The 59,488-nt window shown below is 31.7% G+C and overlaps 3 protein-coding genes across 3 annotated transcripts; 1 reads left to right on the top strand and 2 right to left on the bottom strand.

The window, feature by feature from the left end:
• The first annotated feature begins 22,930 nt into the window (after positions 1–22,930).
• LOC109788836 (molybdate transporter 1) lies at positions 22,931–24,641 on the top strand. The gene has a single exon (XM_020347672.2). The coding sequence runs from the start codon at positions 22,992–22,994 to the stop codon at positions 24,432–24,434; it is 1,443 nt and encodes a 480-aa protein (XP_020203261.2). The 5' UTR covers positions 22,931–22,991; the 3' UTR covers positions 24,435–24,641.
• Positions 24,642–29,093: 4,452 nt separating this feature from the next.
• Positions 29,094–44,855, bottom strand: LOC109788832 (uncharacterized). The gene is made up of 14 exons (XM_020347662.3): positions 44,670–44,855; positions 43,724–43,839; positions 35,928–35,989; positions 35,396–35,483; positions 35,249–35,310; positions 34,772–34,868; positions 34,314–34,679; positions 32,743–33,654; positions 32,334–32,477; positions 31,873–31,971; positions 31,695–31,778; positions 30,722–30,848; positions 30,594–30,636; positions 29,094–29,795 (listed from the first exon to the last, which is right to left on the bottom strand). The coding sequence occupies exons 2-14, from the start codon at positions 43,820–43,822 to the stop codon at positions 29,660–29,662; spliced, it is 2,319 nt and encodes a 772-aa protein (XP_020203251.2). The 5' UTR covers positions 43,823–43,839; positions 44,670–44,855; the 3' UTR covers positions 29,094–29,659.
• A 7,672-nt stretch (positions 44,856–52,527) lies between these two features.
• On the bottom strand, positions 52,528–59,086 carry LOC109788833 (uncharacterized). The gene is made up of 5 exons (XM_020347663.3): positions 58,855–59,086; positions 56,257–58,679; positions 54,372–56,057; positions 53,435–53,684; positions 52,528–53,343 (listed from the first exon to the last, which is right to left on the bottom strand). Exons 2-5 carry the CDS (start codon positions 58,594–58,596, stop codon positions 52,865–52,867), a joined length of 4,755 nt encoding a protein of 1,584 aa, XP_020203252.2. The 5' UTR covers positions 58,597–58,679; positions 58,855–59,086; the 3' UTR covers positions 52,528–52,864.
• Positions 59,087–59,488: the final 402 nt, after the last annotated feature.

The raw sequence follows: 59,488 nt of genomic DNA, 5'->3' as shown, positions 1-59,488 counted from the left end.
ATAAAAGTAAATATTATAAGATTAGAATAATGTATATAAGTTGGAGATTACAAGTTAGTCTTGATTGTATAAAGTAAAATTAGGTTTTTAACTCACTTTCATAAGAAATATAATTTATTTTTTTTAAAAAAATTATTTTTAAAATCAGTGACTTAGATTTGGTATCATCTCATTGAATATAATTGAAGTTACATCTATAATTAAAGTAATAATTATCATTAGAATAATTATAAATTGATCTAAATAAAATATACTTAAAAATAGTTATTATATTCTCATTATATATATATATATATATATGGGGAATGTTAATATACTCTCACCTATTTTTTAGTCGGACACCAAAATTTTAGGACAAAAAAATCATTCATTTATTTTTATTTAGTTAATTTATAGAAAGGATATTATAGTAATTTAATTTAATTTTAAATAAAAATAAAATATTTTCTCTTCTTATTAATTTCATTTTTCAATTTATTTATTTTTTCTATTAATCAATTTTTATTTGTTCAGAGAGAGAGGGAAGAGACATCACGAGATATGAGAGAGAAATGAGTTAAAAAAAAATTTAATAGGAAAGAGATAAATAAGTTAGAAAAAGAATTTAATAGAAAAAATAAATGAGTTGGAAAAAGAATTTAATAGGAAAAAGACCGTTAAAATAAATACCATTAAAAAAAATTAGAGAGACTGTTATTTCCCCGGCCTCAAAGTTGTTGTAAAATTAAATTTATCATTTATTACCATCATTATTTATCCCACAATTTGATACAGAACATCGACATATAACAATGTTATACTCATTTTAAAAGCTTGATTGATGTTCTTTACTTCTTTTTTTTTTTTTTTTTTCTTTTGGACACCTATATTATTTTCTTCTTAAGATTGAATATTTGGTGCTTGAATGAATCTTGTTGAACAAGGGCTTGCCGGCCTCTAACACATCTAATAATGTGCCTTTATGTCCAACATTAAATAGTGGCCTGACTCTATTCCAACTTTGTAAGAGATAGAATATAATTGCCTTAATGCCTTTATCAAACATGTCCTTAATTATTTGGAAATAATTGTTGGTATATCTAAGAATCATACCACACTCCTATGATATTTCTTTTATTATTGATTTGAAATTTATTAATTAGAAATCATAAATTTAGAACTTAATATATAATTGATATTTGTGATTTTTAATATGTTTAATTGATAATATAGAAAATATTATAATAAAAAAAAGTGGTGATAGCAATTCTTTTAAAACCAATTAAGGGCAATTAGTCTCAAGAGTTATGAGATTCTTATGCTATAAGAACTTTAGTTGTTGCTGGCCTTTGCTCCTTGTACTTGGTGTACATCGTCATATATATTTAGAACATGATTAAATACAAATTAAGAAAAATTTCAAAAATGTTTCTAAACTTATCCAAATAAATTCTTAATGTTTGCTATCAATGAAGTTGCTTCGGTTTATAGAAACATAACTACTCAAGGATTTTTATTTTTATTTTTTGTTATATTGGACTTCTATATATGTGTGTCTATTCAATTATGTTAATGATGCCTGAGGGAAGATTCTTGAACTCATGGAAGCAAAGAACAACAAAAATAATGGTCTAAAAGCATATCCTTTCATTCGGAGCTAATTTGATAACCTTTAGACCAAAAATGAAAGTTTTGGTGATGGTTTGAATCTAATTTGATAAGTGCCTTTATCCAACAATAAGTGGTGGCATGACTTTGTCCCAATAACTTTTGGAATTCGCCCCAAGACCAAAAGATAATTGCCATTAGTAACAGTGTTTAATTAATTTGTTTGTCCTATTCCATTTTTTCTTTCAAACTTTAACACTTACTATTCTCAAAGATAATGAAAATAGTTTTGTTTTAAAACTTTTATTGATTGGATGATAATGGCCGGGAATAAACATTTTGGCTTTCATCAAACTTCTCACGAGAATCATCAATTAATGCAGCAAGGTGAATTATGGTGAGTAATAAGATGTAGGATTGAAACTTTTGAGCATTAGCTTCGTCATTTTTCCTCCATTATGCAGGTCGTGATACGAATTTCTATATTTTTTATTTATTTATATAATTAGAATAGAGATCCAAATATGTATCGACGGATTTATTTCACTCAATAATTTATAGTCTATATTGAATTTTAACAATTTAATTATTAAATTAAAAAATTTATAATGAATAAATTAAGACTATACAGTTTTGCAGAATTTGAAAATCATATGGACAAATTAATGTATTATATGATTTTATGAATATAGTTAATTTGAATTAAAATAATGAAGTATGAGATAATTTTTAAATTTTGTAAAATTTTGTAAACTTGATGTATTCATAACAATTTTTAATATAACAGTTGAATCATTGAAATTTAATATAATGACATTAGTAATTGTTATTATTAAAAAAATTAAATAAAATTTAAATAGTATTTTTCAGTAGATAAGTTTTAAAAGTGTGTCTTAGCTTGAATCCATACTAGCTTATAAAGCCAATATATATTTTTCTTATTTTTTTAGCCTATATTAAGTAAAATAAATAAATAAATAAATAAACACCATAATATCATTTAATTTGTTATCTAATGTTTACTAAATATTAAATAAATTAAATTTTATGTAGTTTTTATTTTATGAATATGTTACTTTACTCAATTAAAATTCAACAAACTAAGTTGGATTTGTACATTTTTTTAAAATTAATCGAACTCAACCCATCCAATCATGAATGAATTAAATTGGGTTGGATTAATCGAGTCAACATAATTAAATTTATTTATTTATTATAAAAATTTAAATATTTCATAATAGATTAAATCATTTGATATTTTGTTGCAAATGCAATGCTAATAACTGATAATATAAATAATGATACAAACTAAATTCTATAATAAAATTGTTGATTTGTTATATTATTATCAACTTAAATAACCAATATGCAAAATAAAATTTAAAATGAATATGTTGTATTTTTACAATGTTATCGATCCAAAAACACATTCTTGTTACTAAGCAACATTATTATTATTATTATTATTATTATTATTATTATTATTATTATTATTATTATTATCGGGTCGGGTTGCATCACAGGTTAAAAAACATAAAACATGTTATCCAATCCATACAATATCGAGTTTTGATCAAATTGAACTGAGCCTGATCTAAACACTAAAAAAATTTGATCAAAACCCATTAGGTCGATTTGAATCCATTTGGACTCATATAGATTATTTATACTCGCTTAAACTCCTATCTTTCAGTGAGATAATTTTGTTCGATTTGAATAAAATTATTATGAATAATAATGTTCTCTTTAACTACTTAATGCAATTGTATATTCAAAATTCAAATTAAAGACTACTGAGTAAACTAAAATAACTTCTTTATTTGATGTTTTGTATAGTATATAACCTTTTAGACTTCATTTGAAAGAGCTTATAAATAGTTTATTTATACTTAAATCATATTATAAATAAAGTTATAAAAATCGAATCGATCATTAAATTGGTGTAAGTAATAATTTAGTAGTTAAGTTGGAGAATTACTACTAAATTGATTAAATGTGTCTATATTAAAAGATTAAATTATAATAATATAATGAGCATAACTTAAGATATTACATACATTAAAAATAAATTTATTGGCATACTACTTAAAAGACAAACATCACATGTCAAAAAATCAAATTTTTAATCACAAATCATAATAACACAATTTCATTATAAAGAACTCAATATTCAAAATAACTATTAAATTAAATTTCATAGTATTAAAATTCATAATAATAAATTTCATAAACAATTAAATTAAAGTCAAAGTCAAATGTCTATAAATAAATATAAAATTTTAAAAAGTAAAATAGTATTGACATCCAAAATTTATGTCCATATGTTACCGATTTATCGGTTCATCAAATTTTTTACAAAAATTGGCCAATTTAATTTGGTTCAAAAACTGTTTGGATGAGCATATCATTCTAATTTGAACATCAACTCCTGGTCAAACCCGATTTTTATGACACTAATTATAATAGCTTCTGAAATTATAAGAAGATATAAAAATATCCGATGTTCTTTTAGTTTATTTTCATAAATTCTGGGAGATAATTTGTAAGAATAACTAATGCGGAGATTATAAACGACCCACATTCGAATCTTGGCAGGGACAAATATATGGAATGCGCTTCTTTTTTCTATTAAATATTCTTTTTTCACCCAAATTAATATAAATATTAACTTTTGCGCAAAATAAATTATAATTATTTGTTATCAGTAATTTTTATTTTTATTTTTCTTAATGTTTTCCTGTTTTATACAAAAATATAACTTAAATAAAGCATTTTATACTTTTATGTGTTGCTAGTAATTTCTTTTATATATTTCTAATATCTTTTTATATATACTTTTCCTTCTGCAATAGTGGTTAGTAGTTGAATTTTTTTAATGAGTTTCTAATTTTATATACACGTATTTATTTATACATATGAATTGTGATTTTTGTAAGCTTATATCACGATTTTAGGATATGTATATTTTGATTCTAACACCTTGATTACATTTTCATAATTAAATATATATATTTTAAATTTTGAGATTTTTCACAGGTGCATGGTGATTTTTCTTTTGTATTTGTGTATTAACAAACATATATATATATATATATATATATATATATAAATGGAAAGGGATCAATTTACTCTTAGAGTAAGTCTTGATAAACTTATTTCACTCAATAATTCATGTTCTTTATTACGTTTTATTGATTCAACTATTAAAATATAAGCTCTTAATGTATAGGTAAAGTTTGCAAAATTTTGTAAAGTTTAAAAATCATATAATATTTTATTATATAGATTCAAATTAATGTTAAAAATTCTTTTATGAATATCTATCAATTTGAATTAAAGTAATGAAGTACCAAATAGTTTTCAAATTTTTAAAAAATTTGTACACTTGATATATATATATATATAGAAGGAATCAAATTACTCCAAGAATAACTTTTAGTTAAGTTACTTCACTCAATAACTCATAGTGTATATTCAATTTCAACGATCCAACTATTAAATTAAACATTTTTAATGTATAAATCAAGTTTACAAATTTTTAAAATTTTTGGGAACGAAATTTCTTCTAACCATTTTTTCCTTTATGTATAAAATTTTGGAGACAAAATTTCTTAAGGGAGGAGAATTATAACACCCTAAGTTTTCTAAAATTATTAAAAAGAATGTTTTTTAATTAACTAAATAAGTTTTAGAAAATATGTTAGAGGCTTCAAATAATTATGAGTATTTTTTTAATGTTTGCAAAATCGTTATATATAATATTTATTGGAGAAATATGTGTTTTTATGATATTTTGTTATAATAAGTATTTAGAGAAAAATATGTGTTTTTATTATAATTATTTTATATATTTTATTTTATTTGTAATTAATTGGGTTAGAAGAAATATGCTTATTGGTATATTATTTATTTATAAATTTTAATATTTTGAGGAAAGGGAAGTGTGATTGTAATTAAAGTATTTTACTAAAAGGGTTAAAGGCCCGTTAAGGAGTTAAGAGGGGTTACGTCAATTTTATTCTTATGCTTATCACATTTTTCTTTCATTCACTCTATGCTCTGAAAAACTGAGAGAAACAAATATAACAGAGATCATCCTAAAGATTCGCGCCCTATACATTGGGGGTGAGTAGTCTTGTTCTAAGCGTGAGATAATTGTTAGGTAGTGAGATTGACTCTCAATCTCTTTACTGTTATATGCATTGTATGAAGGGGAAATTCAAATGTGTGACTTATGTTATAATTTTGTCTTCCATATGATTCTTTAACATTTTGAATAATGTATTGAACTTATAAGCATGGTTAATTTAGTATATTGAATTAATCTCATGAATCTTGGATTGCCTATAGATTCCTGTGGGAACCTTAAGAAAATGCATTTGGTGATTCTATGTGGAGATATTATGAGTATATAATTATGTGTAATTCGTGCTTTTAGAAGTGTAACTTAACCTTTAGAGTGTTCTTTCTAATTAAATTTGGATTGATGGTGTTAAGGAATCATGCACTACAAAAAAAAGTCATTTTAGCCACCGAAATTAGCGACCGAATTATTTTCGTCGCTAATAGCGACTTAATTAGTGACCGAATTTGACTCGGTAGCAAATTTTATTTATTTAGCGACCGAAATTTGTAGTGCTAACAATCGGTCGCTAAATCGGTCGCTAACATAACAAATGTTTGTTACATTAGCGACGAAACGGTTTCAGTCGCTAACAAAATTAAAATAATATTATTCATGATGATTTTAGCGACCAAATAGAAAATCGGTTGCTAAAAAAATAAAATAATATTATTTTATAACAATTTTAGCGACCAACTAAAATCGGTGGCTAAAAAATAAAAAAAAATTATTATTTATAATAATTTTAGCGACTGAAATATAATCGGTCGCTACATAAATAAAAATAAATATTATTTATAATAATTTTAGCGACCACAATAAATTCGGTCGCTAAAAAAAGAAAAAAAATATTATTTAAAATAGAGTTAGCGACCAACTCAGAATCGGTCGCTAAAAAAAATATATTGATTATTTATAGTAACGTTAGCGACCGAATTGTAATCAGTGGCTAAAAAATATTAATATCTTTGAAATAATTTTAGCGACCGAAATATAATCGGTCGCAAAATATATAAAAAATAAATATTTATTATAATAATTTTAGCGACCACAATAAATTCGGTCGCTAAAAAAATAAAAAAAAATATTATTTAAAATAGATTTAGCGACCAACTCTGAATCGGTCGCTAAAAAAAATATATTGATTATTTATAGTAACGTTAGCGACCGAATTGTAATCAGTGGCTAAAAAATGTTAATATTTTTGAAATAATTTTAGCGACCGAAATATAATCGGTCGCAAAATATATAAAAAATAATATTAATTATAATAATTTTAGCGACCACAATAAATTCGGTCGCTAAAAAAATAATAAAAAAATATTATTTAAAATAGAGTTAGCGACTAACTCAAAATCCGTCGCTAAAAAAAATATATTGATTATTTATAGTAACGTTAGCGACCGAATTGTAATCAGTGGCTAAAGAAAATTAATATGTTTGAATTAGCGACCGAATTTATATCGGTCGCAAATAAAATAAAAAATTATTATTTATAATTCCGACGAAAGTTGGATCGGTCGCTAAAAGAAAAAAATATTATTATTTTACAATAATTTTAGCGATCACAGGTAAATCAGTCGCTAAGTGAATAAAAAAATATATAATATATATAGTAATTTTAGCGACCGAATTAGAATCGGTCGCTAAAAAGAATAAAAATATTATTATTTATAATAATTTATAAAAAAATGTTTTCATTTTAATTTCTTGTAAAATAATTAAATATTTAATTTTTCATCATTAAAAAATTACCATTATAAGATTTAATTTTTTTAATTTAATTAGTTATTATAATACTCTTAGCCACTACATTGACACTACAACAAAATTTAGTATTACTGACAATTATTTAATTTTTTGATTTAATACTGGATTTCTTTTTATTATAATATTTTAATATATTTTATTTGAAATTTCAGTTAAAATATTTTATTATCTTTTTATTTTAATTTATTGTAAAATAATTAGAATATTTAATTTAGTATCAGTAAAAAAATAACTATTATAAGATTTAATTTATTTAATTTTATTATTTATTATAATATTTTTAGTCACTGTATTGATAAAAAAATATTTGTAATTAAAATATATTTTAAAATTTTAATTAATTCATTATCATTCACTCACTTTATTAAAAATTGATAAAATATAATTAATTTTCAATTAATTTAATATAATAAAAAATTTAAAATACATATCTAAAATTTGCAACAATTTCTTAAATACAAATATTTAATTAATTTTAATATATACTAAATTTAATATTAGAAAATTTATTATGATTTTAGTTATCATTTTTATTATCTTGTAATCAAATATTGGATTTCTTTTGACTATAAAACATAGTAAATAAAATCTAAAATCTGTATTAGTTTCTTTGATACTAAATTATTAAATCAAAAAATTAAATAATTGTCAGTAATACTAAATTTTGTTGTAGTGTCAATATAGTGGCTAAGAGTATTATAATAAATAATTAAATTAAAAAAATTAAATCTTATAATGGTAATTTTTTAATGATGAAAAATTAAATATTTAATTATTTTACAAGAAATTAAAATGAAAAGTGTGACACCCTCTACCCCATTATTAATATACAACAAATGTAACAATAAAATATTTCTTTTTTTCTTTTTGGGTAAATAAAATCTTTCATAGTTGACAAATATTTCAAATATAACAAGGTAGAAGATTCACATTCGTAACTCATAAATCATAACTCCAGTGTAAAAATTATAAAAGAAAAGAAGTTAAGATTTTCAATACAATTTAGTGTAAAACAAGAAATCATATATAAACAAATAATAATAAAGGAAATATAAATTAACTCCAGTAAAGGTGGCAGTGCCTCCTGGTTAAGAATTAATTTATACTCCCAAATCATATAATAAAAAAAAATATAACAAAAATGTACATCTTGGTCTTTTATCAAGAACGTTCAAATTACAATTCTTAACATATATTTTCCTTGAATTATACATGTTATCTACGTTATCTCTTCGTTAGAAATTACAAAAGAAGAGAAACTAAAGTTATTAAAACAATAACATATTAAACTAAAATAACTATGCCCCAATGTCACATCCTATCAGAGCATGTCCAATTGAAGCCTTTAAGCCTCATCACCAACATCCTCATGATGCTGATCACCTGCAACATAATTTAAACACATACAAAAGCAACAAGGGAGTGAGAAACATCTCACTCAGTTTCAGGTGCAGAAATAAAGGTTAGATAGCACCCACACACACACAACAAATATAAGTCACTTATAAACAATACACATACATCATCAATATCACATATATATTCATTTATCATGCAATGATGTCATGATCTTGACTTATAAATGCATGCATGTGGCGCCATCACTACTACAAGATGCATATTCTACATCGGTCCTCTAAAGGCATCTACATCTGTTCTAAAACCGATGTAGAATAGAGCGACGTAGAAAATGTATACATTTTTACACCGGTTTTGAAAAACCGATGTAGATTTATGCTTAAATTTACATCGGTTCTCTTGAGAACCGATGTAGATTGCATTTTTTTTAAAAAAAATCATGCTTATTTTTGGACTTACTTCAATGAATCTGACATGTGAAATAAATTTATACGTTTAAAAAAAATCATGCTAATTTTTTCACCAGGCGTGGCCCAGCATCAAGTCCTCTAGCCTCTTACAAGTGAAATGAATTTATACGTTTAGAAGATCTCACATGATTCAAAGTTTATGTATCTCTGTAGCATGTGGTTAATGAGCGGAAGCATTTCCAGGCATTTTCTAAAAAACTTGTTCCCCTTTTGCAAGAGGCAATAGCTAGTGAAAAATATACGTCAATGGGCAAGTATATTGATGTAAAACGTGGTTCTGGACTGATGCCAACCATTATAACTTTAACAAAGAAGTTAATGAATGAATAAGGTGCTAAGATGGTGGAGAAAATATAATTGTCTAGTACTCTAGTTCAAAGGCTATCCCTGAATCAATAAGGTGCTAAAGGCACACCTCGCTTGAACCAGGAAGGTGCACCCAAGGTGCCAAAGGAGTGCACCTAACTAAAGGGAAGTGTCTCAACCAACAATAAGCACAGTACCCTTCTAGCACCTCATCAGCTTAAACATTAATATATCAATAAAAAAATATAAGTAATACATGTTTTATCTAGATTTAAAAAAACTACAAAAAAATTCATATTTGCAAGGAAAATGAAATGAAACTGCAAACAAGATCAACCATTCCACTAAGTTTCGTAATCATAACACCAAAGTTCCTTAACAAGCTACAACAAATTCACTTATATAGTTTTTTGGCATAATAGTTTATCTATTATTCCAATTTCATCAGATGTCCATGAAGCAAAGCAATACTAAAATATTAATTTGATTGGCAGGGATATACTTAAGCAGTTCGCCTTTAATAAAGAAAACCCCATCTTTGGACTTTTCACCTGTCATCCGCGAATGAATAAAAAAGGCCCATACTTTTATTAACATTATTATACAAAATAATAGCAAAAAACTATGTATATCTAGAACATGAAAAACAAATTTCAATATGATAATAACTAGAAAGCCTTTTCCAAATTCAAACAATAACTAACTAACTAACTTGGGTATATATCAACCCTACCTTCTTCTTTGCCTCTTCCACTTCTCTATGCTTCTGGAACGACGTCTTCTTCCGCGTGATGGAAAACGAGCTCATCCTTGCATAGGCAAATGAAGACTACCAAAAGAAAATTTTAAAAACAAAAAACATCATATCCTCAAGTCAGAAATTCCCTAAAAAATTACAACTTTCGTAACGTCCCTAAATTCTTCACATAAGAATGACGATCACTATGTATATATGTTCTTTCTTAGGTGCGGAACTGACACAAATTGGATTTGGATGAGTTTGCAAGTGGAAAAAGCATGGAAGATAAAGAGAGTGGTAATTGTGACGTGTTGTGTGTGCATAAGAGTGGAAAATTTTTGGAATTAAATTTTCAAACAAATCCTAAATCTGATATACTTTTACCTCTGGCAAACAAATGCAAAAATGGTTTGAGTAAACAGCAAGTTACCTCTATTTTAGAACCAATCAGTTGAATAAGACGATCAAATATGCTTGTCTTTTTTGCTTCAAAAGATTTCCAATGTAGCAGACAATTGTAAAGGGTAAATGCTGCCACAAGTTTTCCTTCACAAAACCCAAGATCTTTTGTCATACATTTGAAAAGAGCCTCAATACTCTCCTACGCACAGGGAAAGAAAACAAAAGAATAATATGACTAAGTGTATCAACAGCCTCACTTAATAAGCAATGTTTTTGTATTTACCACAGTTGTAGGCAAAAACTTCCCTGACATTTTCTTGGATGATGAACTCAACAAGGTTTGCTTCCGCAAAACTTGATTCTCAGTTTCCATATCTGATAGTTTTTCTTCCAGCCTAAGCACATAACAAAGCAACAAATCAAACCCAGGAAAACATCAAATATTCCTTCTAATGCAAATATGCAGAAACATAGCACAACATAAGAACCTCTGCATATTTGTCTTTATCTCAATCATCTTTGATTCAGTCTCTATAATTTGATTCATGCGCTCCTCACTAAGCCTGCTACATTCATCATATTTCCTCTCTATTTCATCAATTCTTTTCTCCAATGAATTAACCTGCTCCTACAAAGCTTCAGAAGTTATTTTTGGACTTATGACAACCTAAAACATAAATTTCGAACACTTATTCTGTAACTTATACCTTAAGTTGTTCATTTTCTACAGTAAGTTTATTGATGAGCTCATTCTCAATAAAATTAGCTGGGATCTCCAGTGCAGTTTTCTTTTCCAATGAACTAATTCGTTCCTGTCAAAGCATAAAAAAATAACAATAACAATAAGTCAATAACAATAATAATAAAACAATAACATAAATTTCAAATAATTATATAATTGATACCTTGAGATGTTCATTTTCTGAAGTAAGTTTATTGATCAACTCATTGTCAGTAACATTAACAGGGAATTCCTGTGCAGTTTTCTTTTCCAATGAATTAATAAGTTTCTCTTAAAGCATAAAAAATAACAATAACAATAATGTAAACTTCAAATACTTGTGTTGTGTGTAATTTATACCTTAAGATGTTCATTTTCTGAAGAAAGTTTATTGATCAACTCATTGTCAGTGTCATTAGCAGGAAACTCCTGTACAGTTTTCTTCTCCAATGAACTAACCATTTCCTGCAAGTAAAGCATAAAAAATACCAGTAACTTTTGAATACTGACACACCCAGAAGCATAAATTTATCAACAATAATACAACAGGGCAGACACTTTTTCATATAGAAATTACCGTTCAGAGGGATTCCGAGAACCCCGAAAAAGACCAAGGAGCCAACTTTGACGGCGTTAGAGGGGTGTCCGACGGCGGCGGGGTTCAACCGCCGCTGGTGCTCCGCCACTTTGGTGATAACCAACGTCATTGCGAACCCAATCGCGAGTATAAAGTTTACAATCCCCCAGAGCGTCTTCACTCCCCCCACCATGCGGCCCAAAGGCTCCACCGCCAGCGACATGAACCCCAAAACGACGACGTTTATCATGAGCCCCAGCGACCCCGCTCTCACGCCGCAGCGTAGGCATCCTCCCCTGCCTTCCCACCGTAGACCTCATGACCCATCCAATCGGTGTCGAATAGAAAAGATGAGAAGGCGAAGGCCTTGGCGGCAACGAAGAAGTTGCGTCGGTGCGAAGGAGAAGCCCATGGAAAGGAGAAACCCTAATTGTGAGATGAAAGGGTATGCGCGGGGCACATATTAGAGTCTTAATTTCTACATCGATCAATAATAAAACCGATGTAGAATTGCTCATATTTACATCGTTTCTCTTACCAACCGATGTAAATATGTTTACGTTTTCTATTTATTTACAAGTTTGCCACCGCGTTTATAATCTACATCGGTTCTAATATAACCGATGTAAATATAGCGATGTTAAATAGTATTTTTCTAGTAGTGCATAAGGAAGTTTCACATATCATCACTGGTGACCCTAAGGCACACCTGGTTACATCACTGGTGACCCTAAGGTACACCTGATTACATCACTGGTGACCCGAAGGTACACCTGGTTAGCAAGTTACATCGCTGGTGACCCTAAGGTACACCTGATTACATCACTGGTGACCCGAAGTTACATCCTCATTTGTTATAGTCTCATAATCATATTTGTCTCAATAGTTCGTTCTTAGGTCTCATGTCATTTGTCCATATTTCACATGGTCATGTCATCAATACTCCTCATAAGGTCCGCATAGGTATTCACAGAGAGCATTCTTTTTCATATTAAAACTCATTTATTATTAACATTAATTCCATATTCATTTATTACTTCAACAAAGAACAAAGTAGAATAAATAGAAAATCGGACAGAACAACGGCACCTTCAACAAAAACAAAGTAGAGTAAATAGAAAATCAAACAGAACAACGATACTTTCAACAAAGAACAAAGTAAAGTAAATAGAAAATCAAACAGAACAACGGCAAGGGATTGGGATTACATAATTATTTATTATTTCCAACAAGGAATAAAGTAGAGCAAATAGAAAATAAGACAGCACAACGGCAAGGGATTGGGAGCCAATCCGACAAACAAACTATCCAACAATTATCCCCACACCCCCGAGCGAGGTTTCTCACTCCCCCCTTACCTGGATAAGCAGAAGTTGAAACTTGGGCAAAGGCTCCTCCTCTGGATTCCCTCCTCCTTTCTCTCTCTCTTTCTTTCTCTCTCTCTCTCTCTCTCTCTTTTCCTCTTTCTCTCTCTAAGATTTCACTTCTCACTCAGTATAAAATTTTCACCCCCCCTTGGCCCTATTTATAGGCAATCTGACGCACCCGGAACGGCCCGTACTGATTTCGGAACAGCCCGTTCCGGATCCTTCAAACATGGGCAAATTTTTCAACTGGAACGGCCCGTTCCAAAATCGGAACGCCTGTTCCCAAAAAGCAGAACGGCCCGTTCTGAAACCAGAACGGCCCGTTCTCAATCTCAGCAGAACGTCCCGTACTGCTTCTAGAACGGCCCGTTCTCCATACCAGAACGGCCCGTTCCAGTCCCGTTCTGGGTCTTTAAAAACAAGCATATTCTTTCTTTTGGAACGGCCCGTTCCGACACCCAGAAATACCCTTGTTCCTTTATTAAAATTACGAAAATGCCATCAATAATTACGAAAATGCCATCTTTTTAAAAAAACTGGGTGTTACAATTCTCCCCTCCTTTTAGAAATTTCGTCCCCGAAATTTTTGTAATGGAAGACTCTTCGCTTCTTAACTTCTAATTCTTATGCAACTTCACTATCTTATCGATATACAACTCTATCAATTTCATCCAAGGATTTCTAAGGATAAGACAAGCAAATATGGTAAGCCTATCCACTAAAACACAATTATAATCAATCTCTTAAACGTCTCAGACAAACCTACAATTAAAGTCTATCCATTCACCATCTCACTTCCAAAATGAGAAGTCTAAATGCTACAAAATTTCTAAAGACTTCTTGCATACTAAACACGAGTATATGATTTCTTTTCTCTTCACCTTAGGTCACTACACTTCCGCTGCGCTACTCTGATACGTCTTAGTAGCTCCTAAATAAAAGAGTATTCTTATGTCCTTTCTCTAAAACCATCTTTCTTAATTCAAGATTACTAAGCATCCAAATTTATTCTCAAAACAACATCAATTTCTATTTAGAAAATATTACTCATACTCCTACTAATCTTTTCCACTTGGTTTACTAGGAAAGGCTCTAACCCCTGAGCTTCTAATCTCATTATTAATCCTTTCAACATATTCAATTCAATGTTCCTAAGGGTGAGCTCACACATCACGCTTAAGTTTCTAATCTCCTTAATCAAACTCAACCCTTACATCATCAAAATGATAGATAAATGCTCATCCTACTCAGGACATTTGTCACCATATTAGTTTAACTTTTGTGAGCCTTTCCACAACCTTTCCAAAGATCAACCACTTAAGCATAAGTTCACTAGGTACACATACCAGATCTCTAATTTCACCATTCCATCTACCTCGAAGTCAAACTCTTATCCATCACCTTATCCTGTAGTCTCATATCTTATCACCAAAAATGAATCAACTAATTGTGCTTTTCCAATTTCTTTCAAGGATCCAATTGTTACTCAAGTCATACCTAGTTTCACACTACTAGGAGTATTCTCATAAGTCAAACTTAAATTCATAATTTGAGTCCAAAGATCCATTTCTCTAATCATAAAGGAAGATAAATATAAAGGTTTCATATTCAAAACATCGGTTACCATAATGGCTTTGGCCAAATAACCAATAAGATCAAAATCTTATTTCTTAAGGAATTCCAACTATCTCTTTTGGTCAATAGATATTTAAAGCTCTTATGATCACTAAATACCTTAAGCTTAGAATCATATAGGTAATGTCTCCAAATCTTAGTATAAATATTAAAACCGCTAACTCAAGGTCATGGGTAAGGTAATTCCTCTCATAAATTTTTAATTGCCTAGAATCATAAGCCACTACCATTCCTCTTACATCTACAATGCATCCAAATTCATCTTATAAGTATTACTATATACACAAAAGGTTTACTAAAATCCAATAATATTAACACTATTCATTCTTGCCTTTAAGAGTTGAAACTACTCTCATACTTACTATTACACATAAAGGCAATACTCCTCCTAATAAATGTAGTTAAGGGCAATGCTATCTTAAAAATTCCTTCAATAAATCACCAATAATAATAAGATAACCTCCTAAAACCTTTATCCTCGCTAACTTGCTTAAATATCTCTCCACTTAAACACAACTTCTACTTAAGACAGATTCATGTTTACCTTAACTGAAATTTATAGGGACTAGAAAACTTATTTCATATAATAATAAAATAAAATAGTAATACTTAGATAACTTAACATACAACCGTCTTGGATATATCTTCACCTTCAACTACAATATGATCATATCACACCCTAAGATCAATCTCACTAACCATACAACATTCACCATTTGATTCCTAAGGTCATCTATCCACATATCAACGTACATGCATATTAAATCATATTAGAATACCTACTTTAAACCTTTATATATACCATCCATAAGCATGTACATGAACAATCTTTACCACATAGCATCATATAACCTTAAACAACCACTCAATTTACACGAAAACACCTCAAAACATTTTAACAGAGTCAATTCTTATCCTTGCATTGCCTACTAACTCGAAAACATTATTATACAGCCTAACTTCTCTTTTCAACAACTATCAAAGAAAACAACACATAGAGAGTTCTACTCATCCACGTGATCTCAACCTATCACTAAGTGAATAAGCTACAACTCTTAGTGAGACATGAGATTTTAAAAAGATCATCTTCTTAGCTAAAAATTCAAAAATCACCACAGATATATTCAATGCTTACAACTAGACCTTTGATCACCAAAGCAGCTATACTGGAGTTCTATTAGAAAGATAACATCCAAGGCTACCACTTTCCTGAAGACTAACAAAAATTCTAATTTTGTCAGTATAGCACTTGTACTGTCACAACAAAACATCTCCTACACCAGACAACAATAGTGTATCAACATCTAAAACCACAAAAATACCTCAATCCTTCCAAACTTACTTCTTTCCACCTGAAATTCATATCAAAGTTTCCCACTACAAATCTAAACCAGATAAGGGGATAATTGTTGGATAGTTTATTTGTCGGATTGGCCCCCAATCCCTTGCCGTTGTGCTGTCTTATTTTCTATTTGCTCTACTTTATTTCTCGTTGGAAATAACAAATAATTATGTAATCCCAATCCCTTGCCGTTGTTCTGTTTGATTTTCTATTTACTTTACTTTGTTCTTTGTTGAAGGTGTCGTTGTTCTGTTTGATTTTCTATTTACTCTACTTTGTTTTTGTTGAAGGTGTCGTTGTTCTGTCCGATTTTCTATTTATTCTACTTTGTTCTTTGTTGAAGTAATAAATGAATATGGAATTAATGTTAATAATAAATGAGTTTTAATATGAAAAAGAATGCTCTCTGTGAATACCTATCCGAACCTTATGAGGAGTATTGATGACATGACCATGTGAAATATGGACAAATGACATGAGACCTAAGAATGAACTATTGAGACAAATATGATTATGAGACTATAACAAATGAGGACATTATGTACTAAATGAAATTATGTAACAAGTTAAATGTTGAGTTAATGAAATAATGAATGTATGACATGCATCATATGCATATATTATTCTAGGTGTGCCGCTGAGGCCGCACACCAGTGATGTAACTTGCTAACGAGGTGGGTCACCAGTGATGTAACTTGCTAACAAGGTGTACCTTAGAGTCACCAGTGATGTAACTTGCTAACGAGGTGTACCTTGGGGTCACCAGTGATGTAACTTGCTAACGAGGTATACCTTTGGGTCACCAGCGATGTAACTTGCTAACCAGGTGTACCTTTGGGTCACCAGTGATGTAACCAGGTGTACCTTAGGGTCACCAGTGATGTAACCAGGTGTGCCTTAGGGTCACCAGTGATGATATGTGAAACTTCCTTATGGCGCCACATGCATGCATTTATAAGTCAAGATCATGACATCATTGCATGATAAATGAATATATATGTGATATTGATGATGTATGTGTATTGTTTATAAGTGACTTATATTTGTTGTGTGTGTGTGTGGGTGCTATCTAACCTTTATTTCTGCACCTGAAACTGAGTGAGATGTTTCTCACTCCCTTGTTGCTTTTGTATGAGTTTAAATTATGTTGCAGGTGATCAGCATCATGAGGATGTTGGTGATGAGGCTTAAAGGCTACAATTGGGCATGCTCTGATAGGATGTGACATCGGGGCATAGTTATTTTAGTTTAATATGTTATTGTTTTAATAACTTTAGTTTCTCTTCTTTTGTAATTTCTAACGAAGAGATAACGTAGATTTTATCAACAACGTTCAAATTACAATTCTTAACATATATTTTCCTTGAATTATACATGTTATCTACGTTATCTCTTCGTTAGAAATTACAAAAGAAGAGAAACTAAAGTTATTAAAACAATAACATATTAAACTAAAATAACTATGCCCCAATGTCACATCCTATCAGAGTATGCCCAATTGAAGCCTTTAAGCCTCATCACCAACATCCTCATGATGCTGATCACCTGCAACATAATTTAAACACATACAAAAGCAACAAGGGAGTGAGAAACATCTCACTCAGTTTCAGGTGCAGAAATAAAGGTTAGATAGCACCCACACACACACAACAAATATAAGTCACTTATAAACAATACACATACATCATCAATATCACATATATATTCATTTATCATGCAATGATGTCATGATCTTGACTTATAAATGCATGCATGTGGCGCCATAAGGAAGTTTCACATATCATCACTGGTGACCCTAAGGCACACCTGGTTACATCACTGGTGACCCTAAGGTACACCTGGTTACATCACTGGTGACCCGAAGGTACACCTGGTTAGCAAGTTACATCGCTGGTGACCCAAAGGTACACCTCGTTAGCAAGTTACATCACTGGTGACCCCAAGGTACACCTCGTTAGCAAGTTACATTACTGGTGTGCGGCCTCAGCGGCACACCTGGAATAATATATGCATATGATGCATGTCATACATTCATTATTTCATTAACTCAACATTTAACTTGTTACATAATTTCATTTAGTACATCATGTCCTCATTTGTTATAGTCTCATAATCATATTTGTCTCAATAGTTCATTCTTAGGTCTCATGTCATTTGTCCATATTTCACATGGTCATGTCATCAATACTCCTCATAAGGTCCGCATAGGTATTCACAGAGAGCATTCTTTTTCATATTAAAACTCATTTATTATTAACATTAATTCCATATTCATTTATTACTTCAACAAAGAACAAAGTAGAATAAATAGAAAATCGGACAGAACAACGGCACTTCAACAAAAACAAAGTAGAGTAAATAGAAAATCAAACAAAACAACGATACTTTCAACAAAGAACAAAGTAAAGTAAATAGAAAATCAAACAGAACAACGGCAAGGGATTGGGATTACATAATTATTTATTATTTCCAACAAGGAATAAAGTAGAGCAAATAGAAAATAAGACAGCACAACGGCAAGGGATTGAGAGCCAATCCGACAAACAAACTATCCAACAATTATCCCCACACCCCCGAGCGAGGTTTCTCACTCCCCCCCTTACCTGGATAAGCAGAAGTTGAAACTTGGGCAAAGGCTCCTCCTCTGGATTCCCTCCTCCTTTCTCTCTCACTTTCTTTCTCTCTCTCTCTCTCTCTCTCTCTCTCTCTCTCTCTCTCTCTCTCTCTTTCTTCCTCTTTCTCTCTCTAAGATTTCACTTCTCACTCAGTATAAAATTTTCACCCCCCCCTTGGCCCTATTTATAGAAAATCTAACGCACCCGGAACGGCCCGTACTGATTTCGGAACGGCCCATTCCGGATCCTTCAAACATGGGCAAATTTTTCAACTGGAACGGCCCGTTCCAAAATCGGAACGCCCGTTCCCAAAAAGCAGAACAGCCCGTTCTGAAACCAGAATGGCCTGTTCTTAATCTCAGCAGAACGTCCCGTACTGCTTCCAGAACGGCCCGTTCTCCATACCAGAACGGCCCGTTCCAGGCCCGTTCTGGGTCTTTAAAAACAAACATATTCTTTCTTTTGGAACTGCCCGTTCTGCATTTGGAACGGCCCGTTCCGACACCCAGAAATACCCTTGTTCCTTTATTAAAATTACGAAAATGCCATCAATAATTACGAAAATGCCATCTTTTTAAAAAAACTGGGTGTTACAAAAACATTTTTTTATAAATTATTATAAATAATAATATTTTTTATTCTTTTTAGCGACCGATTCTAATTCGGTCGCTAAAATTACTATATATATTATATTTTTTTATTCACTTAGCGACCGATTTACCTGTGGTCGCTAAAATTATTGTAAAATAATAATATTTTTTTCTTTTAGCGACCGATCCAACTTTCGTCGCTAACAGAATTATAAATAATAATTTTTTATTTTATTTGCGACCGATATAAATTCGATCGCTAAAATTATTTCAAAAATATTAATATTTTTTAGTCACTGATTACAATTCGGTCGCTAACGTTACTATAAATAATCAATATATTTTTTTTAGCGACCGATTTTGAGTTGGTCGCTAACTCTATTTTAAATATTATTTTTTTTATTTTTTTAGCGACCGAATTTATTGTGGTCGCTAAAATTATTATAATTAATATTATTTTTTATATATTTTGCGACCGATTATATTTCGGTCGCTAAAATTATTTCAAAAATATTAATATTTTTTAGCCACTGATTACAATTCGGTCGCTAACGTTACTATAAATAATCAATATATTTTTTTTAGCGACTGATTCTGAGTTGGTCGCTAACTCTATTTTAAATAATATTTTTTTTCTTTTTTTAGCGACCGAATTTATTGTGGTCGCTAAAATTATTATAAATAATATTTATTTTTATTTATGTAGCGACCGATTATATTTCAGTCGCTAAACTTATTATAAATAATAATTTTTATTTTATTTTTTAGCCACTAATTTTAGTTGGTCGCTAAAATTGTTATAAAATAATATTATTTTATTTTTTTAGCGACCGATTTTCTATTTGGTCGCTAAAATCATCATGAATAATATTATTTTAATTTTGTTAGCAACTGAAACCATTCCGTCGCTAATTTAACAAACATTTGTTATGTTAGCGACCGATTTAGCGACCGATTGTTAGCCACTACAAATTTCGGTCGCTAAATAAAATTTGCTACCGAGTCAAATTCGGTCACTAATTAAGTCACTATTAGCGACGAAAATAATTCGATCGCTAATTTCGGTGGCTAAAATGACTTTTTTTTGTAGTGTCACTTTGTTTCACAAACAGGTGCACCTTGTTGTGTTAGTCTATGTTGATGACTTAATTATTGGAGGTAATGGTTCTACCGCAATTCAGTGATTTAAATCTTAATCTAAGTCAATGCTTCCATATGAAAGATTTGAGTAAGTTAAAATACTTTCTAAGTGTTGAAGTCGCACGATCACAATGTGGGCTATTTCTTTGTCAGAGGAAATATTCATTAGATATCATCACTGAGGCAAAACTCCTTGGCACAAGACCTATGACTACTCTGATGGAACAAAATCATCATCTCAGTCTTGCCAAGGGACCATGTCTTACTTCCCTAGATAAGTATAGACAATTAGTTGGTCGTCTCATATATTTGTGTTTTACAAGGTTGGAACTATCATATTGTGTACACATTCTTTCTCAATTCATGCAACAACCTCGTGTGGAGAATTGGGAGGCTACCTTACGTGTGGTTTGCTACCTCACAAGCACCCTAGGGCAAGGAATTTTGTTAGATAGTACTTGTGATTTGCGACTGACCAAGTGGTGTGATGCTGATTGGGCTACTTGCCCTCTAACTAGATGGTCCCTTACTAGATGGATTGTTCTCTTAGGTCATTTCCCTATCTCTTGGAAAACTAAAAAGCAATATATTGTATCTCATTCTTCTATTGAAGTTGAGTATTGCTCCATGGCTACCACCACTTGTGAACTAAAGTGGGTCAAAAGTATACTATTGAGTCTTGGCATATATCATTTCGTGCCTATGCTTCTAAAATGTGATAGCCAAGCTGCTCTTCACATTGCCAATAATCTCGTATTTCATGAACGCGTAAAGTATATTGAAGTTGATTGTCATTTTGTATATATGTGATGAGATTATCAAAGGGACCTTGCTGCCTTCTTATGTTTCCATGCGCTCTCAACTCGCAGATATATTCACCAAGGCATTAAGGTGTGCACTGTTTCTCTTCTTTCCTTACCAAGTTGGGAACTCGGAATCTTCATGCACCAACTTGAGGGGGGGTAATATAATATCTTTGTAAATATATTAAATATATCGTTTCCTTTTCGATAGAAATCTATTTGCACCACCTAAAATAGTGGGATTGTAATCAAATCTCGTGGTGATCTATACTTTATCATGACTATAGGAGAAACTATAGGAATTCGTAGGAATCTGTTTAGCCTAATTATAAGGACCATGAGATGTATATATATGTAATCATATTGGTTGAATAAATGATCAGATTACCATCACAATTTCTTTAAAATATTTAAGATATTATTTAAATTTTAAAAGATATTGATTATTTTAGGATATCATTTATAATTGAAATATATTGTATTTATTTTAGATATTTGTTTTCTTTTTTAAGATTATAATGTAAGGTCAATAAATAGAGACTCTTGGGATGAAAAGAATTACCTAACCTATAAAGGGGTCACCGCCTTAAATGAGAGAAGATATCATATAAAAAAGGGTTTCCAAGTTTCACCAAAAAATTTATGAACAAGGGTTTTTAAGTTTTCCCAGAAAACTTGTGAACGAGGGATTTTCAAGTTTCACCCATAAAACTTATGAAGAAGAAATTTTCAAGTTTCACCCACAAAACTTGAAAAGAGAATTTTCATATATGTAATACATTTTGAGATAGATAATGAACATCCTTATAAACCTAAACATAAGAGACTGAATTACGTTAAATAAATTTCTGTAATTTTTCTATTTTTTATAGTATTATTTTAATTATGTTTCTCATCATTATTACATGTAATTTTCAACACTTGTACAGTGTCATGGTGGATGGAAAAAGAGTCTTCTAAAACAGATTTGGGCTGGACTTGTAAGGCATTGCTTGGTTAATTGCCTTGTGAGTCACTTCCATAACAGACCATGTTTCATGTAGGAAAATAACTCTGTTAACCTCTTTGCCACCTCATGGTTGTAATGTGACAGATTAAGTAATAAGTGTATTTTATTAATTTACTAAAAACATATTTTGGTAGAAAAATTAAAATAAGTTATGTTCAATTTTTAATTTGTGAGATCAAAATTTAATTTATCACATATTCAACGGACTTAATAAATAAATAAATAAATATATATATATATATAATTTTTCTAATAAATTTTTTTAGCAATGATACAATTTTTCAATATTAAAATGTATTGAAAAGAGTGCCCATTCCCAAAAAGTTATATTCTTTAGCATCTCTCAACTGTATAAATAACTAGTTAATCTCATTCCATTCGCACTCACTCCATACAACCAGTGTTTTACTGTACAATATACACCTAAACACTTTGCATGGAAAATCAAAACCCCCCTTCACTTCCAATCTCAAACCCTGAAACAAGCCAAACCGCTCCAACCACACGTTTCTCAGGCAACGTGATCATTCAGAAAGCAAAATCCAACTTGTTTCTACGTTCAAAATGGGGTGAGGTTAACGGTGCCATGGGTGACCTTGGCACCTACATACCAATAGTCCTATCTCTAGCACTTTCCAAGGACCTCAACCTTGGCACCACATTGATCTTCACAGGCATCTACAACATCATCACTGGTGCAATTTATGGTGTCCCCATGCCTGTCCAGCCCATGAAGTCCATCGCCGCCGAGGCCTTATCGGATGCCGGCGGTCACTTTGGCGTGCCGGAGATTATGGCCGCCGGTATCCTGACTGGCGGCGTGTTGTTCTTCTTGGGCGTGACAAGGTTGATGGAGCTTGTGTATAAGTTGATTCCTCTATGTGTTGTGAGGGGAATTCAACTAGCACAGGGCTTGTCCTTTGCTTTAACAGCTGTTAAGTACGTGAGAAAAGTTCAAGACTTGCCAAAGTCTAGGGCTTTGGGTAATAGGCATTGGTTAGGGTTAGATGGGTTGGTTTTGGCCATAGTTTGTTTGTGTTTTATTGTTGTTGTGAGTGGTGCTGGTGAGAAGGATCATGGGTGTGAAAGTGGTGATGAAACTAGAAGCTATGATTTGGGTTGCCAAAAGAGGGTTGAGGGGACAAGAAACAGGAGAAGTAGAGTGAGAAGGGTTGTTTTCTCACTTCCTTCTGCTTTCATTGTGTTTGTGTTGGGTGTTGTTTTGGCCTTTATGAAAAGGCCTAAGGTGGTGGATGAAATAAAGTTTGGACCATCCTCTATGGAAGTGGTGAAGTTCTCTAAGCATGCATGGAAGAAAGGGTTTGTGAAGGGTACAATTCCTCAACTCCCTTTGTCAATTTTGAACTCTGTGATAGCTGTTTGCAAATTGTCAAAGGATTTGTTCCCAGAAAAGGACTTTTCTGCCACTTCACTGTCAGTGAGTGTGGGGTTGATGAATTTGATTGGAAGTTGGTTTGGTGCAATGCCATGTTGCCACGGAGCTGGTGGTCTTGCAGGGCAGTATAAGTTTGGTGGAAGGAGTGGAGGGTGTGTGGCACTTCTTGGTGCAGCAAAGTTGGTATTGGGATTGGTGTTGGGAAGTTCTTTGGCACACATTTTAAGGCAGTTTCCAGTGGGGATCTTGGGGGTGTTGCTCCTATTTGCTGGAATTGAATTAGCCACCTGCTGTAGGGACATTAATACCAAAGAAGATTCCTTTGTGATGCTTATTTGCACTGCATTTTCTCTGGTGGGATCAAGTGCAGCTCTTGGCTTTTTGTGTGGAATGGTTGTTCATGTGCTTCTTAAGCTAAGGAATTGGACAAATGATAAACCATTTTCTACCATATGGGGGCACAGAAGCCCTGAGCAACTCTGAAGAAAAAAGTAGGGTATCATTTGGAAAATTTTCTGTAACAAGTATGTGCAAAAAATAAATAAATTAAAAGTTTCTCGCGTAAACTAGAATAAACTTGTGTGTAGTTAAAATAAATTTTAGGGAAGTTAAATAGAAACTTTCGAAGTGCTTAAGTTGATTTTTACTATTTTCTTTTTTCTATCGGTGATTATTTTGAGAAGGTTACAATGCTTGGTGTTCTTTATCTAATATGTTGTTGTCTAGTGTAATCGTAACTTTACTATAAAAAATGTTATATTTTTTATATATAATTACATATATAATTTTAGCATTATTTTAATGATATTTAATAACATATTTTATATATCATTATAAACTATTTACATATTTTTTATCAATATATTAATATATATTGTATTTATTTTGTTGATTATAAAAGTAATTTTTAATGATATATATTATATTATAGAGTGTGTCACTATGTGACAATTTTCTAGTAGTGGCTTCTACATAAAACAGCATGGATGATGAGTTTCAAGAATGATAGTTTCCTAAAATGGTTTTTTTTTTCTTTCAATTTCTTTACCTTTGTTTGTATTTAAGGCTAATAATTCATATGGTTGAGTTTCAAATTGCTGTATAGTTGGCAGCAACTTGAAGTTATTGCTGGAATTTTCTTTTTCTACCCTTCATGTATATGAAACATTTAATTACTAAGTTACCATGAAGGTGCTTCAGCTACAGAATCTATGGCAAGAATTTTTTGTTGAACGGAGGATGGACTCTTGTCAATGTCAATGGGAAGAATTTCGCTTCCATGATAAAAGAGAAAACAACGGAAGGAATATAACATTTCAATTTGAGCTAATATGATCCTTTTTTCGAATAAAATTGAAGATTGGATGCTCGAATACATGAAATGTGTACTTTGAAAAGCCTTTGCAACTAAGCAACATAAATGGGGCATGATGCCATTTCAACTTTTGAAATTCGCCCAAAAACCATAAGGAATTAACCATTACCATTAGATAGTAGTGTTATTTTCTTTTTCTTTCACCAAAAAAAAAATTGTCAAATACTAACACAATAATACATATTTTATAATGATATAATATTTATTATTAAATTATTTTTATCTATATTATAGATATAATATATATTGATATATCACTACAACAAAATGAACTTTTACTGACAATAAAAATTATTGTAAAATCTTTTATCAATATTTCTATATTAGTAATTTTTTATTGGTATAGTCGATGTGGGACTTGTAAGATGAAGGTTGTCTTCTATAATTGTCTTATCTCCTAATTAATTATTTTATCAATAATCGATGTGAAATTTGGATTTTTTCTATACACTTCCTTAAGTTTAGCACTATTGAGTTTGGTAATGATGAGTAATTTGATACCAGCTTAGAATAATAAATTTTAGGTTTAACTCAACCCTACAAAACAAACTTGTAAGGTGAGACTTATCATCCACTTACATACTCTTAATTATTTTATTTTTAGTCAAAGTAGAACTTAAGTTTTTTTCAATAAATAATTGTCGCTAACAGTAAATTTTAGTATGATGTAAATATACTTTTAATGACCATTATTTATTAGTTATTAATATTTTTAATAAATAATAAAATAGAGACAATTAATTTATTACTGTTAAATAATTGTCGATAATAATAAATTTTGTTATAGTGTATATTATTAAAAAATATATGTGTAGGTTATAGTGATATATATACAAAATATATTATTAAATCTCATTTAAAATTAATATTAAAATTATGTGTTACTGTATATCAAATATATTTATATTTATATATTTTATAGTAAATTTTTTATACGTTAATATATTTCTCTTAAAGTTTCACCTTTCCGATTGTTTGTTTCAACTTTCAACTCTAAATCAATGTCAAATCTAATTAAAAGTGGTTTTCATGGTTGTCAATGAATAAAAGAAGAGATTCAACATTTGTTTTTCATACATGTCAATTCTCTCACAAAATAATATCTCTAACGTGTTAAGCTAAGGAATAAGAATAGATAACTTTTTTGTGAAAAGATTAGCCATGGAATATATGGTATGAATGAATCACAATCGTTTAACTTCCACTCAGCTAGATTACCCTAGAGTTCTGTTCATCCATTTTATGTAGAAAGTTGCGAATAAAAAAATATTAACAGCATACAAAAGTAAGAATCCCCAAAAAGGTGTTCAACCTTTAAAAGAAAAACAACAAATAAAATGTTCATTTGAGTTTAGAAATATATAACACGGTTCTTCCTCTTATCGTTCTTCACACCACATTCATTTCTGGCCTAATAATTGTAAGTTTTTAATTCAAAATTTTCCTCTATCCTTTACCCAAAGGGCAAGAGGTTTATAGGGTTAAAATCTTCGAAGCACATGCCAAGTCTAAAGTGCATGCTCCCAAAGCATATTCTCTTCACCACAATTACCTAGATTACATGCCCTTAATTTTTTAGTTAACTTACTTGGCCTCACTCCCTATTTTTATTGACAACGTTTAGTAACAGGGAAAGCTTAAGTATGTAATGTGATGTTAAACGTAAAGAAACCAATGGTGATCTTTGAAATTGAGAAGGGCAAGATTTAGGGTGATTCTCTTGACCAAGCGATCATGGCAAAAATAAGATCAGTTGAGAAAGCTCCTTCTAGCTTGAGTCAAGTTGAATAGAACAACTAGTCGAAAACAAAAAGTGCTAGAGAAATAGTGTTTGATTAGTGAAATCAAAATGATTGCATATCTGGAAAGGTGAAAAGAAAGTTATCAAAAGGAATCAAGATATAATTTAAAGAAAAAGGTGATTATCATTAAAAAGAAAATGCTAATAACATTGGCTAGCTATGAGTGAAAGTGAAGAAACTTGGAAGAGGCAATGGAAGAAAAGTTGAGAACATCTTGCTTATATGACTTAAATATTATGGTTATGTGATGGGTTTGTATTTGTTTGAAAGGGATATATTTATCAAGAAAAGAGTTATTATATCTTATTGTTTTTATTTGTTATTTACACTCACAACTTCACGATAGTATTGATATTATTTACTTTGGGTATAAGTTTTTATAATTTTATTTTTAGTTATCATTCAAAAGTTCTCTAATTAATGGAGCATGTATATTTACTTTATAAACTTTTTATTTTTATGATGTAGGACTTAGTTTATATAAAATAAATTAATAAATAAAAGACCAAGAATTTAACATGGCAAGGAGGATCAATATTCCTACTTTAGCTTTTCTAGATTTATATATAGGTAGATACTCCTATGATTGATCTATAAATCATTAGAGTTCAATATTTTGATTATCTCTAACTACAAATTGTGTTAACTATGCTAGTTGAGGTCTCAGTGTTACATTTCAATCATGGTCATGAATATCATATAGGGAGAGACTAGGAACGTATAGATTTTGCAGTGGCTGTCCCTTTCTCTAGAATCGAATTTCTTTATCAATTAGAAGCATGGTATTAAAGTAATCTAAAATTGTTATGCTTTGTCATATAGCTCAATTTGCGAGAACTGTAGACAATTTTATATTGGTTTTAACTGGCCAACAGTGATAGACATAATTGCAGTACCTTCACTATTGAAGACATTGTACAAGTAACACAATATTGACTAAAAAATTAAAATTACAACCTAAGGGAGACGAACAGAAAGAAAGCTTATATAGCTTGTCATTCAAAGATATTAGCAGCGAGGGTATATATGTTCTTAAAATATATTAATGTCATGGTAGATGCTCTATAATAAGAGGATAAAATGATTTCAAGAATAATTCTTGATAAAATTAATCTACTTAGTAGCATATTATATATATTAAATTTTAATAATTCAACTGTTAGATTAAAAATTATCAATATATAGATTAAATTTACAAATTTTTAAAAAATTAAAAAATTATTAAATATTTCGTTTCGTTAATCATAAAAACAGATAAATATTATTTTGTTATATAAGTTCATATTAACGTATAAAATATTTTTATAATTAATAAAATGAAGTATTAAATAGTTTTTAATTTTTTTTAAATATATAGACTTAATCTATTCATTAAATACTTTTAAGTTAATGGCTGAATTGTTGAAATTCAACATATTCAATGAGCTATTGAGTGGAGTAACTTTATAAAAAATTACTCTAGGAATTGTTTGATCTCTCCTCTATTTGTATATGAGAAAGAATCTACTTACTCCAAGAGTAAATTTTGGTAGTAACTCATATTCTATATCAAATTTTAAGAATTTAACTATTTAATTAAAAATTCTTAATACATAGATTAAGTTAGAATCTTTTATAAAAAAATTGAAATTATTTGATATTTTGTTTCCTTAATTCAAATTGATAGATAATCATAAAAATATTTTATATGTTGATTTAAATTTATATAATGAAATATAATATACTTTTCAATTTTTTGAAAAATTTGTAAATTTCATATATACATTAAAAACTTTTATTTTAACAATTGGATCATTGAAATTTGATGTAGAATATAAATTATTAGGAGTGTGTTTGGTTTTTAATTTGGAAAAGACAAAAGTACGTCCATTTGAAAGTTTCCTCTCACATACTTCTCCATTTAATTGTCTAAGAATGTGTACTATCAATAAAACAAAAACACACTAAATAAAGTAAGTTTACCAAAACTTACTTTTAAAATAAGTAAATCTCTCCTCATTATATATATCAAGTCCTACCAATTGTAAAAAAAAATAATAACAAAATAACAAAAATAAAAAATAACCAAGTTATATAGTTGAACCTTTTACTACCAGTAACAACATTCACCATTATATTTTGAAATCAAGTCAACATTACTATAAAGCCTAATACTCTGGCAACAATTAAAGCTAAAGATATCATTTCATTTCTCCATCCCTAAGTTCTACCCATGATGAGCAAGAAAATATCTTACTTGTATTGTTATGTAAAAGAAATGTAAAAATTTACATGTAATTCCAATAAATACAGGTAACAATCATGCAGGTTTGCTTTGTATGGTTAAATAAGTTGATTACAAGCATTGTGAGATTCACCTGTGCGTAAACTTTTCTGCATGTACTAGGGGAATATGTTCATACCATGTGTTTATATTTACATTGCAATTTACAAAGGTAACTAAACTAACTTTACTTGGTACAGTAATGACAGGATCATAGTGATTCTGGATCCAATTTTCGTGGTGGACATAGTAAGGAAAGTTATTTAAACTAGTCAAATGGGTTTCCACTTGTGTTGGAGAAGCAATGTGCAGTTTTGGGGTTCGTGTATGCCCTATTCGACTGTTGAATGGGGTCTAGAGATTCAAAAGCAGTCATACTGTTGAAGCTCTGAGTTCTTTGTGGTCTACAGAATATTAAAAAGCAGTTACAATTAGAATAGGATTCAGATTTTCAACTGAGAATATCATCTTATCATTAAGAAACCTTAAACAATAAACATATGCAGAAAGATACACACATAGTAGTATTTGGCAGCATAAATATAAGAATGACATGTGTTCATGAGAAAGGCGTGAAGTCTTCGGAAAATAACTCATGATTGTAAACATAAAACCATCCCTCAGAAAGAAAAAAAAAATTGTTTGGATAATTTTTTTAAAAGCACTTCTAAGAGAAAAAATAGGAAAGAAAAATGATATGAACATCTTTATAAGTTAAAATTTGTTTATGCATAAGTTAATTATGAGAAACTCTCTTATACAGTCCCTCTAAAAACTTATTTTTAAATTACGCATTAACTAATTTTAGTTTATAAAAAAATTATTTCATTTTTCTTTCTTATTTTTTTTTCAAGAAATATTTCTGGAGAAGTTTATCTAAATTTGCCCAAAATATACAAAATGATAATTTCTAACATTAGTATCCACTTTTTAATCACCAAGAACCAAGAGTAAGAATTCCCAACAAATTGCATTGGAGTGTATTTTATTTTTTACATCTATTCCAACTTAGGCTGGCTCAAACATAAGAGGGTCTAAGCCCTTGCTTTAGACCCAAAAAAGAAGTTATTTTTTTTATGTCTATTCTAGGCAATTTTCTAACAATAAGAAATAGCTCGTGTATTGTTTTAGATGAAGAGAATCTAGCTTGGTAACATGCTTCATAGCTTATAATCCAGTGACTATACAAGAATAGGATTTACCCTGTGGATTGCTCCTCTTTATTAATTTGATCAATGTACACACCTGAGAAGAGTGAACAAAAATAATCATGACAACAGAAAATAAAGAAAAAATCTTCAAAGGAAATGGAAGATAACTAGGACAATACCCATAGAAATTGGGGATCCATAACATGGGGACTGAGACACCAAAGACCCAACGCTTGAAGCATGAATTAATCCTGTTCTGGGTGATACAGTTGGCGGTACACCATGCAAAGATGCCATACAAGGAAGCTATACATAGAAAAATACAACCAGTCTTGAAGGTTAAAACAATTTATTGGCTTCATTCAAAAATGTAATTTAAAGAAAACAGCTTGATAACACTGAAGAAAGAGCATGTGATGAAGACTTATACTTCAAGATAAACAATACATGCCAATGAGGTTGTTTGGAGCAAATTTTATTCAAGAATTAAGTAAGGAAAACAAGAGGTTGAGAGCACAAGATCAGATAACGCATTTTCCTAAAAAATAAAAATAACATAATATAAAGTAGCATTAAAGTTCTATAATCTGAATTTAGTCATAAATTAGTACCAAAATCTAACACTTTTTCACAATGTGTTCATGTTTACTCAAAACAATCAATAGTATCAACAAGTTTTTGGCATACAGCGTAGAGTTGGTACTTGGTACAAGGTTCATGAATACAATTACAAGTTAAATCCTCTCAACATAAAACTTTTTATATCTCAGGCCAAAAAGTAAGCCCTTCTTATAGCGTTGCTACTTGTAAACAACTGTACTGATTGTAATGTATTGATGGATTGGATCCTGCATGCTCATTAACGTAGACCAATATAATGCAAGAGGGAAATAATACATTAAGATGGTATAGGGATTAACTCTACGCTGGACTTGATATACATTTACTTTTAGTTATGTGATTATTTCATCTCGATGGCTCTGAATTATATAAAACTTTTCTCATTTGCCAACTTGAGAGTTATTTCTTTCTTACTCTATGCTTTGAATTGCATCAGAAATTTCAGGCTTAATTGCAGGAACAAGCTAAAACTGTTTGCAATGGAACTGCATCAAAACTTACTACATTAAATCAGTTTTATTCTGTACATACCGATGAGGCGTGGATTAGACTTCTTCCATCAGTTAATTCAAAGGGGTTTGCTGTCATTGGTACAGAAGGAAGGGCTGAGGGAGGCTGTAAATGAAGCATCATATCAATTAATCAGAAATCCATATCTAAACCAACAAAAGAGACAAAGTTGGTAATGAATTGCATAGAATGGTACTACTTGATAATACTGCATGCCATATCCCATGCCTTGAGGTTGAACATTCATCCAACTTGCAAGTGGTGCAGGGCCAGATAAGAAGCTTGATGTAAAAAGGTCCTACAAAGAATATATTCATGCATCAAGGTTCTTTCGTCTTATAAAAAAAACAAAAACAAAAAAAATTGTGACAGATGGCTACTGACCTATATAGATAAACTTTTTCAGAGAAATTTATGGGTAGGAAAAAAATATGAAAGAAAAATGAAATAATCTTGTCTATAAGCTAAAACTAGTTTAAGTTTATTTTTAATATTTTAAAAAGTTATATGAGAGAGTTTCTACAAATTAACATATGCATAAGCTAATTTTAGCTTACGAAGAAGCATATTTCATTTTTTTTCTTCTCATTTTTTTCTCTTATAACTTTAAAAGTGTTTTTAGAAAAGTTTATTTATCCAAACAGGTCCTACATCTGTTACCTCTGGAAGTGCCTGTCTTCCACTTGACCCGGTTTCTACTTTACTGAGATGGGAGCCAACGTCAAGCATAATTTCTTGAGTAGGTTTTGAGGTAGTTTGAGAAGATAATTCAACAGCACATGAAGAGTCATTTTTAGTAGGAGCCTGGTTGTAATCAAATTAAAGAACAAGATGAGTAACAAAGTAAGTAGACAAGAAGAAATGAAATTAAGGCTCTCAAATACCAAGACAATGTTGGCATCTGCTTCTTCTAAACATTTCAATATATAACATTAGAAAATTTTATTGGTAATTTTACTTCCTGTTGTAGGATGATGCAATGGTATAAGCTAGATTTTTACCAAAGAAATTGACAGTAATGTTGAGACTTCAATGCTTTATGTCAAGAAAGCCATGAAGCATATCTCACCTGATTATTTGAAGCTACATGTTTGAGTGGTGAATTTGTTGGTTGTGTGGTTGAACTAAAACCTGCCGATACAGAAGGAAGATATTGCATGTTTAATGGTTTATGTGCATCTGAAGCTTCGGTATTTGGTTGTGTGGTTGAACTACAACCTGCCGATACAGAAGGAAAATATTGCATGTTTGATGATTTAAGTGCATGTAAAGCTTCAGTATTTGGTTGTGTGGTTGAACTACAACCTGCCGATACAGAAGGAAGATATTGCATGTTTGATGGTTTATGTGCATGTGAAGCTTCAGTATTTGGTTGTGTGGTTGAACTACAACCTGCCGATACAGAAGGAAGGTATTGCATGCTTGATGGTTTATGTGCATGTGAAACTTCAGTATGTGGAGGAACTTCATTAGAAGGTTGTGCTAACTCAGTGGCTGGGGTTGGTGGAAATGACCAAACACTAGTATTGTTGGGTGGTGCAGTTGTCTGCCCTGTTGAAGTAGTTGGTAAGTCCCAAATACTAGCATTTTCTACTGTTGTAGTTGCTGGATTTGGATCATTGTTATCACCACTTTGGACTTGTGACATGCCACCAGTCGCTGGAGTCACGGGGCCTGATAATTCAAAAAGTAAAAGGTCTATAGGATTTTTTGCAGGTGTTGCTGCTTCAGATGCTGCCTCTGTTGTAGGTTTCATGGTATTTGTATTTGGAGGTTTAGGATTATTGTTCTCTGTTGAAGTATCAAATACGGCCCAGTTACTTTCATTGGATTGTGTTGCATGTGGTGCTTCTTGTCCAACTCCAACAGCAGCATGAGAATCCTGAGACTCGGTACTCAAATCAATGATGCTTTCTGGATTATTAGCTTTTTGTTCGGATGGATTTTCCTCAACAGAACCCCCACCACCAGAATGTGTGACCTTTATAATTAAAATTTATCAAAGATTCAGTTCAAGTGGTAATCCATAACGTCATAAAACTTCAATGGAGAAATGCTAGCAAACTCTCTCTAGCAGTATCTGTACTCTCTCTAACACTCTCAGCTAATAATCTTTCAAGTATTGGTTGGAAATCACAAATTTTAAAGAATCCTACCACTAAATAAGGAGAGAGACATATTAACTATGACACGAGACTCATAAAATTTGTGATTTTTAATGTATTTCAGCCAATAATAAAAAGCTAAAAAGACTGTCTCTAACATTCTTCAACTGCAATGTGGTCTCCTAAAATATGGACTCTATGTATGACAAACAAAAATAATGTTCTTGATTATTCTGTTAAAATAAAATAAAATAAAATAAAAAATTTCAACATCATGCGAAAGTACATTGAGAAATCAAAATCATGAGAGGAATACATAGACAACACCAAATTATGCATGATAAACTAAGACACTTAGTAGAAGAATTAGTTTTTCTGATATTTCCTTCAGATAGCAACATTCCTTTGATGGCATATTTAATGCAAGCGCATCACAGGAAGCTCAAAAAAAAAAGAGGGTAGGGGTGAGGGGTCACATTGCTATGAAACCACATGCTTGAACACTTAAATGCATGATAAGAGGAGGTTCACCAACTTGTAGAGATGGAGCATTCTCTTTTAATATATCTCCCAAAGGACGTGGAATAGGGAGTGGGGTTATTTCCACACTCCTCTTACCATCAATTGAAATATTTTTTAGCTTTGATTCTATATTTGAAAGCCTGCGACTTCTACGCTCCTCATCTTTTAACCTGTCATCAACAACTTCAAATTTTATTGGACTTCTGGCTTGGCCACCATGCCTTGAATACTTTTGTGTATATTTAGGACTTCTGCTTTCATCATATAAATATCTGAAACTCGCGTCATCATTTCTTGGACCAGGACTTGAATTAAGACCTCTGAACTCAAGACGAAATGTACTACTCTTCTTACTTGCATAGGACTCCTCCTTCTCATTCTGAATACAAAAAGCACCAAAATGAACTCAGTTTCAATCATCTGTTGTTGTTAAAGTCATGATAATGATGTAGAAGAGTATATAAAATTTACCATTTTAATCTTAGGAAGACTGCTACTACAACTTTCACCACAAAATTTTCTTTCCACATAGACACGCTTAATGAAATCTCGAAGTCTGTGCATGTTACTGGAAGCAAAGATTTGGTTTAGAAGAGAAGCTACATGAACTATATTACTATAAGGTACATGTGGATAAATACTAAATAGCATAATTAAGCATTTATTCAATCTTATCAAATAAGAGTTTGTTCATGTATAATGGATGTGATTAGCTGGCCAATGGACTGAGAATACTCGTGGCAGGTTTGAAAATATATAAGGAGTGTTTGGAAGAGCTTATTTAGGCTTATGACTTTGCTAAAAGCTCTTTTCATCTTATTTTTATAAGCTGAGTCTGCTTATATGTAGGCTTAAAAGAAATTTTGAAAGTTTCTGTCAAAAATAAAGAGTTTTTTTTTACAGAGTACACTTCTAATCTGTATCCAAACAACAGCAATGGAAAATTACCTTGAATCAGGGTAAGAATGACGCAAAGGATCCCATTCTTTAAAATAAATCTGCTTTGCTCTCTGTGCATGGACTAATGTTAGATGTTGGTCACCAAATTACTAGTAGCTTGAAATTTGAGCCAAAAAGTAGCATGATCATGCATACCTCATTGCCACCTGATTGAAGGGCTGTGACTTCTTCTGGAGTAAATTTAGCCATTGACACGGATTTTACTCTATGCGTAAACTCTCGACTGTAGTTGATACAACATAGTAAGTACACACAAATAACTATGAACAATGATCAGAAAATCAATCTTCAGTGCACAATTAAATGAAGTGAAAATAGGATAGAGTGCACAAGGAAAGTAATACGAGTACATGGTCATTTTGGTCTCTTAATTCAAAATACGCTTTTATATTAATCTTTAAAACTAAAAAAAAAATATCAAATAAGCTATTCAAAATATATATTAACAATCAAATTCATCCAAAATTCAAAAAATGTGTGAACAAAGTGATAATAATAAGTAGTTGAGTTTATGAAATTATTTGATATTTTCTTAGTTATTTGGGCTACTTTGACAACGCTCACCACTTTCAGAACCAAAATGACTATCTACTCAAATAAATATATATGAATCCATCAGAGGCCTTAATCTGTGAGAAACAAACACGCAAAATGATTTAATACTTACTGTATCCCACTGCAATTTGTGCAGACAAATGTCGAGAAAGTTGTACACACATATTGTGGTCCCTGATTCATAAGAGTAGTCAATGTTATATGTTAGATATATTGAGATATGAAAATGTTTCATGCTCATATATGTTATAAACACATGGAAAGTTAGAGGTGTAATTTAGCAAGCACCACAATTTAACACAAATTCTACACTTGAAATGGAAAATTTACTAATTATAAGTGTAGAAAAACTAAGAGAGACGAGTAACACTAAAATTGTGGGTGATCGTAGCAACTCACTGTGATTTTTATTGAATAAGAGATGGCCTTTAAATAGCCATTGTACAACGTACTGAATTAACAAGAAGATAATAAAATATCTTATCAAATCAAAACTTACCAAAAAACTATCTTATCTAATCTGAAACCAAATAACTCAAAATCAAATAATTCCAGATAACTAAATCGGATATCCCGGATATCTTGGATATCTCGAATATCTCGGATATCTCGGATATCTCTAGAAATTTAAGATTATCCAACAAAACTCCCCCATAATCTTAAATTTCTCCTTCTTCTTTCATTTCGATGCTTCTTCCACCAGAGCGCGATACTCCTCTGTGTACCATGGCCCCGCGAGCCATGCAACGTCCAGCACCCCCTGCGTCGAGGTGGCCGATGCCTCTTTTGGGACACAAAAATACCCGTTGCTCTTTGGTCCACCTTTAAACCCAGAAAGTACTTCATGATGTCCAAATCGGTCATCACAAACTCCCTCTTCACTTCTTTAAACTCCTCAACTAGCTCAGCTTTACTTCCCATCTCACTCTTCTCAATTGATCCGATCTCCTCATCCGTTGCTTTCTTCCATCTTTCATCAAGTACCACCTCTTCAGATTTTATGTCTTCTGTTCTTGTCAATAGACATACTACATGTAACTCGTTAGTGGAGTTGTAGATGTCTTGCTCCTTTGCTTTGTACTCGGACGAGCTCGGAAAACTTGTTCTTGAATACCCAACACCACGTAGTCCATGCACCAACTCCTTCTTTGATAGCTCGGTCAAACCTCCAATGTTTAAATGCCCAAAACGAGAATGCCTCATCATTGCTTCATCCTTCACGTCTAGCTTTAAGCACTTATTTTGAATGATGTTCATCTCCAGTTTATACATCCGATTCTTTTTCATCTCCACTCGGGCTATTAAACGATCATGCTTGTCCTTCAAATAAAGCACTCGATCCTTCATCAGAACCGAGTTTCCTTTCTCCATCATCTGCCCCATGCTTAAGATGTTATTCTTAAGCTCGGGAACGTAGTAGACATTCCTTATTTCTCCAACTCGTCCATCCTTCTGCATAAACTTGATGGTTCCACGCCCTTTTACCGCCACCTTGGAATCATCCCCAAATGACACGAATCCAGCCTTTTCCTTGATGAGTTCGTTGAAGAAACTTTCTTCTCCACACATATGATTGCTCGCTCCAGTGTCCAAATACCAGACCGAGTTGTTTAGGCAACTTGAATCAAGCTCGGCTTCTGACTTCTCATATGAGCTTGGAGGCTCAATTGTTGATCTCTCGACGCAACTCAAGTTTAGCTGGACCTCGGAGGCAGAACTCGGACGTAGCTTGGTCTCCGAGCTCTACGTCATCATCAAAATTCCTGCTTCCTCGTCCTCTTCTTCTGTGAGAAGATTCTTCCCTTTTTCTTCACTTCGGCTTTTAGCTCGGCAATACTTTGCTATGTGACCGTATTTGCCACAGTTGTAGCAATTTGCCGATCTGCATTCCTTTGCGTAGTGGCCGAGTTTGCCACACTTATAACATTCCACCTCGGACCTCGGCTGACTTCCTTGGCTACGATCACCTCGTCCTTGTCCACCTCCATGGTCACCTCGTCCTCGACCTCGTCCTTGATCACCTCCATGATCACCTCGTCCTTTGCCTCGTCCTCCATGATCACCTCGTCCTTGTCCTCCTGATCTTCGGCCCTGAGTGTTCCGAGTTTCATTCAAATCAAGTTGCGCCTGTAATGCTTGATCAAGAGTATTCTTCATCTTCCTCCTCCTTTGTTCGTGGGCTTCGAGTGACCCAGCGAGCTCTTCCACTGAGAGAACTGACAAGTCCTTTGACTCCTCAATTACGCATGCAATACTCTCGAAATCATCTGTTAATGATCTCAAGATTTTCTCCACAATTCTACTTGCTGGCATTGGCTCCCCATTCCTTCCTAGTTGGTTAGCCACCTTCTCCACCCGAGTTATGTACTCGGATACTTGTTCCTTATCCTCCATCTTCAAACTCTCAAACTCTCCTCGGAGAGTTTGAAGTCGGATCTGTCTGACACGGTGGTTACCTCTGTGCGCAACTTCTAAGATCTTCCATGCTTCCTTTGAAGATGCAGCGTTTGCAATCTTCTCGAAACCTGACTCATCCACGGCATTGTACAAAAAATACAAAGCCGATTTGTCCTTCACTCGTGTCTTTTCCAATGTGGCAATCTGAGCCACAGATTGGTCTTCGTCCTCCTCGGGTTCTTGGAACCCCTTCTCCACTATGTCCCATAGACTTTGGGAACCCAACAGGGTCTTCATTTGTAAACACCAATTATCATAATTGGTTTTCTTTGACAGTTGTGGTACGGTCATTCCATTCACAACCTTTGCCATTACTCTCTCTTTCTTCTTTCTTCCCCCTTCACAGGCGCACACTGTTTTCCTCTCACACTCGGCACTCAGAGCATATAGCTCTGATACCAATTTGTAGAAAAACTAAGAGAGACGAGTAACACTAAAATTGTGGGTGATCGTAGCAACTCACTGTGATTTTTATTGAATAAGAGATGGCCTTTAAATAGCCATTGTACAACGTACTGAATTAACAAGAAGATAATAAAATATCTTATCAAATCAAAACTTACCAAAAAACTATCTTATCTAATCTGATACCAAATAACTCAAAATCAAATAATTCCAGATAACTAAATCGGATATCCCGGATATCTTGGATATCTCGAATATCTCGGATATCTCGGATATCTCTAGAAATTTAAGATTATCCAACAATAAGCGCATAAATCATTTAGAGATGCTTCGATTCACGTCAATTTGGGTTGGATGTAGATCACTGGAAGCAATAATTAGTTGTTTTTGCATCAATTTTAATTTGATTCTTGGTTAAAAGTGAATCATGGATGTGGAACCAAACATGTACTTAAAGAACTGGTTTATTGTGAGAGTTTGAGAGATCTTATTGACCATAGAATAATGTATAATGGTTGGATTAAAAACACAAATTAAAAATTAAAAAATTAAAAAACAGAAAAAGAAAATTACAAACTGTTAGGATCCCATTGTGGATTGGAAGTAAGGGATTCTAGCGTGGGATTTATAAAGCTTTTGGCTCTCTAACTACATGAACTAGCTTTTGTGTGTGATTCTCCTGAAGTTCTTATCAATTGGTATTAGAGTCCTCCATCATGTTTCCTACCAGAGACGACGGATCCAGAAATCCATGAAAGGAGGTCGGAAGGAAATAAAGTTTAATAATAAATATTAAATAAAAATTAAATTACAAAGTATAAAAAATAAAAGTTATTAGAGAAAAGTACAAAAGGTGCTTTCCTAATTTTATATAAACATGCAACATATAATATTTAGAGTTAATCACCTATATACTGGCAGTGTAAAATTTTTTACACCGACAATCAATTATATCTTTTAATTATGTCATGTCACTATAATATGTTTATAGTGAGATGACACAATTAAAAGATATAATTGGTTGTCAGTATAAAAAAACTTTATATTGACAGTGTATAGTGAGAATTTTTTACTCAAATAATATATTTTTAAAAAAAATTTACCCAAATAGCAACTTTGCAAATTTATTTTCCCAATTAGCATCATTTACTGTTCACTTTTTTTTTTATTTTTTTCGCGCGTTTGGAACAGCCTGTTCTGCAACCAGAACGGGTCGTTCTGCTTGAACATGCGTTAATTTTGCATCTGAAATAGCCCGTTCAAAAGTCAGAACGGGCCGTTCTAACACCCAGAACGAGCCGTTCTAAAACCAGAACGGGCCGTTCTAAACTAGGTTTTTAGGCCTTTTTAGAAGTTTAGAACGGGCCGTTCTGGCTTTGGAAGGCCCGTTCTGGGAAAGAGGGGAATATTATATTCAAAAGGTTATTTTGGACCTTTAAACCATGCATTGATGATTTTGCCTTCTGCAAACCAATTGTTAAGTTGACGGAACCTTTTTATACGGCAAATACAAAGGTACATTATTGGTCGTAGTTGCGCAAGATGGTCGCAACAACATAATTTCTATTGCATTTGCTGTTGTTGAAGGTGAAACTAGCGATGCATGGTTTTTTTTTTTCTTAAGAACTTAAGGCGGTATGTAACACCGCAAGACGATTTGTGCCTAATTTCTGATCTTCATGAGTGATGGAGGCCCATGGGCCAAAGGCCCAACTACTAGGGCTATGGCCAAGAGGATGCATGAAGAATGGGCCAATGTTCAAGAGAAGCCCATAGTCATCTTTAGTTGGGCTTTTAACTCAAGCCCAAGTAGAATAGGTTGTAGTATAGGTTTGAGCCTTTGGGCTTGTATTGTATTTTTGGGCCTTGTATTTTGGCCACCTAGATTAAGAATTTCATTTCATTGCCATGTGAATTTAGGGTTAATTTAGGTTAGCATGTGCATTTCAATTTGCATGTAATTAGTATTCCATTTAGTAGGCATTTCGGCCATGTGCACACATGCACATAGTGTGACCGAAATGATTCCTAAATGAATACCAAATTACATGTAGATGTGAGGCGCACATGGTGGTGACCGGATTTGGCACCAAAATTTGAATTTAAACATTCAAATTTTGGCGCCTAAGGTTAGTTAAACCATGGTATGGTTTAACTTAACCTTGGGTCAAGCCAAACTTGCTCACTACACTTTCTTCCCTATAAATTCACCTTGGCCGGATTTGTAGTCACTTTTGGAAATATATGAGAATTCATTCTTGTAAATTCTCTCCCACCGAAAGTCACCTCTATGATCCTTTCTCCTTCTCTACTTGAGCTTCTCTCTTTGTAGAGCTAGGTTGGCTTTGCTTCTAATAGGAATTGGAAGCTCACTCTCGGCTACACTTGCTTCTCTTCATTGTTTTCTACTCCTTGCATCAACCACAAGGAACCGAGGAGAAGTTTTTGAAGCATCCATGGAGCTTTCTCACTTGAAGGTTCCATCAATGAGGCTATTCGAAGTGCATATTCAAGAAATGGAAGTGGTTAGACAGAAAATAATTTTTTTCATGTTTATTGTATTCGACACACTGCACAAAACTTCATGCGACGATTCAAAAATGCAGCACTGGAGAAGGATGTCGTCAACATGGGTAATTTTATCATTAATTTTTTTAAAAAAACATTTAATAATTAGTTTTTATTATTTAATTATTTTTTTTCAGCCTATGGGATGACTGAACCTAGATTCTTTTACTATTACAACATAATAAGAGATACTAATGCTGAAGCAGCCCAATGGTTAGACAACATTCCTAGGAAAAAAAGGACACTAGCATGGGACAATGGATGACGTTGGAGACACATGACAACAAACCTAGTTGAGTCTATTAATTCTGTATTGAAGAAAACACGAAATCTGCCAATTTGTTCCATGATAATGGCCACATACACTCGTTGCAACAATTTTTTCGTTCAAAGAGGCAGGCTAGATGAAATATGGTGTGATTGTGGCAAGTTCCAAAAAGTTCATATCCCTTGCTCGCTTCATGCTTACATGCACATCACAACTATCAAACCTACATGTCTCCCATATATACCTTACAACAAGTTGAAAAGGTATACGAAGGATTAGAACAGAGATGGATATTAGAGAACAACAAAATCGTGTAAAAATTTATTCCTATTGTCACACCTCTAGTCACACTAGGAAGACATGTTCAAATATTGGTCATGGATTTAGTTCCCGTCACCATTGATTTTATTGTTGTAATGAGTTTTAATAACTTTATTTAGTTATATTTATAATGTTAATATTCAATAAATTTAATTACTTGATGTTACTCTTTCAGACTACGTTGTGTTTGTGTTGAAAGGGTAAATTGTGTTCGCTGCAATGCTAAGTTTGAAGCTAGATTTAAAGGAAACACCTTTGAAGTATGAAACTATAGTGTCTTAAACTTAAAAACACGAGATGATAATAATGGGACCTTGTCTTAATAGATTCGAAACTTGTATGAGTCAAACTGTGACTAATAATGAAAAATATGGATAACCTGCACATTACACTACGAAAACATGTCCAAATATGTATAATTATAATAGTTTATAAACTAAACATTAAAATTCATATTACATTAAAAAAAATAAAAATAGAAAAGCATAGTCGTTCCAAAAGCTGAACAGCCCGTTCCAAACTACAAAAAAGGGCTAAAATCCCTAGTTTAAAACGGGTCATTCCAACATTTAGGTTATGTGAAAAACTCAACTCTAGCACGGCCCGTTTTGGTTTAAGAACGAGCCGTTCCAGATGCAAAAATAACACTACGAGGCTGCATGCAGAACGGGTCGTTCTGGTTGCAGAACGGGCCGTTCCAAATGCAAAATTCTTAGATAACCTACACCTACAACGAAAAAAATTTTAAAAATACATAAAAAGTAAATAGTGCTAGTTGGGAAAATAAATTTGCACAGTTGCTATTTGGGTAAATATTTTTTAAAAATATATTATTTGAGTAAAAAACTTGTATAGGTGATTAACTCTTATATTTATAGTATAATATAATATAAATAAAATATAAAATAATTTTATATATGTATATGTTGATTTTTTTCGGGAAGAGAGGGGGGTTAGGGCCCTTGCTTGCCCCGTAGATCTGTCTCTGTTTCTCACATTGCAGTATTCACCCAGGACTTAGTTAAAGGGATGGTGGGATGTTAGGATCTCATTGCAAGGTATGGGACTTGAATCCCACATTAGAAGTATAAAATTCTAGTGTGAGTTTTATTAGGCCTTTAGATCTCCAATTACATGAGTTAGCTTTTGTGGTCGGTTCTCTCAAAGTTCATGTCACAAACACATGGAAATTAAATGAATCAAATCAAATTAGGGACCATTTTCTTCTTCTTTTTCCCTTCTCTCCTATATTAAAATACTTTTCACCCCCCTTAATTAAAGGAACTATTAGTTCTATTTGGTGAGGTATTCACCCCTAACCTTTTCTAGTATATTTTTCATTTTGTATGTTACTCTTTTTGTTCTACTTGATTTTCCCGTGTGAACTTCTTGCAATCATCCTTACTAGATAGACATTCAACAATCATCAAAGTAACAACAATGAAATAGCAGCAAATAAAACATCTTTGCATAAACAATGTTAGCAAATCGAGAAAGTTACAGACATATTTCTCTAATGTCCTTCTTGTTTTTCCTCTAATGTCTTTACCGATGTATCTCTAGTAATTTGTTCTTTTACATGTTCAAATCACTTTAACCGATGTTTTGTCATCTTTTTCTCCACAAGTGTCATATGAATATCTCCTAGTATACCATCATTATGTATATATTTAGGAACTAGTTTGTGTTCAAAAGAAAAACTAGAAAATAAAACAAAATAGCCTTCCCTTGCATATGTTACTCCTCAAAATTAAAAATTGCATTTCAATATGATGGTTAGCTAGTTTTCAGAAGTATTACATTAAATTTTGCTTTTATGTTAAAAAAAATGGCCATAGAGAACACGTATGAGTCCAAGTGCTAGATATTGCAAAAGAATAATTTTATACCAAAAGATTGCAGTTGATGCATCTTCGATTGTCAGGAAGTTTTAAAAGACCCCGAATTACTCTTTCAATCCTTTCTTCTTCTGTCTTCCGATTTCCCATTTTCAATTGCTTGGAACCTTAACCACAATGAACATCAATGGAGTAAGTAAAATTATCATATAACAGCTAGTGAGAAGCATGTTATATAAACAATTCACCTCAGTTTTACCTCCTTTTGTACTTGTAGTAAGTAAGGTTTGATGTAGAAATTTTTTAAGCAATTCTATTCAATAGAATTATAAATGATTAAACATAAAATTTCTAATAATATTATCTGACACAATTAGATGTCACTTGATTTAAACAATTTGAATATGATGACAAATACTTGAAATTTAAGCTAGGGAACTCTTTGAATAATGTAACAACAGATAATAATGTGTCAAAATATCATTATGTGTTATTGTTTTTTTTTCTTCCCATCACAGGTTTTCTCTAGTTTATTGAATTAAAGACTAATCTCGTTTATAATATTCATCCAATGGATTTTTACACACAACAAAGATTGAATATAGATTTTTTCTCACATAAATTGTCTCCATAATGTGTAAATTTAGAGAGTCTAACTATTATGTTAAATCATTGAATTTTCAGTGTTTAATGTTTACATTATCTGTAAGTACAAATTATTTGTGAGCTATAGCATCACAAATTGTGTCTATTAGACGTAAAAAATAATCAGCTTTTGCATGTGCCACAACCTCCAAATAAATTTCATCATTTAATGACAACAGAATATTAAAAACTTTCATCTAATGCCCTAGCTATCAAAATATTTTAACACTCTCTAGGCCAAGGACCTTATCTCATTATTATATTATTCAATTTGTAAACCATCTTAAGAAAATATGTGTCACGTTGTCTTGCATGGCAAAATATAAAAGAGAAGAACTGTTAGAAAATGAACCTGCTTTCTCCTATGCGATACTGAGAAGAACAGCAAAGCTTGAAGGCAATGAAAATTGATAGCAATGCAAGAATCTCAGATTTAGAAATTAGGGACAAAGATGTGCATGAGAAAATTTAGTTGTTTAAGCCAACGAGGAAAAATTGCCGATAATAATGGTAACAACATCTTTTCTTTACTTCTTTTGGCCATTGAACGTGATTCTTTTTTATAATTTATTTTTTTATATTTTATTCTATTTAGGCAGAAAAAAGGCATGGTCAATTTTGCAAAATCTTGACCATTTATTCTTCTCAAAACTTAATGGAAGTTATAGATAAAATTGTAATACATCATGTCTTAAATTGGTCATCTTTCTAATTAGCATTGTTCTTTAATTTGGATAATATATAATATCCGAATTCTCTACTCAACTTTTACATAATTTAATTCGTAAGAATTACAATGAACACTACATGATTCTAACTTAGAAGCATGAACATGTTATTTCAATCTCTCTTCATTAAATTAGTGCTAATTAAACTCATTTAGTTTGTATCTAACTTACACATAATTGAAACATAAACATATTTTTAGTCCATGTAAAATGTGTTTATTGGTTTTATAAATTTTGTTTTCATTCCTAGAAATATTAAAAATTATTCTTTTGATATCTAGTATTATATAACACTCACTTTATAACCGTGTTAATTAGCATAAGATACTCCGAATTTTCTTTAAAATTATTAAAATAAATATTATTTATCTATTGATTTTAAAATGAACTTTAGAGACAAAAATAAATAAATTTTGAAAGGAAAAAAATTAAAAACATATATTTTAATAATTACTAAAATCTAAATTCAGTTATTTTATAAGAATCAGAAACAATGATTTCAAATCTTAAAAAAGAAAAAAAAAATTGTAATCAAAATTTAATAAGCTTACAAAGATTAAAAATATAACTAAATCTAAATATTTATAATTTCGTCAATCCGTAACACCTCCAACAGGAGTAACGGATCAAAACATCAACTCTATTAAAGACGTACGGCATATTTTTTTTTATAATTATTAAAATATCTAACTTGTAACAAATAATGGCTTACACAAAAATAATATGCCGATTTTACATAAAATTAAAACTAACTTTTATTTCAAATTATAAAAACAATTAAGGAAATGTAATAAAGTTTTTTATAACTGAAAATCTTTATCTAAAATGGTAAAAATAAAATAAAATTCTGATATTCATAGACCAACAACTATTTAAAAATTTACATAATATTTGATAGGAGGGGAGGACAAGGGAAGAGTTTTAAAAAAAAAAATTGGTTCAATTTGAAAGGAAGAGAAGTGAAACTCCCTTCATATAATTTTAGCTCCCTCTTTTAGTATTGGAGAAATTTGAAGGCGAGATAAGAGATTTAAAATAGTTTTAATATAATTATATATTAAATATCTATTTTTTAAATTTGAAATTATAAGGATAAAGAGATAAATTAATTTTAAAATCTTTATATGTAATATTAAATAAGTGTTTTATTTGTCTTAAAAGAAATTAGATCAAATTAAAATCTTAATTAAATAAAAATGTTTTTTTTATTCCCTGATTTTTTTTGTTGGTTTTAGATTAGTTAGAAAAAAATTTACCAGCTTAGTCTGAAGCAGTTTTTCTTTTTTCTAATGGAACACACCACATCCACGATCACATCAATTGAATGAGATGGTTCAATCCAATTTTTAAAAAAAAATATTAAAATTGAGTAAGATTCATCAAAATAGACTTAATTACTTAAATAAGATTATGAAAAACAAAAAATTAAATATTTATAATAAAAAATAATAATCACAAAATAAAGAAATTATATAAAAAAAATTAAAATTAATCTAGTCAAAAAATAACAAATTTATTAAAAAAATTATAATTTAATTTAGTCTTTCTATTTTTAAAATATTTAATTTGATCATATTATTTTAAATAGTTTAAATTAATTATCTAATTTCAGAAAATATTTAGTATTGTCAATTCGTTTTATTTCATTAATATTATTAATGATAATTTAAGCAGACAGACAAAATTGAATATATTTTAAAAATTGAAAAATTAAACTAAATTAATTAAAATAATTAAATTAAATTAAATCTTAAAAATAAAAAATATAAATATAATTTATATTTTTAATATCACCTGTTATCACCAAATGATTCTTTTGTTCTAATGGTATATAATAATAGCTAGATTTATTAATTAGACATTGGAAGGTGTGGATTCTATTACATGTAATTGTGCTATGTTTTTTACTAACTAAATTTACTTAGAAAATTATTTCTTATGTGATTTGGTGGTACAATGAAACACCACCAATAACATAAATATTATTGTTGGGTTAGATTTATTTTTATTTAAAGTCGAACCAATTTTATGATTAGGTGATTTTTTAAAATTTAAATTCTATTCTATTAAAGTGCAAGTATATATATGAAATAAGGTGAAATTAACTTAATTTTAATACATTATATTAATTTTAATATTATATAATTAAATTATAAATTAAAAGAATTACACCACTAAAAATTTAAGCCTACATTGATGTGATTACAAAGGAACGTATGTGGCAGTGAGTTTGTTTACATAGATTGTGTCCAAAGGGTGGCCCAACATAGCTTTAGATATAAAAATAAATTTTAAAGTGAAGTTTTGTTAAAGTTAGTAATAATATCTTTAGTAAATAAAATAAAATAAAAAATAAAATATGAGTTTTGAAAAAAAAATTATATTTACATACTTTTTATAGATAAATGTTTTAGAATAAATTTTTAAGAATATAAAAAATGACTTTTGAGTTAAATTTAATATATATATATATATATATATATATATAATATTTTTTTAAAAGAGATACAAAGTAAGAGTTTTATAAACCTTCTCCCACTTCATGAGACTCTTTTTAATTTTATCTTTTTCAAATCACACTCGAAATAAAAGAATTAAAAAAAATTAAATTTTTCATTTTTATTTTTGTTTTTCTTCTTAGTTCTAAAATGGATCCACAGGGTGGGATGTTGAAAATCGAAATCACTAGTAGTTAGGTATGTGAGAATTTGAGAGAAACTTTCTTTAAAAAAATAAATCTATGTTTTGTTAATCCTTTTCTAGATTATGTTATCACTTTGGATGTCTTCTCTAAGGATGAGTTCGTAAAAAAAAAGTGTAAAGTCTATCAAAATTTTCAATTCAAAAAATATATTTTGAAATATGTTTTGTTAATCCTTTTCTAGATTATGTTATCACTTTGGATGTCTTCTCCAAGGATGAGTTCGTAAAAAAAAAGTGTAAAGTCTATCAAAATTTTCAATTCAAAAAATATATTTTGAAATATGTTTTGTTAATCCTTTTCTAGATTATGTTATCACTTTGGATGTCTTCTCCAAGGATGAGTTCGTAAAAAAAAAGTGTAAAGTCTATCAAAATTTTCAATTCAAAAAATATATTTTGAAATATATTTTTAATATTTTGAAATAGGTATTTTAGAACACATTTTGATATCTTCTCAACGAAGGAGTTTGCATTAAAAATTAAATTATATAAAAATTTTCATTGTAGAAAAAAAAAATTGAAATATATTTGTAATATTTTTAAAATATGTGTTTTGAAACAATTTAACATTTTATATTGAGTGTTTTAAAGTACACTTTTAAAACTTTAGAATGAGTGTTATGAAACACATTTTTAATATTGGTCAGTCCAAAATAAAAAAAGTTATATGGTACTTTAGGAACATTAACTTTTTTTTTAAAAATGATAGGTGTAGTGACAGATCCAAAATCCTGGATTAGTGAGGACAATTTTTTTAAGAGAATAAAAATTAATAATCATCATATATTCAAAGAACAAAACTTAAATATCAAAAGTAATCATTATAAATTTAATATATAAAATTAAAGGTACAAAATATCATATTATTACACATATACTAATAATTTAATTAAAATGGGAGTGTATATCTCTCCACCCTTACTATTATGTAGATCCGTCACTAAATAATGTATAATATAAAATTATAGGTACAAGAAATAAACACCTAATTTTAATTCATACTATGTCAACTCACCTTTCACCACTTTTTGTGTATGGTTTATGTTTTTATTATATATTTTTGGAAGAGAAAAGTTTTTGTACTAATAATGTAAAGTAATTTTATACCATGATTCAATTATATGTCTCCATTTATAATAAATGTGTTAGCTTTTATAATAACTACTTTAAAAGTCATATTAACAACAGCTTTTCATTAGTTAATAGTATAACCTCATATGTCCATTCAAACCATATTATTACTATTGTATTTGAAAGTTGAATTGGTTTCTTTTTCTTTTCAAAGATAAGTTAATGTTCTCTAGTATAATTATGTTCATTTGTTTTCAAATCATATTTTTGTTATTATATTTAAAAGTTGAATTAGTTTCTTTTTCTTGCTAAAGATAAGTTAATGTTCTCTTGTACAATTATGTTCGTTTGTCATGAGTTCTCTGTTATTTAAAAATATTAAGTAATAAAAATTTTAAATAAATAAATATTTTTTTATTAAATATATTTTATCTTTGAATTTTTTTGATTTTTTTTAGTCTTTGAATAACTTTTTTAATAATTTTAGTCTCTGAATTTTTTTGTTGATTTTCATTTCAAGTCTTTGAACCTTATCTTTCACCAACACTTTGGTCCTAAGGTAAAAAAATTTTGTTCCTGAAAAAAAATTGAGACTAAAACCATAAAAAAAATTTTGAACAAAATAAAAATTAACAAATATTTAAAATTAAAAATATATTTAATCCATATTTTTACTATTAATACATTTATGTTAATATGTCATTATTTTTTATTAGTTAAATTATGACTAAATTATAGAGAATCTCGATGAAAAGTTAAGCATGATCATAAATTCATTTGAATTTATAAATTAAATAAAACCAATTCAAACAATAAAATATATTGTGAGACACTTATTTCCCTTTTCTCTCTCTCACTTTCACTTCTACTCTCTATGCTTCCATTCTCTCTTTTACCATACTCTCTTAAATTTCATTCTCTCTAGCTGAAGAGGTGATTTCCTAGAGGTTGAACTTCTCAAACGCAAGCCGTGTGGAGCTAGTCGGAAGACGGATTCCTTCTCCTTATCTTCTCTTTCGTTCTCCTCTTCGTTCAAGCTTCTTAGTCTTCCCGAAGTTCAGATTCTTCACCGAGGTAAGGGAAGCTAGTTTTGTTGTTGATTTTTTTATTGTTGGTTGAGAATGAGTTTTGCAAGCTCAATTACTGTTGATATTGGTTGAATTTTTTGTAGAAATGTTCCTTTTGAAGTTTTGAGGTTTTGATGGAAATTTTTGGGTTTTCCTTAAATTGGAATTGCATGTTGAAAAAGATGGCATTTTTTAGATGTTTGATGAAAATGTGGCACTTTGGATGGATTGCATGTGAAGTTTCTGTGGATTTTTGCAGGTTTTGGGCAAATTTTCGAACTTGGTGAGGTTGCTGCTGAGCTTCGCGCAGAGCGCAGTTCTTCGCGCTGGGCGCGTGGCCACCAGGAGACTCCATTTAGGCAAGCCCGCCAGGCGCGATGATGTGTGCGCCGGGCGCGCTTGAGAATGTGGATCTCTGGCTGGTTCGTGCAGGGCGTGACTTGGACCGCGTTGGGCGCGATACCAGTTGTAACATATTTTGGGGTTTTTGATTTCTACGCTGGGCGCGACCCTTGTCGCGCTGGGCGTGAGACTCATTGGGAGTCTCTGCCTTGTGGGCGCTGGGCGCAATTCAAATTACGTTGGGCGCGAGACCAAGGGAGGTCTCTGCCTTCCCCACGCTGGGCGCGGGTTTAGGCACGCCAGGCGCGTGATACTCCTTGGAGTCTCTGTCTGGCCTGCGCTGGGCGCAATTGGTATTGCGCCAGGCACGTGTGAGCCTTGGGCTCTCTAGTTGAGTCCCGCCAGGCACGGGCATACTTGCGCTGGGCGCGTTGACCCCCCTAGTGCTCTCTGGTTGTATTGCGCTGGGCGCAACCACGAGGGCGCCGGGCGCGGAGATGAGATTTTACTATATGCTGGTTAATGTTGTTTTATGCTGAGTTAAGTTGAATTGGTTGAATATGATGTGATGACTAGTAGATAATGTTGTTGATGATGTTGAGTTGTATTAGATGAATATTGTTGTAAGATGTCTTGATGTGCTGTAAGATGATATGTTGAGCTGTAAGATGATATGTTGAGCTGTAAGATGATATGTTGTGCTGTAAGATGATATGTTGTGTTGTGTTGTATGATGATATGAGATGTTGTAGGCCATAATGGTTGAGTTGTTGTAGGCCATAATGGTTGAGTTGTTGTAGGTCATAATGGCTGAGTTGTTGTAGAAGATCTCCGAGATGATATGCGTGACGACGCAATATTTTCCAATTGCTGGTTTGTTGTATAATCAATGAGATGTAGGCTGACGATTTGTTGATAGTTGTAGTTGTACATATTACTTAAATCTTGCTATACGTTGTTCTTTTTATACTAGCTTACCCTTTGTTGTTTCCATGTGGTTTGGACTGCAATGATCATACTATTTATGGGAGCAGAACATGGATAGGTGGGTGGCTAGTGGTGAGTCTGCAGCTGGCAGGCGGAGCTGGTCTTAGTTGATGTTTTGTTGTTCAGTTACTTGATGTAGTAACTTGGTTGTATTGTTGTACATTTTGAATCTAGTCAAACTTGGACAATGTATATATGTATATTCTAGACACTATAGGTATGCACTTGTTCCTTTCTGTCCGGTTTTCAGGTGTACTGTGTTGTGTGTAGTGACTAGCCGGGTCGTTACAATATAGAGAAATAATACATCCTCCAGTATAATGTTTTGAACAAACTCTTTAATAACATGACTTATTGAAAAACAATAATTTATTTGATTGTCACTTCATAATTAATAACTTTTAATTTTAAAATTTTAATAAATTTTAATCAATAAATCCGATCATTATCAAATGAGAAATCAAATTATATACTTTTAAATCCAACAAATTCTAAGTACTTTTATTTTCTTCGTTTCTCATTTTTTCCATATCTACTTTATTTTAATCTTTTATCAATATTTTTTAAAAATTTAATAAATCATGTAAATATATACTTATAATATAATTTTCTCTTTCACAATAAATATATTGTTTAATACACTTCCTTTTAATTATATAGAGAAATTAAATAATATTAATACAATTTTTACTACTTATCACACCACTTAATAAATTCATAATAAATGTAAATTTCTCAATCTAACCGATAATTATAATTTTATGTCACGTTATATATTTATGTCAAATTTTATTAAAAATAAATGACAATTTTAAGATAATCAAATTGATCATATTTTAACAAGTATTTATTACATTAATTTTTATTTATATAAATGAGTATCAAATGCTTGAATTCATATAAAATTTTATATATATAAACTAAAAGTGAGAAATATTTAATCTAATAATAAATTTTAAAAATTTTCATATTTAATATAAAATTATTTAACAGTATAATAATTGATAAAAATTATACTAATATCATTTTAATAATCTTATTTACCCAATAAGAGTTCAATCTAATTTCTTAGAATTGGTTAAAAATATTTTTACACCCTTCTCAAATTGACCAAACTAAATTTAAATTTCATTGTATCAAACTCAATTCAATTTTCTCTTTGGTTTAAATTTCAAAATTTCTCTATCTTTTCATTGTTCCAAACACAGCACAAGAGTGTTAATGCGAGAGACTAGAAGTAAAAACTTAACGAATCAATTGCAGATGTACTAGTCTACTATTCTACCTAAATTATGAAAGAAACATGACTATCTCCATTTCAAAGTTGTATTATTTGACCTATTTCTATTTTGATATTGAATGTTTGAAACTGAGAAGGGGGGAGCGAATCTGTACAAATATAGGCAGTCAAAAATTCATAGACCTATACACCATGTGCAGATCAGTGCTACAGTTACTCTGAACTGAGCAGATCCCAAGCTGGAAGAGGTTCCAGTAGACAGAGAGGGAGCTGCAGTATGCAACAACAGAATCTCCATCCCTCACTGAACCCAACTCATGATTTAAGCTCTATTGAATACCTGGATAGCCAAAAAAAAAAGGACCACAATTCTTGACCAAGTAAATCATAGACCATGTGAATTACAAGATTAGTCCTCTGAAGCTTTCGTTTCATCAAGAGACTCCTCAGAAGCTTTCATTGCTTCTGCAGTCATTAGAGCAGTCACAGCCTTGTGAATTGCTACATCTGCTTTATACAGCAATCTTTTAGCCCTCTCTTTCTTCAAGTTAGCCAGATGACGTTTATGATGAGCCTCAGCCACTGCATCACGCAGCCTTAACTCCTCAAGGACTGAAGCTTCCAACTGTTCATTACCTTGCCTCTTAGGGACAGCAGGAAGGTGATGCCCGTTGCCATGCAGATCGTATCTGGACTCCTGAAATTTTGGGATATGATTTCTACATCCCACTCCATTACTTGTAGGATGGTATTTCAAGTTCCCAGCATCACGGGGTAAGTAAACCCTTGGTGAGTTCATAGCCATAGATGAATCATCAAAAGAATCATAACCGTGGCCCTGGTATAGGAACTTCTCATCGCCAAAAGCCAAGGCATTCTGTCTTCGTCCTGAGTTTACAACAAAATAGATGTTAAGGGTCTTAAATTGTTTTCTAAAATTTAATAACCCATGAAATCAACTTGGAAATCAGATACTCACTGAAAGTGTGAAACCCATCATGATCTGGATTACTATTTGCTTGCCCAGAGACTGAAATCTTCTTTTGGGACCGGTGTTTCAATCCCTTGTTAAGTGATTCCAGACCCCTAGGTTTCAAACAGAAAGCAAACATGGCCGGCTTCTCCAAAGTTGTAACCTTGTCCAGGAATCCATTAGAAGGAGCAGTGTTCTTGGTCATGGCTATTTCCCACTCTCTCACTTGTTTTTGATATATTTCCCAGAGTGGGGGCTGAAAAGTACATAAAGATTCAGAGATGAAACTTCAAGCAAATAATGACAAAAGCATACACATCAGGTATAGAAGAAAACAGGCCACATTGAGAAATGCTAACGTAAATTGAATAACGTCATCATGCTTTCAACCAATCAAATAATGCCCACTAGTTCTAACTTCTACCATAGCGATTGAAATAAATCATCCAAAGTTGTATCCAAGAAATGTTCTACAAATTCAATCTCTCCTAAAATGCTTTATGCTTTGGTAGCATTAATACTGCATTTAAATCATGTCTGAATTTATTCTGTTATGTTAGCACTGCCAGAATCAAAGACTGGCCAACATTTAAGAATTGAATAAATATCAAACAGTAGGTAGAAAATAGAAATCCAAATAAGTAGCATTGCTTTAAACTGGAAGCCATAATCAAAATTGTTAAGTAGAACAATAAATAACATGCATCACTTCACTACTCAATGGCTCAGAAAACTTGTCCTTAGACTTGAAAGGCCTCCAAGATACATAGATATAATATTTAGTTTAACAAAGCTAAAGATCAATCCATTACAACATATTAATCCTCCTCTCCGAATATAACAACAAAGCTGTGTCTTTCATATAAAGTCATTAAATGGAGGCAGACATATTACCAAAATCAAAAAAATTATCGAAATAATTATAAGATAATTTGAACAGTACCTGAAAGTGCCGTATTAATGCCATTCCCTTCTTCTGCCTTCTCTGCTGCCAATAGTCATAAATGATTTTGACAACACACAAAGGCCCAACATTAACCATGAGTTCCTCTATCTCATTAGGAGTAAAATGGTCACGCTTCTTAGCATATGCCACCTTTTCAAACATGTCTATTGTCTTCTCAAACATCTCCTCTGAAATCCAACTCAAGTCACTGTTGTCTTTTTGAGAATTTTGAGCATTTGAAACCCACTGCTTATCCTCACTGTCCATGTCATACAGAACGCGGAATGGATCCAAGGCCATCTCAACATCTGTTTCAACCTGTTGGAAGTACTTACCGCTTCGAACAAAAGTTGCCTCACATCCATTATCATCATTTTCTTCTATCAAATGAACACCAGGAATAGGTATGTTTTTAACTGATGCAGCACGGATGTTCCGGTTGTAGCATTCTTCATGCATCTCCTTGAAAAGGGCCCACTGACTCCTATCAGGAAATTCCAAGATCCAATCCTTCCCTCCTTTCCACATCATTGCATGTGTGTATCGATTTGTTGATCCAGGCTGCAAAAACTGATGGGCTTTGTATGAATACCTAGTAATTCCTAAAAGTTTCACAGAAAGTCTCCACTCATTGTTGTCAAACAACTCTAGTACAACGTGAGCCCCAGATTCTCTCCAACCCTTATCACCAAGAGTAATCAAGACATTTGCACCACAAGATAAGCATTCGAAATGTTTTTCAAGGCCCCTAGCAACCTCTGATGACTTCTTCTCACTAGCCTTTCTAATTCGTTTGTGAGGAAGCCCTTTCTGGTGAAGGTTTTTCTGCCTTGAACTGAATTCATAGCCTGCAGAAGGCACAGAGTATGATACTTGTGTACGTGGTTTTCTAGGTCCATTGCTAAAATCTTCAGACCACGCATGAGACTGAAACCCCAATGACAAGGAACTATTCCGGTTCCGATACCAAGAACTTCTGCGAGCAGTTGGATTGGATCTTGGAATAATGCCTCCATTTATATTACAAGAGAAATCAGGAGAGTGTTTTGTATCACATAAATCACCATCACCAGTTTTCTCAAATTGATCAACAGCTGGAATTTGGATACTGAGATCACAAATAAAAGAATGAGAACCATCATCAGCCTTATCTTGACTTATTATAGAACTTGAAGGTAAAGAGCCTAATTCTTGTCCCAAATGGTGGGATTGCCATTCGAGTAAGTGAGTTGTACCAAGCCTCTCAGAACCATGGGAAATAGAAATACCAGCACTGTTAAGACCAATGTTCTTGTAATTTTGAGAGAGAATTTGATCACTGAAAGTTGAGGGACAATCTGAGTCAGCACAAGACCTTCCATCAGTTGCAACACCATTTGACAAAATCTCCATATCTTTCCTCAGAATAATTTCGGAATTCCTGTTTGAGCATTCATTGGTGCTAGTGCATCCATCTGCCATCAAACTAGGGTCTTCCTGATCATAAAAGTTTACACGAGTTGCAGACTGCTCCAACAGCAACTTTAGATGCAAACAAAGAAAAAATGTAGGTGCTGCAGCAAAAGAGAGAGCAAATGGAGGAAGTTCCCTCTCACCAGCATCAAAATACTGATGAGTATCAGCTTGAGTGGACAACTTGGAAACACCCATGATGTTAATCCCTTGCCTACTCCTCTTTTGCACCTGTTCATGCAGAAGTTGCACAATTTGATTCACAACAAAACTCAACATAAGCTTACTTGCAGTGACTTTTGGAAACTTTGATATACAATGTTGAATTACAGTACCAAGTGTTAAACATGGAAAATAAAATTATTGAAAAGGGATTAAGGTAGGAATTACCAATCAGGATATATAGAAGAAAGAAAAAGGGAACAAGTACCTTGACTGAGGAGGAACCACTGATAGATGTAATGGAAAACCCACTTGATTCATTTTGAAGTGCCTGGATGTTATCATATGTGCATTCAGAAAGATGAAGCTGCTTGCTGAACAGGCAGTGCCTCTTAAACTTAGAATCTAAGCACATCCACTTTGAATTCTTGACTTCAAAGAAATTGTAGAACTCGAACACAAGTGGCTTCTTAAAAACATGAACACTAGAAAACTTGAATCCAATAGATGTACTTGGAAACTGAAAGTCAACATACTTCCCTTGACGAGCAGGTTGATGAAATACCCTAAGGACATAAAAGACAAAGGCTGCAGCCATGTTCAAGCAGCCTTCAAATAATAGAAACCTCAACCCAACCACATTATCAACAAATAGCATCTCCAAACAAACCCTTGGCCACTTGGTCATAATTGTACCATACTGAAGCAGCAAAACAGTATAAAGCAACCACAAATTTTCAGATTGAAAATAGTCGGTCAACACCAAACGTGTTGGAAAGTTTAAGTGAAATTTGAATGATACTGACTCCATGTCCCAAAAAAGTTTTGATACTCCCGCCTTGAAAGTGAAGAACAATGGACCCTCAATCTCAACCCTGCTGTCGCTTTGGTCTTTCATATTCTCAACACCACCAAACATATGGTCATAGGAAACAGAACCAGATGCACTTATAATAGCATGGTTTTCTTCAGAGATATGAGGGGATATTGGAGCTGGCTTTCGAATCCGCCTTCTGAAATAGACAATAGGTTGCTTTCCATCTTTAATGCAAGTGGTGCTCTGTAATGAGGACTTCTCCCTAAAACCATCACTCAATTTATCTTGTGATACAGAACCACCAGACAAATTGTTTTTAACACCCCTTGAAGAACTCTTAGCTAAATATCCCTTTGCTGTAACAGGTTCATCATATAAGAATGATAAAGGTGCAACAGAAGTTTTTTGTTTCTTGCTACCTTGAAAAGAAGATCCAAGCCGATGAGAAGATCGAGCCAACCACGAAATTATAGGTTCTGAGTCCATACTGCTCCCACCACAACGATCATCCTCTGTATTTTCTTCTGTTCTTTGTCTTTCTTTTCTGAATTTGCTTTTCTTTTGGTGATCAGAACTTCTACGTTTCATTAAGGCTCCTCCACCCTTTGCAATTCCAGGAACTTCACTACGAAGTAACAAGAGTTTGAACCTCTCAGTATGGAGATTAACCCATTCTTCATCTCGATCATCATATTTGATATGGTAATACTTGTTTCCTTCATCATAGTCATCCACAAGGCCATGATACCAACTCTGGTCCAAAGGCCAAAAAATTTTAATTCTCCGGTTCAGTACCCAATATGCATTCACATCACCTAAAAGAATTTCATAAAAATGGCGCCTCTTCCTGGAATTACCTTTGTTTTTATATTGTTTCCTAGGCCTCAAAACCCTGCCATCAGTATCAGCTGATGCTGATTCAGAACCTGACTGGGACTTTAAACCATGGTTAACAATACTTTGACAAGATGATTGGAAAAAGAACAAACCATTTGAACCTTTGTTAGAAAATCCAGTACAGCTTGGATCAAACCTTGAAGATAGCATCCTAGCTGCATTCTCCTCCAGATTTTCCTCCTCATCTTGCAAATCATCAGATATTTTACAACTTGAAACCAAAGGTTCAGCCTCCTTGGAAACCTTACTTCTCTCAAAAGCCAAAGTCTTTCGCTTCCTATTCTTCCTTCGTGACTTTGTTAAAGAAGAATCACCACTATTTACAACAGAATGAGATGCCCGATCCCCATTCTCTTTAAAATGCTGAACTGAATTTGAATCACTATTCCTATTTTCCTTAAATTCATCAAATTCTTTCTTATGCTTAATCTTAAAAGACTCAACCCCCTTTCCCAAATCATCACTACCTAAATTTGGCACCTGATCACCATAGCCAATGTTACGACTGGGCTGCTCCACCAGATTTGATGTTTGACCAAGTTCTGATTTCTTCCTCCCCACAAAACTCCTCTTCCTCTTGGGAATCTGAACATCAGCGCCACCAACACTAAATGAAACTCTATAGAGCATACTATCATTACTCAATATCTGACTCACACCTAACTTTAACTCACTGCTACCATCACCATTTTCTAAGTTACTTAAAGAGACTTCCTTTCTAGCCTTCTTTTTCTTCCTCTTCTCATCACCACCCCCACTACTACTGCTAATCCTCTTTAAATACTTTTTTGCAGTCTCTTCTGTCAATTTTGATTTATATAGATTTTTAAGATCCAGAGATCTTGATTTCTTGGGAATTGTAGCGCCATTAGAGTTCTCTACTCGGCCTTCCATGAAAAATTAACAGTACAAACGATGAAAGCAAAATTCCCCTAATTTTCACATTCCATCATACATATTTGCACATTGTCTTGGATCTGAAACACCAAAACAACGAAAAAAAATCACAAAAGATACCTAACCAACACAAACCTAAATTCAATATTCCCAACACCCTCATGCATTGTGTTTATTTTATCAAACAATACCCAGCAAAATTATTCAAAAATTCAACAACACCCAAAAAATACAATTATTCAAACATTTACTTACCTCAACCGACATGACACCAATCGAATCGTCCCACAGAAATCGAAGATCACGGGCGCGAATTGACGGATTAGGGTTTGAGAATATCTTGCCTATTAGAAACCCTAATAGGATCCCTGAAATTGAAATTCCCAATAATTTTGATTTTTTATTTTTCTGTTTATTTTTTATTTTTCCTTCTGATTTTTTAACCGTGAGAGGACTAGGGTTTCTTTCTCCCTTGGGAGGTAAAGGGTTTAAATCAAAAATTCCCAGAACTTTAAATGGAAAATCAAAAATGCAAAACAGTTTAGGCTTGACACATGGCTCATTATGGCATGTCTGATCAAAATTTTATTCACTTGGTTGTGATCATCTGCGCCATGGCGTACAGTAACTACGTACTGATTAAAACTTTTAACAATGTAACGGCAATTAGTCAACGTATTTTAGAGAAAACAATTCAGTGAAAACAAGAAAATACATAGCAAATTAACTAATTTGCATTTAGAATAATATAGTAAAAAAATAATATTCGTATTATTGTATTAAAAATATAATGAAATAAATAAATTCTCAATATTTTTTTATAAGATTATTTTTTTTATTATAATTATATGTGAGTGTATATTAGTGTGCATAGATGTACATTAACTTT

This window comes from Cajanus cajan, chromosome 9, assembly GCF_000230855.2.
Source record: "Cajanus cajan strain Asha chromosome 9, NIPB_CcT2T_4, whole genome shotgun sequence".
Lineage (NCBI taxonomy): Eukaryota > Viridiplantae > Streptophyta > Magnoliopsida > Fabales > Fabaceae > Cajanus > Cajanus cajan.
The sequence above is the reverse complement of the archived record's forward strand: the minus strand, read 5'-3'. Positions and strand labels throughout refer to the sequence as shown.

Bases quoted from the DNA above. Each gene is read 5' to 3' on its own strand.
- LOC109788836 (XM_020347672.2), top strand. From the start codon at position 22,992: ATGGAAAATCAAAACCCCCCTTCACTTCCAATCTCAAACCCTGAAACA.
- LOC109788832 (XM_020347662.3), bottom strand. From the start codon at position 43,822: ATGGGAAATCGGAAGACAGAAGAAGAAAGGATTGAAAGAGTAATTCGG. The intron at 35,990-43,723 runs GTATAAAATTAT...CTTATGAATCAG, and splicing joins GCATCAACTGCAATCTTTTG to GGACCACAATATGTGTGTAC. The intron at 31,972-32,333 runs GTAACAGATGTA...TATTCTTTGTAG, and splicing joins GAAGACAGGCACTTCCAGAG to GACCTTTTTACATCAAGCTT.
- LOC109788833 (XM_020347663.3), bottom strand. From the start codon at position 58,596: ATGGAAGGCCGAGTAGAGAACTCTAATGGCGCTACAATTCCCAAGAAA. The intron at 56,058-56,256 runs GTACTTGTTCCC...CTGCATGAACAG, and splicing joins GTGGTTCCTCCTCAGTCAAG to GTGCAAAAGAGGAGTAGGCA. The intron at 53,344-53,434 runs GTGAGTATCTGA...TTGTAAACTCAG, and splicing joins TGATGGGTTTCACACTTTCA to GACGAAGACAGAATGCCTTG.